The 72,089-nt window shown below is 39.3% G+C and overlaps 1 protein-coding gene across 2 annotated transcripts; it reads left to right on the plus strand.

The window, feature by feature from the left end:
• The first annotated feature begins 5,150 nt into the window (after window positions 1–5,150).
• On the plus strand, window positions 5,151–57,147 carry LOC106538574 (phospholipid scramblase family member 5). 2 transcript variants are annotated; one of them, XM_014053091.2, is made up of 10 exons: window positions 5,151–5,284; window positions 42,368–42,453; window positions 42,566–42,643; window positions 45,665–45,807; window positions 51,027–51,069; window positions 51,579–51,799; window positions 53,109–53,270; window positions 55,775–55,936; window positions 56,645–56,727; window positions 56,816–57,147. In XM_014053091.2, exons 3-9 carry the CDS (start codon window positions 42,631–42,633, stop codon window positions 56,681–56,683), a joined length of 783 nt encoding a protein of 260 aa, XP_013908566.2. In that variant the 5' UTR covers window positions 5,151–5,284; window positions 42,368–42,453; window positions 42,566–42,630; the 3' UTR covers window positions 56,684–56,727; window positions 56,816–57,147. The 2 variants fall into 2 exon arrangements, with proteins under 2 accessions (XP_013908566.2, XP_013908565.2); XM_014053090.2 differs by lacking the exons at window positions 5,151–5,284; window positions 42,368–42,453 and having other exon boundaries at window positions 42,467–42,643.
• Window positions 57,148–72,089: the final 14,942 nt, after the last annotated feature.

Raw genomic sequence — 72,089 nt, forward strand, 5'->3', positions numbered from 1 at the left:
GGAACTTGCTGGATTTTGCCTCTAGACAGCTCATTTTTTCCCTTCCTATCTTCATTTCTACATTTTTAAGATGAACCTTTGTAGACTTCTTGATGATTAATCCTTCCTTTGATTTCTAGGAAATTTCATTTTCAATCTTCTTTAGCTTCCGCTTCTTTATAAGATGCCTATTAAAAATGCTCTAGATATCTGCTAGAATTTATATTACTATTATTATTATTCGCAACAACAGAATTATATCACAGCGGCCAGTTGTTTCGCCGGATTTGGCATTTATTACTAGTCGGGCCCTACCCAGGGGCCTAGGACGTCATAATGTATTTTCGTAATATGCGTGTAGTTCCAAGCAGTGTGGCTTTTTGCATTTGACTGATGGTGATTTTGTCAATTTTTAACTGTTTTAAATGTAATTCCAGTGCTTTTGGAATAGCACCCAGTGTGCCAATTACCACTGGAATTACCACTGCTGGTTTGTGCCATAATCGTTGAATTTCAATTTTTAAGTCCTGGTATTTCGCGATTTTTTCATATTCCTTCTCGTCGACCCTGCTATCACTTGGTATTGGGATGTCTATGATTGTAACCTTATTTTTCTCAACCAGTGTGATGTCTGGTGTATTATGCGCCAGTATTTTGTCCATTTGTATGCAAAAATCCCACAAGATCTTGACAATCTGATTTTTGGTGACTTTTTCAGGCTTATGTTCCCACCAGTTTGTTGTTGTTTGATTATTATTATTTTTGCACAAATTCCAGTGGATTATTTGTGCTACTGAATTGTGCCGCAATTTATAATCAGTCTACGTGATTTTTTTACAGCAGCTGAGTATTATTATTATTATTATTATTATTATTATTATTATTATTATTATGTTAATCTTTGGTGAGATTCACAGCCTTTGGGGCTGGTTGGTAGCTCTACAGCTCAAGTCTTAACCAATGATCTAGGAACTGTTAAGGTAACGTCGGAGGATATAAGCTGTAGGGTGGTTTTTTTGTAGAATCAAAATGTTCAAGTCTGATAAATTTAAAATTTCCAAATAGCGAGGTAGCCCTTTAGGTCTTGCTCCAAGGGCTCCAATTACAAATGGGGACAACACATGATTTCTTTTTCCACAGTCGCTCAACTTCAATTTGCAAGTCCCGGTAGTTTGTGATTTTTTCTTGCTGTTTATCTTCAATTCGTGCATCTCCAGGTATTGCAATGTCAATGAACCATATTTTTTTCTTTTCAACGATTGTTATGTCAGGTGTGTTGTGGGCCAAGTGCCTGTCAGTCTGGTTTCTGAAGTCCCACAAGATCTTGACTTTCTCATTCTCTAAAACCTTCTCAACCTGATGGTCCCAGTGGTTTTTACTGTACTCAAATCCAAAATTTTGGCACAATTTCCAGTGAATGATCTTAGCAACGCGATCATGGCGTTGTAGGTAGTCAGTTTGTGAAATTTTGCTGCACCCACTGATCAAGTGATCGACTTTCTCATTACTGAGGTGACATTTGCTGTTGGTGGTAACATGTTGAATTTTTGCCTTCATGTAGTTTGTGGCTAAGGCTTGTTCTTGAGCTGTTTCTTTTTTCAGTGCTCCTGATCTTAACCAGTTCCAAGTTTGTCGATTAGGTCAACATCACTTTTAGGGTGCAAAGCACGATTCATTGTCATACGCTTCCTTGTTTTTCTGTCCAAATTGTCCAATTCCATCTGGGTCCAGTCAATTATTCCTGCAGAGTATTGAAACACAGGTATAGCCCAGATATTTATGGTTTTTATGATGTTTCCTCCACTCAATTTGGACTTTAATATCTTGCGAATTTGTTGAATGTTGTTATTGTTGTTGTTGTTGTTGTTGTCTTCAATTATTAAAATCTATCTTTCCAAAATCCATGGTTGGTCTTTATCTAAAATCTATATCTGTTTGTGCGTCCGTGTGTGCATGCGTATGTGCATATATACATGTATACACACACACACACACACACACACACACACACACACACACACACGTGTTTCATAACATTAGTTTTCCCACAGATGCCTGGATCGCTTATCAAAACTACCATAATTTTTAAACCCTCAGTTATTTGCTTTAAAACATCTTCCTCCACCTACTCCTTTTGATAGGTATAGCAATCTTAGAAAGATAGTCCTTCTATTTGTGTGCTCTTTTATATTTTAACACTCATGTTACAATGTCCAGTTAGCTTTGTACATATACCTTAATGCCTGCCTAATACTACATAACTTCCTCTCTTGTGTTGCTTGTTCCTCTCAAATCCACTGGTCTCTTCCAGGGAAACTTCCCTGCTTATTATTCAATAAATTCAAACTGGCAAATTCAGGGCACGTCAAACACTCTGGATTGTTATCTTGCTAATGGCAATAAGAGTTTCCTGATTGTTATGCAGCAAACAGAATGAATATTGTTCAGATCTGTTTGTTGGTTTTTATTATTGAAGTAGGTATACAGCTACCTGCTAAGCGGTCAGTGCCTCCCTATTTGGGAAGAAGCAATTTTTAAAAAAAGGAAAACTAATTTTAGTAATTTTGTTTTTTTTATATAGGGAGGCTTGCAGAACACATTCTGTGTATACTGCTTCACGTTATTGGATCATCGCTGTTTAAATCCACTAACCTTCTGCATAATCATGAATTGGCATGCTGTGCAAACACTCAGAAATCATTTTCAAACCCAATTTGAGTGGCAGGGAGGATACATTGGAAAGAACCTGCCTGTTATAAAATGACTAATGAAATTTAGGCTTTTTATATGTCAGAGCTGTAAACAACTGTTTCTACCTAGTATTCCCCCACCCACCCACCCACCCAGCATTAGAGTAAAAGGAAACATACAATGTAGCGCAGGACAAGGAATGAATAGAGACTGTAAGGGCTTTTGACAATTGACTTTTCCACCATCATTTTCAAAAGATTCTGCCAGCTATTTACTTGTCAGCAAGTCAATTTGCTGTAATTTTCAAATGCTCCAAAAATTGTTTTTCATGTTACGATATTGATATAACAAATTATTAATGTGGGGCTTTCAGTGAAGTGGGGAAGCCTTTTTTCCTCCTTCTAATGCTGACTCCTCCCTCCCTCCCGCCCCCTACCCTTAATGAGACACAGCCTTACTTCCATTTCTGGCATCTGGGTAGCAATTTATCTTCTCAAAAACAAAGTCTCCCCCTCTCCCATCATCCTATGCTAAAAATTACATTAAGAATGTATTAAAGAAACCTCGGATAAAGTGGACTTGACTATTCTCTATCAAGCAGTATATTAACATACTGATTAGTTGTTAGTCTTGCCAGTCTTGTAAAAAATTATGACAGGCCACACAGCAGGAAGCAAATGATCCTTAATACTTTATCCTTTGGGACACAATAAAATGCCTTTCACTTGCATACAAATAAAATATACATAAAGCTTGTCATACAAGATGGCAGAAGGATAAAACTGCTTCAAACTGACTTTGCAATGTAATTATTGCAGACTTTTTTTTGTCTTAGATATGATCTTGCTATAATTGCTGTAGCTATATATTTTCTGTTCAAATATATCAGTTTGCCTCTCTGTCTCTCTATCTGTCTCTCTGTCTGTCTCTGCCTCTGTCTCTATCTCTGTCTGTCTGTCCACCCCCCTCTCTCTCTCACACACACATAGAGACACACACACCAAAAAATTGCATCTGTTTTCCAAATAACATTTTTCTATATGTGGTTGAGGCTTTTTTTTTTTTTTGGAGAAAATCACCTTTTTATTGACTTCTACAGATTCAGGGAAGGCCAAATCATCCATTGCAGTGAGTGTCGATAGATTTTAAAACACCCCAAAAAGCTCTAAATGTCTTTTTCTACCAATTATTTGTAGAACATTTAATTATTGGTCTGACCAGATATGTTATACCCCATGCAGTCACTCTAATGTGATGCACATGTACATATATACGTGGCACGACATAACCGCGATGTCAAAAGCGTGCCCACAAGAGCGCGCCGACAACAGCGCGCCGACAGAAGCGCGATTTAACTTAAGGTAAGGTTTAGGGTTAGGTTTAGGGTTAGGTTTAGGGTTATTTTTAGGGTTATGTTACAGCGCGCTTCTGTCAGCGCGCTGTTGTCGGTGCGCTGTTGTTGCGCGGTTTTGATGGTGCGGTTTTGTCACCGCGCTTTAGTCACACGCACTTTAGTCTACCGCGGTTTTGTGGTGGAACCCATATATAATGTAAGTACATATACAGTTTATACTGATATTCTTATTAGGGATACAGCAAAAGCTTACAAAATAATGTGCAAAGTTTTGCATACTCCAGAAATCCTCTTGAGACAAGATCAAAAAGTATGAAATCCAAGAATTAGGCCAGGAGGCATGCCCTTTAATGTCAATTCTAAATTGAAGACCATGGACTAGGATTATGTAAAGCCAACTTCAACAAACATTCATTTTAAGCAGCTTTATACAGCAAAAATGATGAAATGTTAGTACTTTGTTTTAATGCTTCATTAAATTCCATTTACTAGAAGAAACTTCTCGGCATGCATTGCACCCATGCAGAATCCTCTTCCAGCTGGTGGAGCTGCCAAGCAAGTGTTTTAGGTAATGCAAGAGGCTTAAAGAAACAAATTACTGTATATTGTATCCATGCCTCAGTAAGGTAAATCTCTGTGCCTAGACATGACCATGCTATATAGCTTTATTGGCCAACTGAACCGTATTATAAGTAGCAAATTTGCCATGGTTAGATTACACCTAGCATTTGGAAACAAAGAAACTTTGCTCTCTTATTTAAATACTTGTATACACATTCATTCAAGTTCAGAAAACACACACAAAAAAATCCATTTATCTCTAATCATCTGTTGCCTTACTGAAGCATGCAATCTTATTACCTGAAAAATAACAGAACAACAAAGAACAATTACAGTTATATGTATGTATGTACTATAATTATGTGTGTGTGTGTGTAACTGCTTATTGCAACAATGTATTATAATCATTTTTTGCTATTATATGTTTTCACTCATTTTAAGCACTTGTATGCATGCAGTTTTGTGTCTTGTTTCTGTTTTTTTTTATCCCACTCATTTTTGTATAAATAACTCAAGACAATGAACATATATTCCTCCCTTCTCCTATTTTCCCACAATAGCAACATTGTGAGACTGGGTTGGACTCTGGAGTCGCTTGTGTCTCTTTGGGCCCTCTGCTTTGGCTCCCTGTTGGATGATCCCTCCTCTGGCTGGTCCGCCCCTTGCCCTCCCGGTCATTCCTTGCCTTGCCTGAAAAAGGTAAGAAAAATGGCGGGGAATGGAGAAGTGGTCGGGGCTGATTCTCCAGCGCCTCACTCTTGCTGGAGCTTCTTCCAACCCTTCTTGGTACTGGGTATGCATCGGTCACTTGGGAGGGGGAGAGAGATGTCAAAAGGGTTTTGTGGTCTGCATGTTTTTTAACAACCAGTTCTCTGCCCTAATGACCGGCTGAGTAGGTGTGGCTAGGGGGGACATGTGACTGGGTGGGAGGGAGTGGTGTCAAGTTGGCCACGCCCAATCAGGTTTTGTGGCTCCCAGTGTTTTCTTTTCTGTGGGAAACGGGTCCAAATGTCTCTTTGAGTGTTTAAGGTTGCAGACCCATGTACTAGACCAAATTGGCTCTCTCTTTTTCTTCTTTTTCTGTCATTATTTTAAATGCAATAAAGAAATTTAACCTGAAATAAAGCAAAATAAAAAAAAACATTTCATGCAAAATTCTCATTATTTTTACATTTTTCTTCTTTTCATGGGATTTTTTTCTCCCATAAATGGAGTTTAATTCAGCAGCCCTAAATTCAAGACATATTTATTGTTTTGCTACAATATAGGCCCATCGTTTGTAAAGTATAGAGGAAATATGTTGATCACAAAAACCTATGGCTGACCAATGAGAAAAGGAGTCCCTGTGGATTTTACCCCACTAGTTGTTGCTAACTATGGGGGCAGCACTCATCTCTGTTTCAAGGCCTTTAAATAGACGTTGTCCAAAGACAGCTGCATGGTCATGTGGCTAGTTGGATGTCACAAAGTGCTGTTTGCTCCCCACTGAAGTGGTATCAATTTATCTACTCAGATTGGCTGCTTTTAAACTGCTAGGTAGACAGGAGCTGGGTGAAGATGGGGCTGAGTGGATGACACTCAGGTGTCGTACCTGGGCTGTCAGCTTTCCAGCCAATAAAGCCAGCATTTTAACCATGCTTCCCCATGCCATATAGATGTAAAAAGTCTCAAACAAAATAAGACTTGTGCAGATTGATTTTGTATAATTAGAAGTAAGATTATTGTGTGTTCAGAAATGGAGGAACAATTAAATTTCCACAATGGATTGTTAAATGTTAAAATTTGCTGACAAAATGAACCAAAGGCAAAAACAAAACACTGAAACACTGAAAAATTTATATGGACTTTTTGCTAAAGGAAGAAAAAAATCATATCATTTATGAGTTTGAGTATTTAAAAAGACGTAAACTCAGGGACGAATTTGTATAACATCTAAGTGGGAGGGAAGATTATAAGATTATAATTATTTGTTGAAGAGGTTGGAATTAATTATATTTCATAACTTTAGATTCCTTCTTTTCTTTTCTTGCACATTTTCTTTTTTCTCTTTTTCTTTAGATTTGTCCTTTATTTCCTATAAAATCCTTTACAAATATAAATAAAAAGTAAAGCTACAGTATTTTTCAGAGTATAAGATGAACGTTTTCTCCCCTAAAAGAGCGTGGAAATGTTGGTGCATCTTATACACCAAATACAGTCATTTTTTGCCTCCCAAGGCCCTGCCCCTACATCCAATTTTTGTGAAAAACGGGCTGTTTTTGCAAAAACAGGGGTGTTTTTGTCTTCTCCCATCTCCTAGAAGCACTCTGCCAGTTTCAGCAGTGCTGAGAGAAGGGAAAAATGCTCCCTTTTTGGTGAAAAATGGTGGCGTTTTTGCCTTACCCCAGCCCTCCTGCTCGGGGGGGCGGGGGCGCAGGGAGGACAAAAACTTTTTTCTTACTTACCTCTTTGAAATATTGGTGCATCTTATACACCAGAGAGTCTTATAGTCTGAAAAATATGGTATATGTGACAGTTATGTATTGCTATATATTATTCTTGAAAAAATTCTAGAGAAGATCTGTATGCATAAAAGAAAAGTTAGGAAGAAAGACATAGAAATATGATTACAAAGATAAAAAGAACAGAATAGTTCAAACTGTTGCAAAGTAAATTCCACTGTAATGTAAGAATACCAGTTATCTAGCATATGTACATTTATTCAAAAATAGGCTAATATATTGTCCTTAGGATTATGAATAAGGTATTTGCATTTGCTTAAAAAACATATCTTGTTTCAAACTCTGCCTACCTCACCTATTAGGGATTAGTTGCCCTTGGGAAAAGCTGGTGAATGCAATTGTTTATATTCTTGGATTATTGATAGCTTGTGTGATATTATAAAATTTTGCTAAACTGATTACTGTGGGCTGGAGCTTAAACTACCTTTACTGTAAGTTCTAACAGTGGCTTTAGTAGCTTTCTCTTTGCTGCTACTAAGCTAGAGACGTCCCACAAGATTTTTGAGTTCAGGTAAATGTAGATTAACCTGCCATTTTAAGGTCCAGTGGCATTGGTTGGATTGATTCACTTATTGATTATGTGCCATCGAGTTGCTTTCATCTCCTAGTGATGACATAAATAGATTTTTTCCCCCAACGATCAGTGCAAACAGTGTACTCATCAGCACTGTAACTCAATCCATCCAACCTGCTGCTCATTGTTCTCTTCTTCTCTTTCCTTCCACCTTTCTGAGACTACACCTTTTTTCAAAGATCGAGATATTTGCATCATGTGTCCAAAACTGGATAGTGTGAACATGGTCATTTGTGCCTCAAATGAAGACCCTGGGTTGATTTGTTCAATATTCATCAGTTTATTTTCTTAGTTGTCCATGATATTCTCAGGAGTCTTTTTCACAACAAAGCTCAAAGGCATCAATACTCTTCCTATCATGCTCCTTCAAAGTCTGGACGGTGGATTTTTTTTCTTTAAAATGGATTACCACCTAGGTATCACCTGCTATGGCTGAAAAAAGAGTCTATATGAAAATTGCATTCTCTCTTTGGGTGTCTCCCAGATTTTGAAAATGTAAATACATACTCATTGGCTATGCTGAGGATGAAATCTGGAAGCTGTGTTTCCAGCTGGAAGATACTTAATTTACACAGTTCTGCGATAGAGAGACAAATATTCAAGTTTGATATAAGATAGCCCTGGCTTTATGAATCTTCTGCACATTAACATAGCAGCTTCTTTCTTCCTGTAATTTTCCCATTCCCATTCTCATCCCCATGCCCAGAGCAATATGTATCAGAATTACATTTTTATAATGCTTCTGGAATATGGTATATGGTAAAGCCCCTGCAGTTCTACAAATCTCTGCAATTATTGGGGTCTGTAAGATAACACTTTCTATTTTCCTATTCATGGGGATCATATCAAAAAGCAACATTCTTTCCCTGTCTTTCAAATTGCCCGAGCTGAGTCTTGGAGAAGTTCTGAAAACATGGCTTGAAAAGAAATACATCTTGAACTGCAATAACCCGCTTGGAAAATACTACATGTGTTTCAATCATTTGTTGGAATACTATATCCTGTTTTATGAGAAAGAAATAGACTTCTCATGAGAATGTTTAAAATGTCACTTAGGTTCAGTGTTGAGTTGGGTGCAGGTGGCCCTACAAAGCATTCATTCGAAGGATATGTGTTTATTCAGTTGTTGCGGAAAATGGAACTGATTGGCTGGACAACTAGTAAAATAAGCAATTGTGCTTTGATCTCCTTGATTCTTATTCTTTCTGAAGATGGAAAAGTGGTTTTCATTGTTTATTCCTTTTATTCTGCTTATTTTAATTTCTTAACATTCTCATGCAAGTGTTTGCCATCCTCTTTTTCTTTATAGCCATGAAGACATCATGCTGGTACGAAATATCTCACACCGCCCACCGTTTAGCTCTGCTATTTTACAGCTGCTTTGGATCAATGGAAATAAGGATTTGCTGACCCTGATTCTTCCTAGATTGCATTTCTTCTTAGGGACAAGAAATTTCTTGAAATAACATCATGAGAGGCATGAGTATTTATTTCCAAAATCATTTTAGTTGCTGGAAGGAACAGTCATTATGTTTACACTGGCAAATAATACCGCATCAGTCTCTGTGGGTTTCTTTGGTTTTCAGAAAAGAATTCCAATCCTTACTTATCTGTACAACCGGGTTTTCTGTAAGGCATTGTGGGATGACTGCTTGATGAGATAAATTGCCTTAAATCAGCTGAGAGCCAAAACCTATTTTTTATTTGATTTATTTCTTAAATTCATATGCCACCAATCTTGCCAGAAGGCAACTATTCGCAGCTTACAACCAAGTAAAAGCAACAAGATAAAACAAGAAAATAATATAATAATAAATATTAACATTAAATTTTATTTAAAATTAACAAAAGAGTGGGTGTGGATCTCCTTTGGAAGGCACTATGTTTCAGAAATTAGGAGCCACAGTATACAAGGTTCTTCTCATGGACACTACCAGCCAGAATTCCTTGACTAATGATGTCCCTTCTGCGGTGTTAGTGGGACAGACCCATCCCCGTGGGGTAAGAGAGTTCCTAAGGTAACTTGACCCATGACATAACGGAGGGATTTAAAAGTGATAACTCAAACCTTGTGTGGATCTGGAAGCAATCTGAAATTAGACTATGAATTTGTCTAATGAACTGTCCTATACATGAACTGTCCTATATATCATAAACTTGTCTGCTGCTGGCAAAAGCTATGGAAATCTTGGTACCAAAATAAGCATAAGGCAATTATGGGAATATCTTGGAAGTCAGGGGATGTTTAGAATTTGGGGAGTGGTGGCAGAAGACTGCAATGGGTTGGACAATAAGATGCAAACATGATGTCCTAGTGGAGATACTCAATTTTTGAGAAGAGTCCTTTGACCAAGAAGAAAATATGTTTCTTTGTGTGTTACTGCTAATGGTGGGTTCGGACCGGTTCGGACAGATTCAACTGAACCGGTAATGGTATGGCAGCCTGGGTGGTTAGATCCGGCAGTGACCCAGGCCTCCATGCCCCCAAACTGAGCTCTTCTGCCGTCGCTGTTTTCAGTCAACTGTGCATGCGCAGCATGCACATGAGCAAAGTGAGCAAAACGCCCTCTCAGCAAACTAGTAGTAAACCGGTTAGGAACCTACCACTTGTTACTGCTTGTTTTGGGCTTGCAACTTTTCATGTATATCCTTCCTCAAGCCATCAATTTTTGGCAAATAACACCAATACATATACTATAAATAGAAAACTGATATTTAATGCTTTTATTACATTTATGAAAGTTGCAAAAGAGAATTTTACAAGTAACATATTTCCTTAGGATTCTCTTTCACTAGTACAACATCCTGATTTCAGTATTTTGTCTTAGACAAATTTATATAAATATGAGTGAAAAGGATTACATTTTTAAAAATAGAAGGTCAGTATTTAGAAATATATCATATATAGTGGTTATATGCTTGGGTGGTTACATTTTTAGAATATGCATACTCAGAAAATTCCTGATTCCTGTTTTTCAACTTCAGGACCATAAGAATGTGTGGACTTCAGCTTCCATAATTCCCAGATGGCATGAAGTTGAGAAACATTGATCTAAAGAAATTAGGGAGAATTAAGTCTGATTCATGGATATATAGCTTGAGGTCCTTGGTTTTCGCTAAGCTTTCTTGTTTTCTTGCAGACATTTGATTACTCCAGTAGGTAACAGCATCAATGCTAGCTACAAAATATTCCGTGGCACGACAAAACCGCGCTACGCAAAATAGCGGAGATTAAATTGCGTCGCTAAAGTCGCGACGTCATCACCGCGTGTCATCACCACGGGGACAACAGCGCGGCGCCAGAAGGGCGTTCTACATACATTGTTCTTTGCCTCCAAAGGTAGCCCTCCTCCTCCAGCTGACGGCGGCAGCGGGCACGGGGCAAAGCGGGCTGCCCAGCAGCAGCAGCCTGCGGGAAGGGTCCAGCACAGCCACGGGGGGCAGCAGGAAGCCCACGGGGGGCCCGAGCAGGGCCGCCGACGCTGGCGGCGGAGGAGGACGCAGCAGCGGCGGTGGCTGAGGCTCTCCTGGGGCCAGCGAAGCGGGCTTGCCCAGCAGAGGCAGGCCGCCCTCTTCTTCCTCAACAACATCTCCTTGGATGGGCAGCCGCCGCCACTGGGCAAGCCCACTTCGCCAGCTCCGGGAGAGCCTCAGCCGCCGCCGTGGCCCGCCCTGCCTCTTCCTCCAGGGGAGGCGCCGGCGGCGGAGGCCGCCTGTCCAAGGAGATGTTGTTGAGGAAGAAGAGGGCAGCCTGCCTCCGCCGGGCAAGCCCGCTTCGCCGGCCCAGGAGAGCCTCAGCCGCCACCGCTGCCGTGTCCTCCTCTGCTTCCTGCTGCCCCCCCCCCGCGGCTGAGCTGGACCCTTCCCGCGGGCTGCTGCTGCTGGGCAGCCCGCTTTGCCCCGTGCCCGCTGCCGCTGTCAGCTGGAGGAGGAGGGCTACCTTTGGAGGCAAAGAACGAAGCATGTAGAACGCCCTTCTGTCACCGCGCTGTTGTTGCAGCGGTAGGGTCGTTTTTTTCTTAGCGCTTCGGACGCCGCGGATTTGCCTCCGCACTTATGTCGGCGCGGATAAGGGCATCGCGGTTTTGTGGTGGAACCAAATATTCTCTACTATACAGGTGTGGCTTCTATACATAGCCTGGTAAGAGGTTTTTAGATACCCTTTAGTTAACCATGGTTCTATATATTAACCTAAGAAACAAGCAGAGAAATTCTGCTTTTCATTTATACAGATAAGTAAAACTGCTTCACAGATTTTATTACATAGCCATGTCTTTTTCTAGTCCTTTGCTCTTGTTCCACACTTTCTCATGGTCGAAAGACCAGGTTAAGCTATGGATATGATTCTCATGTTAACAACATTAATACCATGCATGCTAATATTTTCCATACGCTACAAGCAGCAGCAGCAGTGAAAGCCAGACAGGCCATTGGTTTGAAAAATCCCATTTCACATTCAAGCTTTTTCTTGTCCAGTCAGTAAAATTAACTGATCTGAAACTCCTTATTTTACTTTTATTTGTCTATTTTTCATTCTACCTGCCTCAACATTTTTTCTCTATGATAATTCTTATGGTGTGGGAGGGATTTCTTGCAAGAGAAATATGTTTATTTGTTTGCAGAAGAGACCCATCTTTTGTTATCTCTTTGGGAAAAAAATATCTGAAATGCATGTAAATGAGGCATGCAGTTTATAATGAATTGGTCTGAAGAACATGATGATCTATTTGCTCAGGAGCATTTCATTAACTCCGTGTATTATAACTCTCCTATTAAATCTTAGTTTTCAGATTTAGAGTGAAGATAACATTGGTTTTACCACTCTTACAATGTTACCCAGCTCTCCCACAAAATTGTAAAATGAATCCTTCTTCATTTCAGTTTATGGCTTAACAGAAGGGCTAAAGTTAGAACGGAGGATTTCAGCTGGTTTATGCAGTACACAAACCACACTGAATGTTTAACAAACAGGTATATCTCTCTCCCACATACATACTTAAAAAATGTATTTCAGCTAGCATAAGGGGCTGTATTCTGTATATACTGTAGAATGAACAACTATAGGAAAGATATAGGTTGAATAAAAGAGGTTGCCAATCCAAGGACATCCTTGGACTCAGATGAAAGAATGGCAAAGACCTGGAATAATATTTGACCCTGTAGACGTTGTTACTATGACAGTAAAGGTTGAATGAGTGAGACCAGCCCACAGTAGGCTCAGACTAATTCTAGGGTTAAGGCTTTGTTCTGCTTTGTACTCAGTGCTTATTAACAAAGAAGTAGATGGAAATTGAAGAGATAAAGAGTATATATTGCTCAGCACCGTGAAGCATTATATAGGAGATGTCATTTCTGAAGCTATAATCACTATTTGTTTGCCTACCCTGTTGTTCATTTTGTATACCCTTATGTGTTAAAGAAGGAAAAGGAGGCACTCTGACACATACACTGCGCACAGAGTTATATTTGTAGGAGATACTTAATTGAGAAAGGGAACACAATGTGTAAAAAAACAGGGGACATTTATTTTTAAAGTCAAACTTCTCAGAGGTGTCTGCATTTTGTTGATATTAATTTCGTTATGCATGAGAGTCTTGATTATTTGAGATGCTAAGCTGCCATTCTGCCTTTCATTGTGAAAAGATTTATACTGTTTATTTATTTCTTAAAGTGTTACACTTCCCACCTCACCTAAGTGACCCTTGTTATGATGAGCAATCTATTGCAACTTTGTAGTTTGCACATAACTTTGCTTTAAAGATAAACGTTCCCATCGCACATATGTGCTAGTCATTCCCGGCTCTAAGGGGCAGTGCTGATCTCTGTTTCAAAACTGAAGAGCCAGCGCTGTCCGAAGGCATCTCCGTAGTCATGTGGCTGACATGAATAAACGCCGAAGGCACATGGAATGCTATTACCTTCCCACCAAAGATGGGCCCTATTTTTCTACTTGCATTTTTACTTCCTTTCGAACTGCTAGGTTAGCAGAAGCTGGGACAAGTAACAGGAGCTCAATCCATTATGCGAGATTCAAACTGCTGAACTGCCGACCTTTCTGATAAACAAGCTCAGCATCTTAGCCACTGAGCCACCACGTCCCTAAAACTTTACTTTAGAACTATACAAATCTACATATAGCAATTCTGTTCTACTTGAATCATCGCATGGATTTTTATTTCAGTTTATGATGCAGCTTCTATGGAAGGAGACTGTACATAACTTCAGTCGTTTGCATATATATCAAAGAAATCTATATTTGCATTATTCATGCTTAATTTTTGAATTGCTTTTAGTGATGAGCTCAGGCATGGACTATAAAAGCACCATGTCTTCAGATCTTTTTTTTTTAAACTAAAAATCCTAGGAAGAGATGGCAATTAATGGCAGGCTTTCTGTCATTAGGTTGTTGGTACTTAACAATACAAATCACTCTAACTAAAAAGTAGCAAACTTCAAATTAACTATAAATGATAGCCTTACTGTATTATTGTTTGTTTTATTGTTTCCTATTTTCATCTTCACATCCATTAGGTGGATTCAGATTTAGTCAGTTATGGCTAAGTCTCGTTGATTCAGTTGATATATTTTAAGTAAGATTCAGGTAGCTTCAAAACTTTTGATGTGTAGCATATTGTAAGATGGATTCTGTATATATTGTCATTCAGTCACTAAGTCATGTTCAATTTTTTGCTATGAACCCCATGGATCACAGCACACCAGCCCACCCACCCCTGTCCTCCCCTGTCTCTCTGAGTCTGCCCAAATTCATGCCCACTGGGTTGATAACATTAACTAGCCATCTCATCCTCTGCCATCCCTCTTTCCTTTTGCCTTCAATCTTTCCCAATATCAGGCTCTTTACCAGTGAATCCTATCTTTTCATTTGGTGGCCAAGGTTTCAGCTTTGTAATGTGTCCTTCTAAAGGATAATTGCGGTTGATTTCCTTCAGGATTGACTGATTTTATCTCTTTGCAGTCCAAGGGACTTTCAAAAGTGTTCTCCAACACCACAATTCCCCAGTGTTCAATCTTCCTTATGGTCCAACTTTCACAACCATACATTATTATTGGAAAAACCATTGTTATGGACTTTGTTGGCAAGGTGATACTCAGGACGAATGTGGTGTGTGTGTGTGTGTGTGTGTGTGTGTGTGTGCGTGTGTGTGTTGCAATTGTGCTGTTAAATAAATAAAGGGAGACTAGTATAGATCTATTTCAACCTATTTAGCTCTCATCAGCTAGCCATACCCTTACTGGGAATCGAACCTGAGCTATATTACATATCAGGCAGTTATATTAGCCACTAAGCCACAGGCTCCTCTCCTTTATCAGTGAGCCAGGGAAATAGGTATGTATTGTGTCACAACCTGTGGCTTAGTGGCTAATATAACTGCCTAATATGTAATACAGCCCAAGTTCGATTCCCAGTAAGGATATGGCTAGCTGATGAGAGCTAAATAGCTTGAACTAGATCTATACTAGTCTCCCTTTATTTATTTATCAGCACAATTGCAACACAAATGTAACAAAGGCAACATTAAAAAAATGGCTTTCTGCCTGGATGGCTCCCAGAGTGAGCTGATAGACAGAAAAGGGAAGCAGTATGCTCCCTCCCATATTTGGGCACACCAGGAGTTGTGACACAATATATATATATATATATATATATATATATATATATATATATATATATATATATATATATATATATATATATATATATATATATATATATATATATATATATATATATATATATATATATATATATATATATATATATATATATATATATATATATATATATATATATATATATATATATATATATATATATATATATATATATATATATATATATATATATTTGTTATATTTATGCTGATAAATAAATAAAGGGAGACTAGTATAGATCTATTTCAAGCTATTTAGCTCTCATCAGCTAGCCATACCCAAGTTTGGGAATCGAACCTGTGCTCCATTGCCTCCCAGGCAGGGAGTTAACCATTTGAGCTACAGAGAACGACTCCTTTATCAGCCAGCCAGGGTGGGAGGTATATACTTAAAGTCACAACCCCTGGTATGCCCAAGTATGGGAGGAAGGTCACACTTCCACTCTCTGTCATTAGGCTCGTCACAAGAGACCATCCAGACAGAAACCCAATATTTTTTACTGTTGCCTTTTTTGTTACTTGTTACTATATCCATATAAATACATACATATTAATCAATAAAGATGTTTTTGGCCTGTGAAATTTAGCTAACGGGCTGAAAGCACTGCTAAGGTGGTAAATGTTTGAAAGAATTAAATGGCACAATTCATATATTTGAATGAATATATAACCATCTCTAGCAATAGGAGGACAAGTGATTTGGAGTTTCTTACTTTTTGTCATTTATCTTATCTCACGTAGTTGATCGCAGATATAGTTTATCACTCAAAAAATAAAAGAGAAAGAAAAACAGATATGCTGCTCTGAGTTTCATCAAGAGAAAGGAAAATTCAAACAAACTCCTGTCCAGATCATTTAGGTTCCTTCTGTACTGTTTGTCTTAATTTTTTATAACTTAGAAAATATATTAGGCACATGATAAAGACAACAAGGATTATCAGATTGATCGTTCTGAAGAAACTTTCACCAACAAGAAAAGGTGCACATGAGTTTTAGATCTTAATATGGGCTTCCCAGAGTAATCTATTATCCAGGGTAAAGCATACAGTGGTATTCAGCAGGTTCTGACCAGTTCTGGAGAACCAGTGGAAATTTTGAGTAGTTTGGAGAAGCGGTAAATACCACCTCTGACTGGTCCCTCCCCCATCTATTCTCTGCCTCCCGAGTCCCAGCTGATCAGAAGAAAATGGGGATTTTTCCAGTAACTTTCCCCTGAAGTGGGGAGGGAACAGAGATTTTACAATAGCCTTCCCCTGCCACACCCACCAAGCCATGCCCACCAAGCCATGCCACACCCACCAAGCCACGCCCACAGAATCAGTAATAAAAATTTGGAATCCCACCACTGATACAACGTGTGTCATCAGAGGTGTATCCATCCTCCAAAACCTTGAGAGATAACTCTCAGAAATCCTACAAATTAATCTGCAAAAAGGAAAATTATTATTATATGCACGGAGAATGTTAGATTAAGTGTATAAAATTAATGAAATTTAAATTCAAGGAGGATTTGAATTACATCAGAATTTCACTACAGTCCTTTAACATGCCATTCAGAGGACAAATGCAGGCCTCATATGTCTGTAAATATACTATCCTACATATATTCCAACTGATTTGTAAAACTAATTTTATGACTGCAAGCCACTCAGAGTTACTCTGGATAAAATGGGTGGCCAATACATTTTACAAATACCGTAAATGTAATATAAAATGCTGAAATACAATCATATAATTCATTTTACAAATACCGTAAATGGAAAATAAAGTGCTGAAATACAATTATATAATTCAGCTTTTTACAAATTGTAAAATTATATTTCTGTCTTTGACATATGTACATCTCAAGCAGGAGAAAGGCTAAAAATGTTTTAAATGGCACATATACTATCTCTTTAAAACAGAATCTACAATGGGGTTTTGCTTAAAATCTCTGCCATTACTTAGAATGCCCAGGGACCACCTCCTGCTGTTTCTTATACAAATGAATGAGAAATCCAAAGATAAATTGCCACCCAGAGTGCCTGATAGTGGACATAGCAAGGAACTGTCATTGCAGTTCTATAATTATGCATGTATTCTTCCAATATTATACAATTAGATGGCCTCATCTCTCTTTCTTTCTGTTGATAACATTTTGTAGGTGTCAAGAGCACTGAACTATCTACTTGTTCATTCACTCAGGCATTCATGGAACACTAATGCTTGCAGGGGGACTGTTTTGGCATTGGATTTTTTATTATTATTTTAGTTTCTCCAATGACATAACATTTTAAAGATGTGATACACACACTGAGAGAAAAACACATATGAATGATCAGGATTAATTTTCATTCTAGGGCAATTGAAGTGACTTGCTTTCTGGTTCCACTGTCTCTAATTATTTTATTTATTTATAAGCAGATGTTATGCCTGAAATGTATATTTTTTAAAGCCTTCTGATATTTATTAGGACCAGTGGCTTATATTCACTGAAAATTCCACCCCATCTCATCCGAGAAACATATTAACAATATGAGAAAATAAGTATTATAAATAAGTACGTATGTCAACAATGCTTTGCTCAATGATGCGACATCTGTTTGTCTTTTTAAAATAGTTTTTTTATTTAAACAAACACTTTAGACTTTAAAAACTTTGATTATAACGTTATGTGTTCCTTGACAACAGTTTTGTCTGAGTTATAAAACCTATCATGACAACCTAATTGAGTACTGTTTACAATTTCTGGGTGGTATTATACAATTGAGTAAACACAATTGTGTAAACAGTACTCAATTAGGTTGTCATGATATGAGTGCATTTCTCATTAATATTAGTTAAATGCCTCCTTTTTTAATGCATTATGCTTTGGCTGGTCAGAAATTATCAAGTGCCTACAGTTTTTGGCACATTCTTTAATTTTTCTATATATCATTAAAAAATCATTCATTGCTCTAATATGATAGCTGAGTTTATAGTTTTATAGTGCCTACTTCACACATTCTGGTGAGAGAACATGGATTTGCCTCAGACATCAGATGAAATTGTAGTACATGAGAGCCACCACATGGTGGCAACATTTTATTGTGCAGGGTTATTTCCCCCCCTGAAGGTTGGAGTTTTCACTCTTGTCTTCAGAAGGAAAAGTCAGTTGTTTTAAGGTTGCAGCTTAAAGGTATCAGCTCCTGCCCTACTTTTCCTTCCAAAACTACTCATTTGGTTCCATTAAAAAAACACAATGTCACAGACTGAAGAAAACTGAACCTATCTCTCTTCCAGTGTCAGAAGATCAAAATCATAATATGAAATGTCACAACTATCCAGTTCTGCAGAAATTGCCAGTAGATTTCCAATCCAACTTAGAGTGCTGATGTTAATCTTTATTACCACACATAACATGGCTACAAGTTTCTTTTGAAGACCTTCTTCTCTCGATGGCATCACCTGTTCTATATATGCATCAGGTTGGGAAGGTTAAGGTTCTCCACAGTTGTGAGGTGACAGAAGGGACATCCCAAAGGCAGTGTGGTTTCCACTTTATAAAACAACCTCCCCCTGCTATTTCAAAATATGTTGATATAATGTTAAAATCCCTTAAAGACTGGTTCTTTCACAGACCCTATTATTAATGTATCTTGATACAACACCAAACTTTTCTGCTTATATTATATATTTATCAGTGGTGGGTTACGGATCCCGTCGCAACCGATACACTGCGCACGGGGCTGGGTGTCCTAGTTGGGCACATGCACACAGCACTGTCCTGTGACACCCAGCTGATCGGCGGAGGTCGCGCAGGAGCTGCATGCTGTGTGCGCATGCGCATGTGGGCAATTGGCCGATCGCATTATAAACAGTTATGGAATGCGGGCGGGTGGGCCAAATGAGCCACCATACCAGTATGGTGGCTGCTGCTCCCGGCTACTACCAGTACGGCCGTACCAGTCTGTACCGCCCGGAACCAACAACTGATATGTATATAATATATATGAATAACAAAATAACAGAGTTGGAAATGACCTTGGAGGTCTTCTAGTCCAAGCTCCTGCTCAAGCAGGAGACCCTATGGTTGCCCAACCTCTTCTTAAAAATCTCCAGTGTTGCAGCACCCACAACTTCTGGAGGCAAGTCATTCCACTGATTAATGGTTCTGACTGCCAAGAAATGTACTGCAAAATCCCTCCCCATTCTCAAAATTTCTGCTCTCCAGAACCTGTCTGAATACCACCTCTGTTGCAATAGCTATCCCATATATTTCTGTGCTCAGGAGACTGACTGAATTGGTTCCTCAGATTTCTAAGCCTTGACTATCTCTATACTCCGCATCTGATCCTATGAATTTCCAAGATTGTCTCCTTGGTGCTCAATGTCCAAGAAAACTTTGATTATGCTTCCCTCCACTGTATGTGCCCATTAGGATAGAGCAAGCGCCAAATCAGAATAGAAGGAATACATCTAACACATTTGCATACCATGTAAAATGTAAAAGTAAACAAAAAGTAGTTTTCATAACTATAATGTGCAAAATTTGAAATGAGTTGTGTGGTCAATGGGAACCCTGAAGGTTATTTACTTACCCATAATCTAAAAAGCTTCTTCAAAATCATGCCATTAGCTTACTGAGGGTACCGCACAGCAGAGCTAATAATGCAAATAAGGTTCATGTAGTTAAACATTGCTATTGATATTTTTTTTTTAGTTTCCCAGGAGGTCTCCTTATCTAGCAGCTATAATCATCTCCATTGTGAAGTGTTATACATTCTATGTATCACTTAGAAAGAAATAAAATTGCACAAAATATCAGCCATGTCCTTCTATTTTTGTGTGTGTGTGTGTAAATGCCAAATTTAGAAACTACTTTCAAATGGTGGAACCTACTGTATATAACTGTCATGGCAAACCTATGGCATGAGTGCCATAGGTGGCACGCTGGCTCCTCTCTGCTGGCATGCAAGCTGTCAGCCAGCTCAGCTTTACTGTGCATGCGTGCATGCCAGTGGTGGGTTTCAATTTTTTTTAGAACCTATTCTGTGGGTGTTGTCTATTTTGTGGGTGTAGCTTGGCAGTCATGTGACCGGACAGGTATGGCCAACTTGACATCACTCATGCACACTCAGTCACATGACCACCACCCCCAAGCCATGTGGCAAATTTTTTTGGAACTCCTATGAGTTCCAAAAAAATGGGGGGGAAGAGAGGGGAAAACCTCCCAAAAATAGAAACTGGAGGATTAAGGGCCAAAATTAGGGAGATCGGAGAAGGCAGGACAGAGAGGAATCCAGTAGAAAGCTATCACACATTGGGGGAAGAACTTTGGGAGATCGATGGAGGTAAGACAGAGGGGAATCCAGTAGAAAGCTATCACACGCTGGGGAAAGAACTTTGGGAGATTGGAGGTGGCAAGACAGAGGGGAATCCAGGAGAAAACTCTTGAGCTTGCCTCTGCTGTCTGGTAGATTGTGCGCTGGTCCTCTCCACCAGGCGGGGGTGAGCGTGGAACGTGACAGGGCTGGGGCAGGCATTCTGGAAGTTACTTCTGGTTTGGTTTTGGTTTGGTTTTATTGACATTTGTAGGCCGCCCTTTTCCCTGAGGGGACTCAGGGCGGCTCACAGAAACCAAGGGAGGGGTAATACAACATTAAGACGACAACATATAATAAAATCAACACCATACATTCAATATTCGGGCGGGGTAACGGTCCTTATCCCCAGGCCTGACGGGCGAGCCAGTTCTTCAAGGCTGTGCGGAAGGCTTGGACGGTGGAGAGGGTACGAATCTCCACGGGGAGCTCGTTCCAAAGGGTCGGGGCGACTGCTGAAAAGGCCCTCCTCCTTGTAGTTGCCAGCCGACACTGGCTGGCCGATGGAATGCGGAGGAGGCCCAGTCTATGCGATCTTATAGGTCGTAGGGAGGTAATCGGCAGAAGGCGGTCTCTCAAGTATCCAGATCCACTGCCATGTAGGGCTTTATGGGTGAGTAAAAGCACCTTGAAGCGCATCCGGAGATCGACAGGTAGCCAGCGCAGCTCGCGGAGGATAGGTGTTATGCGGGTGAATCGGGGTGCACCCGCGATCACTCGCGCGGCCGCGTTCTGCACTAACTGAAGTCGCCGGATGCTCCTCAAGGGCAGCCCCATGTAGAGCACATTGCAGTATTCCAGCCTAGAGAGCACAAGGGCCCGAGTGACTGTTGTGAGTGCCTCCCGGTTCAGGTAGGGTCGCAACTGGCGCACCAGGCGTACCTGGGCGAATGCCCCCCTGGTCACAGCCGCTAAATGGTGGTCGAATGACAGCTGTGGATCCAGGAGGACTCCCAGATTGCGAACCCTCTCTGAGGGGTATAAAATTTGACCCCCCAGCCTGAGTGTTGGAATGTTGGCCAAATCTTTGGGAGGGAAACACAACAGCCACTCGGTCTTTTCTGGGTTGAGCACAAGCTTGTTAATCCTCATCCAGTCCATAACGGCCTCAAGACCCCGGCCCATCACGTCAACCGCTTCATTGATTTGGCACGGGGCGGACAGATACAATTGAGTATCGTCCGCATATTGATGGTATCTAATCCCGTGCCTGCGGATGATCTCTCCCAGCGGTTTCATGTAGATGTTGAATAGCAGGGGGGATAAGACCGAACCCTGCGGCACCCCATAATTTAGGGGCCTTAGGGACGATCTCTGCCCTCCCACTAACACCGACTGCGACCTGTCCGAGAGGTAGGAGGAGAACCACCGTAGCACGGTCCCTCCCACTCCCACCTCCCGCAGTCGTCGCAGAAGGATACCATGGTCGATGGTATCGAAAGCCGCTGAGAGGTCAAGGAGGACCAGGATGGAGGGATGTCCTTCATCTCTGGCTCTCCAAAGATCATCCATCAATGCGACCAAAGCGGTTTCTGTGCTGTAACCGGGTCTGAAGCCAGACTGGAAGGGGTCTAGATAGTTTGCTTCCTCCAAGGACCGTTGGAGCTGAAAGGCCACCACCTTCTCAACAACCTTCCCCAGAAAGGGGAGGTTGGAGACCGGGCGATAGCTGTTAAGAACAGCTGGATCCAAGGATGGTTTCTTCAGGAGGGGTCTCACCACCGCCTCTTTCAATGAGGCGGGGAAGTTCCCCTCCCGAAGGGAGGCGGTTACAACCGCCTGGATCCAGCCTCGTGTCACCTCACTGCAGTTAGCAACCAGCCATGAGGGACACGGATCCAGAACACAGGTGGAGGAACTTACAGCTCTCATGGCCTTGTCCACATCCCCGGGGATAACGTCCTGAAACTCAACCCAGAGCTGTTCTACTTGGTCCCCCTGTGCCTCGGCTGGAACTGCGGGTGTGGAGTCCAAGTCCGACCGAAACCGAGCAATTTTGTCCGCTAAGAATTGGGCATATTCTTCCGCTCTGCCCTGCAGGGGTTCCCCCGTCTCCCTTTTGTTTAATAGGGAGCGGGTTATCCTGAACAGGGCGGCTGGACGGGACTCAGCGGATGCAACCAGGGAGGCTATGTGTGATCTTTTAGCTGTCCTAAGTGCCCTAGTATATTCCCTGGTGCAGGTGGTTACCATTGCTCGGTTCGATTCGGACTTATCGGACCTCCAACGGTGCTCTAGGCATCTCCTCCGGCGCTTCATTTCCCGGAGCTCCTCGGTGAACCAAGGAGGCCTCCGGGATCCGCCGCCTCGGAGGGGCCGCAGTGGCGCAATCCGGTCGAGGGCCTCTGACGCTGCCGAGTGCCACGCAGCAGCCAGAGTCTCCACCGGACTGTGGGCGAAAGTGTCAGGAATAACCCCAAGCTCTGTCTGGAACCTTGATGGCTCCATAAGACGCCTGGGGCGGAACCACCTGGTCGGTTCCTCCTCCCTACAGTGGGGGTTTGGCCTCCGGAAGTCGAGCCTCAGCAGGCAATGGTCTGACCACGACAGGGGTATGATGTCACTCCCCCTCAGACCAAGATCACAAATCCACTGCTCCGAGAGAAATACAAGGTCAAGCATGTGTCCCGCTGTATGGGTTGGGCCTCGAATTACTTGGGTCAAGCCCATGGCTGTCATGGAAGCCATGAACTCCCTCGTCCCATCAGAGTTTTCACCGAGCGACGGCAGATTAAAGTCCCCCAGGACCATCAGCCTAGGGAACTCAATCGCCAGCTCGGCTACCGACTCGAGGAGCGAGGGGAGGGCTGCTGCAACGCTGTTGGGAGGCAGGTACGTTAGCAGCAGACCCACTTGACCCTTGAGGTCCAACTTTAACAGCAAAGACTCACACCCGACAATCTCCGGAGCAGGGACCCTACGAGGAACTAACGACTCCCGGATAACGGCGGCCACACCCCCACCCCTTCCCTGAGCTCTCGGCTGATGCAGCACCTGAAATCCTGCTGGGCACAGCTCTACAAGGGGGACTCCTCCCTCTGGGCCCAGCCAGGTCTCAGTAATACATGCCAGGTCTGCCCTCTCGTCTTCAATTAAGTCCCGGACGAGAGGAGCTTTATGTACAACAGACCTGGCATTTAGCGACAACAGCCTGAGGCCAGGGTCCTGACTACTTGCGCCATCTGGTCTTGGAGTGGGACTCATAGGGCCGGAAGGAGGGATCTCTGTAATATAGCGAACCCTCCTTCCCCGGTAATGGCTTGCCCTAAAGTCCCCGCCGTATCTGCCTCTCCCTGTTACGACCGCAATACCCCGACCCTCTCCCGTGTCTCTGGTCCCCTCACCCACCCCCATAGCCCCCGCAACTCCCGGCAGGTCCTCCGAAGCACGCATACTCATGCACTCTCCCAAGCAGTCCCCACGTAAAGAGTTAAAAACACAAAATTACAACAATATAATCATAAAAGTGGGACATTCACTCATCTCAAACATACCTCATGCATAACCCATACAAAGGAAGAAGAGAAAGATGAAAGAAGAGTAAGAAATTATAGGTTGCGCAAGTTAATTAATTTAAAGTGCGAATAGTCCTGGGAAGGTCCAAAAGAGTCCAAGGTGGTTAAGGAATAGAGATAGGGAGGGTCTCCTATATGTTGTAAACACCCCCACTCGTCCAGTAGTGGTGCTATCTGTGGTAGCAGGTCCAAGGCGGCATCAGACCACATTGGCCTTGGCAGATGGAAATGTTGATAATGGGACAGATGAAAATATAGTCCAAAAGGTCCAAAGGACACATTCCAAGAAGAGTCTAATCTTAGCCAGCATAGGGCCCTGCGATGACAGCAGCCCGATGGAGGGGCGAATGTCCCAACAGGGGAGGCCAAGCCGAAGGGAAAAGAATGGGGTTGCAGCAGCGGCAGATAAAGACCGCCTCCCATTCTTTCCCAGTGATGTCTCAGGCTAACCGCCTTCTCCCTGGGGCAATAGATAATCCAATACAGTCCACAGCAACCAAAAGTACAGACGAGGCAGAGTAACTAGAAGAGGGGGGGGGACTCTTTCAGCCGGCAGGGGGAGGAGGGTCTAGGCTCTCTCAAGTCCACCGGATCACAACAAATCCCAAACAATACTCCAGACCGAGGTTGCCCAGTGTCTCCAGCCGAAATGGGTCGCAGCGCCTTCCACGCGGCCCCCGGGCAGTGTTTTTAAATGTCTCTCCAACTCAGCTGGGCCGCGGCGTCTTCCGAGCACCCCCGAACGGTGTTTGGCGTCGGCGCTCTTTGCAAGGCTAAAGGCAGCCTCGGAGAACAGAATCTCTCCTGTCCGCTGCCAGCAAGCCTCCGGCGATCGATTCCTGCCCTATATAATCCTGTATAACCCTTTATGCCCGGACGGCGTTTTCGATGTCTTATCAGCTGGGCCGCGGCGTCCTGATCAGCTGGGCCGCGGCGTCTTCCGGGCGCCTCCGAGCGGCGCCGGCGTTTTTTCACAGAGGCAGCCCTGGACAGCGAAGTCTCTCCACTCTGCTGCCAACACCGAATTCTCCAAGAAATCGCCCGTGCCCTGATCTCTCTCCGGCACAATTTCAGAGGGCGAAGTCTCCTTCTTTCTGCTGTTCTTCCCATGTGAACGCCGGAGCGAAGAACCCGGCAGCCATATTCCTTCGCACATGCGCATATATATCTGGGTCCATTCTGGGTCCATTTCACCATCTGGTTCTCCCGATCCGGTGCGAACCAGCAGAAACCCACCACTGGTGCATGCCTCCCGCCAGCCAGCTAATTTTGGGGTCTCCGCTGCACAGGGAGAGTGCAGGGGGTGGGTGACAGTGCATTTTTGGCTTCAGGAGGATTCAGGGAGGCCTGTTAGGCCCAAAATAGGGCATGGAGGGGTCGTGCGCATGCACGGGGGGACAGGGGAGTGTGGGGGGGTCGTACATGCGTGCGCAGGGGGAGGAGGTCATTGCATTATGGGTGTGCAGACACGCACATTCGATTTTGGCATACAAGCACAAAAAGGTTAGCCATCACTGGTATATATGATCCATCAGAAGCCCAAGGCTATTGTTACTTCTATATTAGCGTGATATTTGAATAGTGATCTCCGATCACATTTCTAAGAGAAAACACCATAGGTCTCTGTCTGTCATTTTCAAAACAGCTCAGGGATACTGACAAGCAAAAAAAAAGTGTAGTGCATCCAGCAAAAGTATGTATATCCATATTATTTTAAATATACCTTGTCTATCTGTCTGTCTGCATGCATGCGTGCATACATGCATGCGTGTGTGTATGTATGTGTGTGTGTGTGTGTGTGTGTGTGTGTGTAGGTATATTTAGTTATCCTCTGTATAGCAAAGGAGCTGTTCTCTTGACAATCTATTTTTGATTTTACTTTGTTCCACATTGTCACTGAAGAAGAAGCACGAAGGAGGCTGATTATGGCTATTTCATCCATCAGTCAAGCATTGGATTACACAGGACCACAAGTCCTCCGCTGACTTCTCAAGCTTTATCCCTAAAAGTTGCCACTAGGTTGTAATGTTTCCTGCGTCGGAAGGACACATTATTATTTATAATCATAATGACCGTATAACAGGAAGCTTGGAGGTCTTTTGGCCCAAACCCTTTCCTGCTCAAGCAGGAAATCTTATACCATTTCAGGTAAATCACAATGAAGTCATTTATTTTAACTGTAGTAACATTTTCAATCAAATCAAATTTTAGTTTAGTGTAGTCAATGATTTGACTAATGAGAAATTCATTGATTTAAATTTGTAGTCATCTGTTAGAAGCTGCAATACAAATGTACATATTTGTTTGGTGCCATGAACCATGTAATGTCACTTAATACACACACACACACAGAGAGAGAGAGAGAAACAGAAACATTTCTTTAGATGCCCATGTTTAAATTGCAGTCTAAATATTACAACTAGTAACTGATTAAGTTCATAACTATTTCATAAAGTTACCTGAAGTAGGATTCTGAAGAGGTGAAGCAAAAGATAACTTTCATGACTCAGACCATCAGATGGGCAGTATCAAATTCTCTTGAACCACGGATATTAAGAAACACAATGCTCCAGAATAAGGGTGAAAATATTCATGCAGTGATACCTGCATTTTTTTTTTACCTTAAATCATTGTTGTTGTTAGTTGCAAAGTTGTGTCGGACCCATTACAACCCCACGGACAACATTCCTCCAGGCCTTCCTCCCCTCTACCATCCTCTGGAGTCCATTTAAGCTTATGCCTACTGCTCCATGCAGCCACCTCATTCTCTGTCATTCCCTTCTTCTTTTGCCCCCAAACTTTCCCAAGCATTAGGCTCTTCTCCAGTGAGTCCTTCCTTCTCACTACGTAGCCAAAGTATTTGAGTTTCCTCTTCAGGATCTGGCTTTCTAAAGAGCAATCATGGTGATCTCCTGTAGGACTGATCGGTTTGATTGCCTTGCAGTCCAAGGGACTTGCAGGAGTCTTCTCCAGCACCAGAATTCAAAGGCCTCAATTCTTTGGCAGTCAGCATTTCTTATTTCTTACTTTCACAGCCATACATTGCAACTGGGAAAACCATAGCCTTAAATCAAATTAGGTTACAAAGATGCAATTTAATACTATTACAGAGATACTACAGCTCCACATACATGTCTGTTTTTTTGTATCCCCTCCCTTTTTTATTGTGAGCCGCCCTGAGTCTCTCGGGAATAGGGCGGCATACAAACTCAATAAAAAACTAAACTGTTTGTCTGTCTATCATCTATTTCTTGATCTCTGGATTGCTGAAAATTTGGGAACAACATGTGCATCATCTTCCCCACAAATCATCTACTTTCCTTTCCTTGCTTCTCTACTTACTGCTTCCAATAGAATTAAAAGAAATGAATTGGTTCCTCCCCTGCCCTCCCATGAACTTTGAAAAATGAGAAAAGATAGGTTTTGTGTCATTTTGATAGGTGAACATGTTGGTTTTATTGATCTTATTTTATTTGAGCCTGTCTTTATGTGCTTCTTTAAATGGATTTTGTTCTTACTATTGCAGTTACTTTGCAATCCACTGATCATAAATAAATAAATAAATAAATATGATAAAATGTGTTGCTGTGAGTTACAGAGAGCTCTCAAAGAAGCAGATTATGTAAACCCATTTCTGTCTGGATTTATTTCCAGTCATGGAAATGACATTAGTTGACAACACTTTGGAAGACAGACTCAAGATTCAGAAGGATATTAACAGACCTAAGCAGTGGGCTCTACCCAAGATGTTGTTCAATGGTTAGAAAAGCAATAGAAAAAAACAACAACTCAAATGCATGGGTATAGAATGGCCAGTACCTGGCTCAACAGTAATAATTATGAGAGGGATCTTGGTATTCTAATGGAGCAGTCTGTTCTCAGAGTGCCACCCGACTACACAGGGAAGCCACTAGTCTCCAATGGATGGGAGTAACCAGCATCTACGCTGCAATCATGACCGAGGTCCAGCCCCGATTAGACTGGGTGCATGATGTGGTTTTTTTTAATCTGTTCTTCCTCCGTTTTTTAACTCTTTACTTTTTAAATTTTATTTTCTGTAAGCCGCCCGGAGTCCTTCGGGATTGGGCGGCCTATAAATTCATTAAATCAAATCAAATCAAATCAGTTTCAACCACAATAATACACGGGTAAACCATTGATACAAACTGAAGGAAAACTGCTTCAAACTCGATTGCAGAAAATGCAATTTCAGCAACAGAATGGTCAGTGCCTGGAATGCTCTACCTGACTCCATTGTTACAGCCTCAAACCCTCACAGCTTCAACCTCAAACTGTCTTACCGTGGACCTCACCCTATTCCTAAGAAGTCCGTAAAGGGGGTGTGCATAAGCGCACCAGCATGCCTACTGTCCCTGTCTTACTGTCCCCATTTATCTGTATTTACTTCCTTTGTTCATGTTTCTGTTCATAGCTATAACTTCAGAGGTGGGTTCTGGCCAGCTTTACTGCCGGTTTACTCAGGCGCACATGCACAGTTCAATTAAAATTATTCTGTGCATGTGCAAAAACAAGATGGTGGCGGTGACAAACGGATATCAGGGAACCGGTTCGAGGGCGTGTCAAGCCTGGGTTGCTGCCAGTTCCACCAACCCAGGCCGCCATACCACTACTGATTCGGCCAAACTGGTAGGAATCCACCTCTGCTATACTTGTTATCTTGTACATGTTTGACAAACAAACAAACAAACAAATAAAATAAAATAAAATCTAATAGCCACTGAGCCTCATGACCTCCATGAATTGTATTAATTTTTTGAAGCATGCAGGAGAGATGAAGGAGGCAAGGGTATACAAGCAAAGTTTTTCTAGCAGTCTTTATAGAATACTCTGTCCTGAAGATTAGATTAATATTTTTATTATTGGTCTCTATAAAAGGCAGGACTTGAATGGCTTTTTTTGGAGAATGAATGGGCACCACCACACCTACAGCTTGACCAGTGTTTATGTTTCTATTGGGTTTTATGTTTTTATCCTGTGTGTAGATTTTGGTGCTAAGAGCAGATTAACTAGTAGGAACCACTTATGTTGTGTCTTAATGGATAGAAAGAGAATAGTGAATTTTAATTGGTCCAAAGTGTAGGAAAGCCCATTCCACCCCAATAGTTAGGACAAAAAAATTAGTTCCAGAGGCAGAAACAAAGGGTTGAGGAATTGGGTCAAATCACAGCAATAAATTATCTGTGCCAAAACAGGAGAGTGAGGCCTTGGTCAAATGTTCCTCTGTGGACAGATCCTATTAATATATGGAATGTACATGCCATGCTCCAACCTTATTGGGGAAAAATTATATTTTGAGTCTTGGAAACTCATTTCAGTGTTTTTGGTCCTGTTGCAGCACCTAAAGCTTTCAGGCAACCATGTTCCTTCATGTTGTCATTTAGGATAAGAGAACTTCAAGAGGAAGCATGATTCAAATAGGGGAAAAGGTATATTGGTGACATCTGCCATAGCTTGCAACAATAAACTGTTCAAAAAGTACATGAAAAATGCCACATTGGGTAACATCTATTCTCAGTAAGCTAAACCTTAAAAGATAAATACGACAACTTTTATCCTTTCTTCTCCCTTCTTTCTTCTATTAAATGCATTTAATACAATAAGCACACAAAATTTGCTCAGGACAAATTTTTGTTCTATCAATAAAGTTACCTGTCTCTTTCATAAATGCATTTCTTTACTTGGTGGTTGAGTTCAATTGACCTATAATGTAGGCGAAACTCTCCTCCCCTCCTCCACAATAAATGGGAGCCGGGTATGTTCCAGTATTTCTGCTTGTTTATTCAAAAATTCCTGATCAGATCTGAAAATCTTGCTGAGAGCAGAAACTTTTCCCTGTGGGTTACACATGGGAAAAAAATAAATAACAGGACACATTCGGAGATAAATTAAGGAGATAGGTTTGTCTCTTGTGCATTTCACAGTATTTAATGGGCAATCCTGTTCCTTGTACTTAGGAAAAAAATGTTCAGGGATTTGCCTGGTAATTTATCAGTTGCTTACTGACCACTGAATTTACCAGGTATCTTCAGACAGAGTGAACCTGCTGTGCTGGGAATGCATCAGCACCATTTGAACCTGCTATTCATTCTGGTGGAATGTTAATGGAAAACAGCCAGTTGAGCTGATCAGTGCAAAAGGTTCCTTAACAGACTATATAGCCTTCTTTTTGTTATCTGCATTAATGGCAGAGAAAACATTATGAGGAATGAACTGATGTGATGTCTAGCAGAAATAACTACTGCAGGGGAACAGAATAATATCATCAACATGCCATCAGGAAGATATTTGAAAGGAATTAAGCACCCAAAAATAAAACTTTTATGAATTAAAAAAGATTACTCTGCAGCTACATTCAATAGTGTCTCTAAACATTGCTATTAAATGCAGAAAATAAATTGGATGGAGACTTTTAATTCCTTTTATTATTTTTTTAGGAGATGAAATGCTTTATTACAATTAAACTCATCTGAAACTTATTATTCTTTCAGTATGCTAATTAATAGAGTAAGATCATGGAATTGTTAATTAAAATACAACACCTCAGGGAAACTGAAATTAATTTTGATGTCCTAATCGAGCTACCATTATGTCATTAAATCTTCCCAATACTTTGTTTGTTTGTTTTAAAAAAGAGATGTAGTCGGTTTTTTTTTAATGTAGTTTGCATTTGCAATAGAACTGTAGAATGACACAATTTTAATGTGGATAAATGTGATGAGTCAGTAGAATTACAATTGTGGATGCAAGAAGAACAGAAATCTTGATAACCTAACAGTAAATCATTATCTACTCTTAACAGACCATTACTCTTAGCAGACACTAAGTTTGGAGTCCATACTCCAAATGGGACAATGCTATGCTAAGTCCTGAAAATTAGTGGTCTTGGGACTTCCTGCAGAGAATTCTCTGGAGTCCTGATATTGCTAGAACCCAGGTCTTTCCCATGACTTCTTTGCTGTCTGTTTCCATATTTGGGTATTTTAAGCACGTCAGTCTCCTGAGTCTCTTGTATCCAGCTATTATTGGTCTTTCTGCATAACAGTATTAATAGGGATTTCTAGTTATTTTTTTCTTGAGAACGAATACAGTTTTAAGTTCAAGGATGTGTTTATAACATTTGTCATCATTTCTTCCTCAGTCCATTAACTTGATCTTGTCCTTAAGATGTAATTTACTCTTTGGTCCTAACTTAGATTTCTTCCATGGGTTTTTTGTTTTTGTTTTTATTATTATTATTATTATTATTATTATTATTATTATTATTATTATTATTATTTATTATTTATCTCAACCTAACAGAACCTTTTGTGGTAATTGCATAAAATTAGACTCAAGAGCCAGTTTGGTGTAATGGTTAAGGAGCTGACCTAGAAGCCTGGAAATCATGAGTTCTAGTCCCACAGGCATGAAAACCAGCTTGGTGACCCTGGGCCAATCATCCTAAACCTAACTCACCTCCCAGGATTGTTGTTGTGAGCAAAACAGAAGGAACATGTATTATGATTACGCTGCTTTGGGTCACCAATAGAGGCAGGTTAAAAATTAATTAATTAATTAACAATTAGAAATATGGATTTTCAACATGGAAAGCATGGATTTTGCCATTGAACTACTTTATTTTTTTTAACCAAATTCCTATTGTGGCCCAAGGTTAAACAATCCTCCAGACAAAGAATGTCTCTGATGCTCCTTCACATCACTCAACTTATTGCTTTCAAAAATAATGTCTGATTCTTCTAAAAATTGCAGTACTTATTCATGGTTGATCTACACTTGATCCCAATCAAGAGACTGAAAAGAACTCTAGCACTTAAGGAATTTGATAACTCTATGCATTAAAAACATGTTTTGTTAATTTTTATTAGAACAAAAATGCATCTGATTGGAAGCTTTAATATATAATTGCAGTTTAATTGGAGAAGAAATAGATTTATAAACTACATGACAATCTGCACAATCATAAGGAAGGCATGTGTGAAGATATTTACTGGTAGATTTTTGTATTTCCTCTGCCATAAACTATTCAGCATGCATGTTCATTGGCATTGACTCACTGCTGCTTCCTTAAATTTGGCCTCTAGGGCCCAGATCCTGCTTGTCTATCTCTAAAGCCAGTGCTGAATGATTGTCCCTTTAGTGCAGGAACCTGGTTTGTTCTCTATGGTTTTTTAAAATCTAATTTCCTTACCATTTGCCATATTGCTTGGAGATTATAGGAATATAATGTCCAAAACATCTAGAAAGCTTTAGTAGCCTGTCCTTGCCATAGGATGATAGTATATTTGGATTACAAAGGGACACAAGAAGTTGTTAGCAGTTCTTTTTTTGTCTACAACATTGAGAAATGGCTGTGCATTGCATTTAAAGTTGGGGTAATCTTAAAAGAGTAACTATTCTGAGGATTAAACTGCAAACCTGATTCAATAAATATTTGATAGAGTAAAAGCCAATGGTCAGCTGATTCTCTTAGAAATTCCAGAACTCAGAAAAAGCCATTTTCAGACCATAATCCTTTTTATGACATTACAGAAGATGAAGACACAGCAAAAAGTTTTCCTTCGCTAAAATTCATTACGATTAGTATGTAGGATTTAAACATTTGCTCTTGTTTTGCCCTGCCATTTGAAATCTATGGTTAAATTATCACTGTGACCTAGTTCTTCATTTAAGTTAATTGCCAACATAAATAGTGAATTAGCTATAGCTACTAAGAAAATTTGCAATAAACTGTTAATTGTTATTTTAAAGATTTTCTTCTTTATGTTTTGCAAGAAGTCCTGATTTCAGCTCCAAACAAAGATTTTTATTCCTTCCATGATAAACTATCAAGAACATGCTGTAAAAAGCAGTGAGTGAGTTATGTGAATTAAATGCAGCTAGCAAAAATCAAAATAATGGGGCATCATTTACAATTATTAGACTATCTGCAATACCTCTGCAAACAGACTAACATAAGTGAAGTTACTATACACACCAGGTAGAGGAAGAGAATCAGAGAAGGCAAAATACAGGCAAATCATAAAACACTGTTTTTGCTAATATTTTTATCCTTTTAGATAAATATGACAAGTTATTTGCCAGAAAAAGGGAAAAAATAGTATTGTGGTAGGAACCTTTTTAAGAAAGCAATAGCTTCAAATCCAGGATAGCTAACAGACTGTTCACAACTTGAACTAGATAGAAACAATCGGTGGCTCCATTTGTTGCAAAAGGAATAGTTTTATTAGAGATCAAGTATATTGCAATATTGCAATATTGCATAGCCAGAACTGAGAATCAAAATCACTAAGTTCTGCTTTGCCCCCCACCCACCCATTTATTGTCTCACATTGTAACCAATCAAGTTAATGCAAGATGTTTTCAAAACAGTCTTTCCAAGTGCAGGTTGGTAAGCAGTTCCCTCTTTCTTCCAGCTGGGTGACCTTGAGGCACCATATCAAGATAGTACAGCCTCTACTTTCTATTTCCCAAGGATAGTACAGCCTCTACTTTCTTCATTCCTCCCTCCCACAATCCATGGCAGTCTGTCCCCACCTAGTAGCAAAGCACATAGGTGACAGCTTCATGCATTTTCTTTACATTTAGCTCTTTTAAAAACAGTATGGTTCAAAATGGCAAAACTCATAAGCACTCTTGCTTAGAGATGAGTGAACCAGGGGTGGATTCCTGCCAATTCTAACCTCTTATATAGAAGAGGTTCTACAAATCTACAGTGCCATTTAGAACTGGTTCCAGCTCCCTCCTCCCGCCTGTCCGCACATCATCAAGATGAAGAGCGAGAGGAGGAATTCTGGGAGTTGAAGTCCACAAGTCTTAAAGCTGCCAAGTTTGAACACCCCTGGGGTTTTTTTCCTAAAGGGTTAGGGGTGCAAGAGTCTTGTAACTTGACAGCTTGTGTGCTTCAAATGCTGGAGTTTCTGAGCCAACATTTTGGTTGCTAAGCAAGAGCATAGTTAAGTGAGTTTCATCACATTTACAAGTTGGCCATGCCCACTCAGTCACATGGCTGGCAAGCCACTCCCACCCAGTCACATGGCTGGCAAGCCACTCCCACAAAGCAGGCCACACCTACAGAAGAGGTTCTAAAACATTTTGAAACTCACCACTGGAGTGAACCCTTGAGATCTTAGTATATGACTGAGAGAAGTGCCTGTAAAAGTGTTTGCAGATAGCAGAAGGACTAGCCACTGGAATCTCTTTGAATACTTATGATTCAAGAAGTATGCTGCTTGCTAGGCAATATGAAGAAAGTGGGAATTAGAATCATTCCTAGTCATACCACAGCAACACTAAAGGCTCTGTAGAGCAGACACTCCTACTTTGCAATTCATTTTACGTTGTATGGTGGGATTTCATCAATCTGCCTCCCAAATGTAAGGTTGCATCCTATTCGTATTATATCCCCCTTAGTTTTAGTTGTTCTTTAATTCTTATTTTGGCAGTAAGAAAAAAGATCCTGGTTTGATAACATACCTTTTAAATCAAGTTTGTACACAATAACAAATGTAATCTGCATCATGTCCCAAAGGCACTTTTTCAAGAGGCAACTGCACTTTCTTGTTTTTCTTGGAAGGTGTTTTGTTTCTCACCCAAGAAGCTTCCTTAATTCTGACTGAATGGTGAGGAACTGAAGAATTTATATTCCTTGCAGATAGCTGATCATTTGCATTCTTTTAGAAAGTAATTTAGGCCACTTGGAGGTTTGTCTGTGTCACCTGAGTAGCCAAATGGGTGTGGAGCTTTCCCTGGAACTGCTGAAAGGACCTTGCCATGGAGCTTCACTCTCTGCAGGAAGTGACTAGGTAGAACACTTGACAATTCTATTTTTGAAAGTCAATAATCAAAGCAAATTATCTGAACTCACAAAGAATGGTGAAATAAATATATAAAACCTAGTTTTGCAATTGTAAAGGTCATTATTTAATTTTTTAAAAGCACAAAAAAGAAAAAATCAAATAACCCAACTGTTTAAGTCAAGAGTATCAGCTAGTTTCCTATGGGACTCATATTTTATAGTCCTTGGATGTCTCTAAACTTCAGTACTGAAATTTAACTTCATGCGTAGAACAAGTTCCTTCCAGAAGTTCTGAATGCCCTAACACTGGAAGTCTTTAAGAGGATTTTGGATAGCCATTTGTCTGAAACAGTATGGGGTTTCCTGCCTAGGCAGGGGGTTGCACTAGAAGACCTCCAAGGTCCCTTCCAACTCTGCTATTGTATTGTATTGTATTGTATTGTATTGTATTGTATTGTATTGTATTGTATTGTAGAACAGAGAACAAAATAAGCAGAGGTGTTTATCATGCAATAGGCTTATGCAATCTATATTAGTTTAATAACATTGCCTCTAGAATAATAAAAATGTTACCCAAATTTCAGATTTTCATCCCCCCAGTGATGTTGTAATATCATTACCCGATTCTGTGACTACAGGTGTTATTTTTTTTTTAATCCTCTCAGAAAAAATTGCACATGCCTGCTTTAAAAGTATTTTATGAGACATATTTTCTCACTTCCAAATAAATAAAGCCAAATGGAAGATATTTCCCAGAATAGTTTAAGTGGAATTGAATTTGATATTTGGTACTAGTTTAAAGTTCATATTTCTGAAGTTTTGCTTTTTGAAAATTATATACTTCTATGCTCTGCTGCTATTATTAGCCAAGAATTTCTGGCTGCAATCCTGTAATTTATCAACTGAAGGATTGTGTGAAAGTGATTGTGAAGAATTGTGTGAAAGTGCTGATCCTCCAGTAGAAAGACATTCTGGTGAAAGGATAGCAATTATCCCCAAGGAAAAGTCTTCAGAAACCTCAGTACTTCAGGTCACTGGTCATTAGTGCCAGCTTCTAAAATCAAATCATAGATGGCTTTGATAGGAAAAACTTGTGGAAGTTAATTACTTAGTTTCATAGGAAACTATGCAGTAAAAAAAGATAATTTGCATTCAGAAATAAAACGTATGTGATTCTTTTGTGGAAGTTCATCTGTTGGATATATTATTGTCAGGGTTCCAAATAGAATCCTAAATTAGATAAGAACCCAAGGCTACAGATTCTTCAAAGTCCCAATTTATTAGAGAAGCCATGGTGGCACATTTGGGGGAACCCGAATCTGAAAGCTTCCAGGTTTTCCCCCACCCAGTTGAAAGTTCAAGACTCTGACTCAATACTCACAAGTCCATCACATGGTTCAAACAGTTACTGCCACGAAGGAAGGTTTCTCCCATCCACATCTGTCCAGGTGCCGGGGTAAGATGATGAGAAAGAATGTTATTTTGACTGCATATCTCCCATGCTCCACACAATTCCGCCTCCCAGTTTCCCACAGTAGAATGTGTGGCAGGCTTGACAGCTACATTATTTACAAAACAGCTATGCCTATATGATCTTCTCTGGCAATCATAATAATACAGAGAATACATAAAAATTCAAATTTGGGTGAGAAACCAGGTAGTTCTCAACTTACAACCATTCATTCAGTACACATTTGAAATTCTAAGTATATCATGAAGTGGGATGGTAAGCACTTTAGGAACAATACAATGATTATTAAAAGTCACTATGGATTTCTCAGTAACAAGTCCTGACAAGCTACTCTTATTTCAATTTTTGATAACTTTCTGTATAGATTGCGGTAATTCAGCATATATAATGTATCTTGACTACATTTAATATTTCATGAAAGATCCCATACTAGCAGGCACCTAACTTGAGCGATAGAGATATAGATGGTGGTAGATGTTCATTAGTGACAATGACAAAAGCATAATTTCACACTGGGCAGCAAAAGGCAATGAGAAACCAAAGCTGTATTTTACCAAGAAAATAACATGATTAGATTATATAAATATTATCTATGTTATAGTGCTAGATGTTGGGCTTTCAGGAAGAGCTGAGAATCTTCTGGAGTGCTAACTAATGTTTATGAACACTTTAGGACATCTAGTTGCTGATATAGCCACATCGGGAAACAAGTTCCTAAACTGCAAAGGCAGAATTACAACTAGAATCAAACATCTGGTGAGAACTGGATAAATTGCCTAGAAGAACAATCAAGATTTAGTCCACACTCAGACACAAAAGTCCCCAATCTTTTAGAAACCATCAGAAATAGTTAACATTTTAAGAGTGCATCATAAGAAGGCCAAAAGCTAAAGGTCCACAGTGGTTAGGATGTTCCCTCATACCTGTTTTAATCCCCCAGAATAGATAATATTAATACAATACATCTTTACTTTTTTGTAAGAGAGAGGTAGATAAATTTACAAAGTAAGAATGAGGATATGGTCACTCACAAGGTTTATTTTCAAATCCTTTGTGTTGTGTGTGTGCATATATCTCCCAATTAGTTTTGCTTTTTGGAACGAGCTCCCTGTAGAGATTCGTACCCTCACCACCGTCCAAGCCTTCCGCACAGCCCTGAAGAACTGGCTCGCCCGTCAGGCCTGGGGATAAGGATAGTTACCCCTCCCGAATGATGAATGTATGTTGTTTACCATTTTAGTATATGTCTCTATTTTGTTGTCTGTATCCCCCCCTTCCTAGTTTTATGTGAGCCGCCCTGAGTCCCCTCAGGGAAAAGGGTGGCCTACAAATTCTAATAAAACTATAAAACTATAAAACTATAAACTATTACAAACAAGTTTACTTCTCAGCAACACTTTCAGAAATGATTTGCCACTGCCTTTTGAAAGAAACTGGCTAGGCCAAAATCACCATAGGTTTTGTCCCTAAGGCTGAACTAGAACTCAATGTCTCCCAGTTTTTTTACCCTAGTACCTTTAACCCCTACATCAAAATGCCTCTCAAGACTATTAGGTCTATATATAATCCAGTAGTGTTCTTGGAAATTCAGATAGTCACACTTTCTTTTGCTGTGTAACTGCTTCCTTCTATTATATTTACAATTAAAGTAGCATTTGCATGTATTGAAAACAGACTGGGGTAGTTGGCCTAGGAAGTACCAAAAGAACTGTGCCTAAAGCAGCTAAAATGTTATATATGGATGAACCTACAAACATACTTGAAAAACACATTATGCTCTCCCTAATTGTCCAGTTAACCAAGTATTGACAACTCTTTCTTCTCATCACAATCTTTTAACTGTAGATATCAAGTGTTAATCTAGTACTTCATGTAAGACATGTACCAAGCTATGATCCCTTCCTTTTGCAGTTTAGGCTATGATTGACTGGACTCCTATGTAAGCCTCTATTGAAACTATTTGACCCCAGGCATGAATGGATCTTAATGTAGAAAATGGGCAGTTAATTTGATCTGGAATCGTTTGGAAGCAGTAGTTATCTTATAGAATAGACTGTCGACATAATAGATCTTGAACCAAAGTTTATTGAAGAAAACAGGAATATGGCTGAAATGAGAGACAGTGTATTATAGCTTTCTATATCCTCCTTGACAATGGAGCTTTTTGTGAGTGCCAAATGTTTTTGGAAGTCTAGCTGAACCAGGGAAGCCATTGTTGTGGAGATAATCTTCTTCTATCCTCTACCTTATAAGCAGTAAACGTGTTCTGAAAACATAAAAGGGTAGTATTATTATTGTAACTATTTTAGAGAAAAATATGTTATTGAAAATGTCTGGCATGACTTCAGAAGCATAATTGTCTTTCTTTTTGTTGTGATCCACTTTCCCTATTACACAACTTTTCCCCCCCTCTTCTCCATTTTGATCATAATGTTTGGTCTTTCCTTCAGAAGAAGGGCCTTTTTATGTGGCAAAGAGATTTGTTACTTCAATTTTTTACACTTGGTTTTGTAGACTAGCAGCTTCTTTTACTGCACACAGAGACCCTCCAAAACCGTGCAGGCCAAAGCAATTTACTTTTCTATTACTGATCATTTGTCAAAAAGCAAGCCTACCATTGGAATAAGGTAAGAATAAAGAGAGAAATCATTTTGGAAGGGGGAAAAAATAAACATATTGACACTCCCCACAATTCCTATACTGGTCTTTATTTTTACATTATCTTTGCTGAAAAAGGGGAAAAAAGAACCTACAGCATGCTTGAAACAATCAAATGAGCATCAGCTGCCCATGATAACAACCATTCTGACACCTCAAATTGTAAATCACTCCATTAGGAAAACATGTTTCAGCTGCAAATCCCATAATAAGAACCTTCTCTGTCTGTGCTGAATGATTCTGATAGATTGAGAGGCTTAGGAACAAAGCTTACCGAGGAACCAATATTCCCTGACTTATATTAAGTGTAATACAAAAAGGTCAGTTTTTGAACTGGATCCTTAAATGCAGCTTGCACAAATTCATATATAACCTCTCATTTGATAGGCCATTTTTCCCCAGTTATAGCGAATAGTTTACATATGTTTCATTACATTCGGCAAAAGCAAATGAATCCTCTGCTCTTCACTGTTGTAAACTAAATCTGGAAAAAAATTCTTTGGAAAGACAGTGTACAAACTGTTAAAAATATATAATTGTTTCAAATTGATCCTATATTTCCCAGCTGATTTTTAAAAGAATTAATTGAACATTAAAAAATATGGGAAGGATCTGATTCGTTGGTTTAATCCAAGCAAGTCTTTTTAGCCTGTTTTTTTTAAAAAGACATCCTCTTTTGAAATAAAAATGATATTGAACTTGTCTCTTTCCTCTTGTTTGCACTTTAAATTCTCAGACCAAATCTTATACTAATTCTAGCCTCATCCTTCTTTTCTATATAATTTCCTCACCAAATATCCTTTCTCAAGAGAGATTAATCTAAGGTTAGGTTGTAATAGTCCAACTTGAACAAACCTTTGAGTTTTCCAAAATGGGGAGTTGTTCATGTTTCTTTCTTCTGTTCCTTTTTTTATTTATTATTAAATTTAGTTTCCTTTTCCAAAGCATTTAATGCAGGAAGAAATTTAAACCATCTGTCAAACTGTTTTAAACTTATGCCTTACAATAGAGAATTAGATGGAGGTTTCAGCTGCTCCACTCTATCCCTTCTGGGGCTTCAGATGTTAGGATTCCTGATGTCAAAAACAGCCTGATCTGGAACATAATTCTAGTTCCTGGCAGCTTATACGCATGATGGTGAGAGATCTTTCTTGTTTTTTTCTTTAGTACTTGGTGTTTATTGGGATGCGTCTTCAGAATTCCTTTTTTATTAACCAAAGAAGGAGCGAAGAAGAGGAACAATAAAAAAGAGAGGAAGAAATAAAGCAAAATGACAAACAGCCAGCTAGCCTGTCAGATAAGGCAGATGAAGTCCATCTCTTTAGGAAGGACAGGGACTGCTTATCACATAAACAAAGATTGTCTAATGCCTTCTGTTTATTTGGGGGATAAAAATATTGCTTCTCCTCTTAAAATATGTCCACGTTGTTGGACCAAAGCTAAGAAAAGAAAAGACTGATGTAATTACCTAGAGTCTCAGATGAAAGGTTGGGGTTTTCAAGGAGAAAAAAAAAGTATTAGACATTTTTACAGAAAATAAACTGATAAATATGTATTAAAAAAAAACAGGACTTTTTAAATTGTTTCTACATGCTATGTTAAAAGCCTCATTGTTTTTCTCCTCTCTTATTTCTATATGCAAGGTCAGAAACTGTATATACTTCAGCCTTTTATGCATAGCTCAGATTGTGCCACATGATATTCTTTTGGGGTTAGAAATATAACTATAAAATCATGTTCCGTCTATTTACACCAAATAATTAAATTTTATTGATGTGTGTGTGTGTGTGTGTGTGTGTGTGTGTGTGTGTGTGTGTGTGTGTGTGTATCAGGGACATGGTGGCTCAGTGGTTAAGATACTGAGCTTGTCAATCAGAAAGGTCGGCAGTTCGGCAGTTAGAATCCCTAGCACTGCATAATGGGGTAAGCTCCCGTTACTTGTCCCAGCTTCTGCCAACCTAGCAGTTTGAAAGCATGCAAAAATGTAAGTAGAAAAATAGGAACCACCTTTTGTGGGAAGATAACAGTGCTCTGTATGCCTTTGGGATTTAGTCAAGCTGACCACTCGGCCACAGAGACATTTTCGGACATCGCTGGCTCTTCAGCTTTGAAACGGAGAAGAGCACCACTCCCTAGAATCGGGAACAACTAGCACATATGTGCGAGGGGAACCTTTATATTTACCTTATGTGTGTAAACACACACACAAACACACATGAAACCCTTCTTAAGGAGTTTAAATATTGATCAGGGCTTCATGCTTTCTTTTAATGGGACCTACTAATATATTAGCTTTCTGTAAAAATGTCTAATTTGTCATTAATCGTTAAAATGTGTAGTCAACACATCTTATGTTGCATAGAAATGTTTCCAACTGTCTTAATATACTAATGTATGGCATAAGTAAAGTATCCATCAATCTTGAGTGGAATCTTGTACTAACAAATTCTATAAATTAAAATTAGTGTATGTCCTGAATTTTTCAGTATATAAAAGGATGAATCTCAAGCCACAGGCTATTTTTCTGAATAAATGGGGCAAAAGGCTTAAACTGTAGTTTTGCCATCAGCCACATGAAAATACAATTTAGACATCATTATCCTGAGCAACAACTAAAAAGACATCATAAAATGAGCTTGAACATGTATAGATAACTATCAATGTTAGTTAACAATGACTTTCAACCTGCTGGGATTTACATGACAGCCTTTTCTTCTATTGCCCTTTTTGTGGTCACTTGTGAATCATGGCTGTGTGAGTCAGACATGGACACAATCACCATGGCAACTTGATTATGAGTTAGAAATATAAGCTGGCAACTCAAGGTTATTTTTTTCCTAATGCTTTTCAGATGACCATTAGTTTTATAATTTAGTGTCTAGATTCTGAAGAAATATCTCTGTATCTGAATTCTATTTCCATTGCAAGACAAGCAGTTTTCTGTGTATGATTTTCTTCTGCCAAGGAACAATCTCCTTTGATAAAAGCTGACTGACAGGCGGATAAACCTCCATCATACACGCACATTTTTCTTCTGTTCCCATAGAAAACATTGTGACATCATCTTTCTTTAATTCATGCATCTTAATATTGAAGTAGATAGCGGATAATGTAAAAGCAAAATACAGCATACGATATGCAAGTGAGATTTAATCCCATAGCCATTAATACAACAGCTAGTTTGTTAAATATGATTGTTTATGCATCCTCTTTCTTTTCATTATTCACACAGATGCAGAATTCTTTTTCTCAAGTCCAGGCATTATCTCCCCCTGTTGCTCATACCAGCAAAATGCAGGAATCAGTAATATAAGAAAGGTGATGTGTTTCCATGCTATTCTTTTGCAACCTGACTTGAAGTAGACAGACATTATCTGAACTTTCTGCATGCTGTGCTTTTCCCCTTTCCCCTTCTGTCTTTTGCAACCAGGAAACACATTTTTTTTCTCTTTTCTTTAACCCTGATTACTTTGAAGAAGTGATCCAGGCAGCTTCATGGCTTCTCAAGGTAAGTGCTGATATATAAAAGTATAAAAAGAAATAATACTCATATAGCAATCAGTAATATGATTAAATGGGAAGGTGAAAGTCCATTTTAATTTCTGCTCTGAATGGAGGTAGACTAGAATGGGATGTCGAGTAAAATATATAAATTTGAATCTGCATATGTCTTCATAGGTATTTGATATTGATTATACTACACTGCCTGCTCTAGTCTGCAGGTATGTATCGGTGCTATTTATTCAACAAGAGGAAAACTCAGAAATGTCAGGCTTCCATTAAAAAAGGTTTGCATCCTTCAAGCACACTTCACCTGAGAAATCTCACGTCAGCAGCTCCTGATCATTCTGAAAAATGCTTGAGAAAATTCCTGCTAACAAGATTCTAAAGGACAATTGAGTGCAATCAAACTGAAGGGTAGTTCATGCCATGTCTTCCCTTTAGTCTGAGACAGCTAACTTCTCATTAAAGGTGAAAATTGCAGCTTGGCTGAAAAGCCTTTCAAATCTCTCTCTCCCCACCACCACCCTCCACCTTCTTCTTCTTTTTTTTTAAAAAAAAAAGAGTGTTACACTTAAAAATGAAGTCAAATTTCTCTCTTACACCTTGCAGCTTGTCTCTTTAAATAGCATGTGTGAAAATTTGGTAGAGGAGTTCTCTAGAAGTATTCACAAGTTCACTCCACTCTCTTCCCATCATGGAACAATCATAGATGAAATGCTTCATTAATGCAGTCTTCAAGCCTGCATGATTTTTGTTGCTTGCGCCATGAAATCAAAATACTTTCATCTTGGCACTTTCTAGTTCCCTCAAAAAGGTAGTATTTGTGAAATGGAAAGAATTTGGTCAACCTCCTGGGGGAAAAAATATATCCAAGTAGCTATTATAAAACACTCTGAGGAATGAATATTCTTATTTATGTGCTAAAAGAAGAATTTCACTATGTAATATTTCAATTGTGTTAGCAAAATCAGGCTCCTAGCAGCTATCCCACACCAAATTATATATCAATTTTTAAAATGTTGATTAAATCGCTTTATTTGCAGTTTAAAATATTTTAAGTGACTAGAAAGCAAAAGAAATAAGATCTGCAGATTGAGAAAACAACACAAACTATGATTCAAAAGATCCTCATTTTTCCACTAATATTTCCAGTATTCCCAATTCTTGGTTTTGTGGAGTTAATTTAAGTCCAACTGAGAGGAAAGACTCCACTATGCTTGAACTTTTCACTAATAAAATCTCCCAGTAGTTCATGTAACACAGGTTTTGGCAACAGCACAACCCAGTGAGGTAACATGATGCAGGAGAACCAATGAAATATTTACAATCCAGTTATGCATATTTAAAGAGAAAGAGAAATTCAAAGGGATTCTTTTCCCTTCCTGTGGTCTTAAGCCTTGAAGGAAAGCTGTGGTTGCAATAATAATTAAGATCCCAATACAATTACAGAGTGAAGGACCAATGCATGCATTCAAATAAAGAACTGTAAATTCATCTCAATCTATAACTGCAAGAAAGATGAATTTAACTTTTCAGTCCAGAATGAAAAAAGATCATCATCTAGGGTCTCTTCAGATGAGCTCTTGACCTCTTTTTTATTTTTAATTCAGGAAAAGTTTGAATGGCAACCAGAATATGAACTGTAAAAATTAGGTAAAATGTGACTCCTCGGTGTATAATGATGTAGATAAGAAATTGGTAGCAAGAAACAAAAAGTTAAAGACTTTGTTACTTTAGACACAGATAATGCGTATGTAGGATTCTGACTAGTAGATGGTGATAGATTTACATATGCCTGCTCCATATGTGGTCCTTTAAAGAGTGGACCACAGGTTCCTTCATGTTTCATTATTGATCATGCTGATGTAAAAAAATCAGAGCCAGTAATTATCATGGTATGATGACAGTGATGTAAATAGCTGATAACTGATTGATTTCATGGCTATGATGTGTTCTGTAAACAAGCCATAGAAATAGAGTGAGAATGAAAAACAACATATATGAATTCCTTTGGAGCATAGAGGGATTGTGCACGCTGGTAAGAATGTTAACTTCAGGATATCTTATATTGTCTTCTGTTGCTCCTACAGGTAGGGAAAGGGGACAGAAAAAAACCCTTTGTGATTCATTGTGTTACATGATTTACCAATTCTACTTCCACAGAATTTATATAAAATATGTTTATGCCATCCTTTATAAGTCTTTGAGGGAGATGGATGGTTATTGTATTTCTTGGAACATACATTTGTATCAGTGGTGGGTTCCGGATCCCATCGCAATCGGTACCCTGCAAGGGGGGGTGAGCGTCCACCACGTACATATGTGCTGCGCACCCACCGCCTGCAATCCTCCAGATGCTCAGCAGAGTGTTGCACAGGCGCCATATGCTCCGTGCACGTGCGCAAATGGCCTGGTTGGGTCAAATACAGATAAGGAGAGAGGGTGGGTGGGCCCTCGGGAAGAACCATACCGGAACGGTACATGGTGCTCCCAGCAGGCACCGGTATGCCAAGGTGGCACAGTGGTTAGAGTGCAGTACTGCAGCCACTTCAGCTGACTGTTAGCTGCAGTTCGGCGGTTCAAATCTCACCGGCTCAAGGTTGACTCAGCCTTCGATCCTTCCGAGGTGGGTAAAATGAGGACCCAGACTGTGGGGGCAATATGCTGACTCTGTAAACCGCTTAGAGAGAGCTGAAAGCCCTATGAAGCGGTATATAAGTCTAACTGCTATTGTTAACAGCTGTAACCCACCACTGATTTGTATGTAGGTTTATCTTAACAATAACAAATACTTTTATCAACATCATGTGGGTAAACTCCAAGGAAACAAATGTTGAGAATTCTCATTTTTCTGCACATTTTTTGTGACTCCAACTCTTAGTCCCTTGGTTCAAGACCTCCATAGAACAACTACGTGTATATGATCAGGCTACGTGGTTTTACATTTAATGGTATATATAATTGTTAAAACGGGAATCCATTCTCATTCCTAACGTAAGCATTCTGTTTCATGCAAACGCTGCAGGCCCAGTTAATAAAACCATGCAAGATCGTCTTCCAGGTTCTCTGCACATGCTTGAAAAAGCAAAGCCTTCAGAAACAACCATAACCTGGAAACAAACCCGACTTCCATCTGGTTTTCCACCTGGTCTGGAATACTTAAGACAGGTCCTGTTCCCATTCCAAATAATAACTATAAAGTTATAATGTATCCATTATGAGCTCCTGTTTTACAATGTATTTCATGTTAACAAAAGTAATTGTTATGCCTTTTGTATTTTTCTACCTATAGTACAGTGTTAAAATGAATATCCAGATTTGCTACTTATACTTATTCCACTAGTATATTTTTTTTAAAAAAATGGATGTGTTGTCTACAACAGGTGTCCCAACCCCTGGTTCACAGACCAATACCAGTCCAGGGCGGTAGTGGAATTAAAAAAAAAATACTACCAGTTCTGTGGGCATGTCTGTGTGGGCATGGCAGATACTGCAAAATCTCCATTCCCTCCCCACCCCACTAAGCTGCTCTCCAGCTCTGTTCTCCTGTTCAGGGCAATAAAAGAAGATCGGCTGGGAGGGCCATGGGCAGGGCCTGCCTATTTACCGGTTCTCCGAACTACTCAAAATTTTCTCTACCGGTTCTCCGGAACCTATCAGAAATGGCTGAATACCATCTCTGGTCCAGGGCCTATTGGGATGAGGTTCGTACAAGTGAGGGTATGGCACATAAATCTCCATTTGCACATGTGTGGGATTAGGTTGTGCACCTGAAACTACCCTTTCTTCTGCCACCGCCATCACCACCACCGGTCTGTGGAGCCACAAAGACTGCTCGACAACAATAGTCAGAAAAACACATTGTTATTAAAATATACACTTTAAGAAGAAGGGAGGATTTATTCCTACTTATTCAAATGGTTGTGTTTTTATAGTCCTGTATCTGTCTCCTATTACAGAAAACTTTTCTTGTTCTTCATCTTGAAAACTCCTAGCTCTAACCTTTATGAATGCACCACCAAGGTTTTTTTTTAACGTTTCTCTGTCCCATTTGACTCAGAGTAATGAAAATAGGTGGAGTACCAGAATCTTGTAAATAACTGTAGTGGCTTACAAGTGAGACCAAACAAAATCTGCTGGTACACTTCCCAAAAAGATTTGTGTAGTTCAGCAGTGGTGTCCATCTCTCAATTATTTAATGATTGAAGGATTAAAACTATTTTAATCCTTAATCTATAAGAATTGAAAACCTGTAAAAGTTTTACAGTGTACTTATCACAGGCTCTTACAGAATACTGACCCTTCCATTTACAATCTAGGATAAAATATAAGCAGTTTATGATTTAGCCTTTTCTTCCCCAAGTCTATGCTGATATTCACATAAGGGCAAATGTCTATGTTTTTATTTTTTGCAACATAAATGAATGGATTTAAAAGCTGCATCGTTATCATGACAACAAGCCTGCTTTCCAATACTTCCATAAATCCTGGCAGGATAAATGGAGATGTGAGGAGAATTGAGAGAAACCAGAAGTGAAGTGGTTAAACTGCAAAGAGAACTTGTTTTACATGTCAGTAGAAATAATAGATGAAGATGATGATCCAAGAGATGGGAAAACATATTGGCTGGGGAATTCTGGGAGTTGAAGTCTACAACACTTAAAGTTGCCAAGTTGGAGAGCCACTGATTTAAACAATATGTAAGCATTCCACTAGTGTACTAAAATGAATGTCTGGGAGTACTGCCTGTTTCTTTCAGGAATTTTGCAGATGGTTTATAAAATATGATCTGCAAATAAGCCCCTATATTCCATGGTGCTTTTCTCTTTATCGCTTTTAACTTTCCCCAGTAATGAGGAAAAAGACTGGAACAGGAATATTATTTTTTGGAATTTTTTTCATGGCAGCATATGGCTAAAATTGGATGAGAAACTGCTAGGGAACCCCAAAGCTGTAATCTAGGCTGGAAAGTCAATACAATTTCATGGAAGAAAGCAATAGCAAACAATTTTCCCATTTCTGCCAAGAAAATTGCATGGATATTGTTGTAGCTATTGGAGAAAGGTCCTGTTACTGTTTTTTTGTATCTTTCAAATTGCAGAGATGTTTTATGTCCTCCAGAGTATTTCCTCTTCCCTCATGTCTTCTTCAAGCAAGGAAACAGCATCCCTGGAACATAACAACATTTCTTCTTTAATAAATATCGGGGATATGTCCATAATGCTGAAGTCCCAGAAGAGTAAATTATTAAAATTTGCCCAACAAAAGAGGCTAACATAATGTGAAATCCTTTCCTTTTGCTTATAAGGAAATAAAATGTGGCAATAATAATGAAGGACAGTTATCTTGCTACTTTATTTGTGCATATATGTATAGGTGTGTGCATGTGTGCATCTTCACATCAGAGTTGACTCCCCTGCTGTTTTCTTGCAAGGTTTTTCAGAAATGTTTTGTCACTGCCTTCTTCCTAGGCCAGAGGATGAGTGACTGGCCCAAGATCACCCAGTGAGATTTCATGCCAAAACCAGAATTAGAATTCACAGTCTCCCAGTTTTTAGCCTGGTGCCTTAATCACTATACCAATCGCACTATGATTCATTTGCTTTTAGCTTAACAATTTGAATAAAGTCTGCCAAATGTGAGTTTGTAAACCTTGCTTTATGAAATCTGTGAATCCAGTCAATTGTGCATTTCTGAAGAAGCCATAGTATAATTTAAAAAGTCAATAGATCAAGAGGGGAAAAAAGCGTCTAGCCATTGAAATTATAATTCATGTGGTAGTCGCCTAGTCTGGAACAAATTCAGGAACAAATTTGAATGTTGCCAAACAAATCAAGCAGTTTTTCTAGCTAATGTATTAAAGTGATTAAAGAAAACTAAAACAAAACCCAAAGGGCATAAAGAACAGGTCAAGAAAAAAATGCATCAAAATGTCAAAGAAACTGTGATGTAACAGTTGTCAAAAGAGACAGTCTAATATTAGTTTACAACTGGCTCTTACTGATTGGGCTGATGTTCTTATAAATAGTGAAGTAAATCTTGCACAATTGATGTTTGGCCATGTCAGTTGTTGATTCTGAAGCTCTTTTTTCTAATGAAGCAACATAACTATTTCCATGTTCTGTTCTTTGCAAAGTTTATGATGGAAGGGCAAAGGTTTAAGGAACTATATGATTGTTATCCCATCTAACATTCTGCTCCAGGCTCAGATTTATAGAATGAAAGAGTCTAGTTTTGAAGTTTTCTACAAAGCACAACTTTTGATTTGCAGCTGGACCTAACTTGTGAAATCAAATTCAAATTATGAAACCTTAGAATGTCTGTCACACCATCACTGCAGTTTGATCTAAGACTCTGTGCCTAGCACTATCAAATTTGATCAAACACTTCCAAATACTCCATGAAAAGTGTTGGTAGAAATCCTGTTCAGTCATAACAGCATAGCAGACTCCAAAACCTTCTATCATTAAATAATGAGGGTTGGACTTGGATTTTTTTCCATATCTTGAGAGAATAAATTTGTTCAATGTCAAAAGTGTTTGTGTCAGTGACAGTGTTGTGAAAGATGTGTCTCTTCTTTCTGATTAAGTTTCTGGGTCTGAATAATAAGTTCCTCCCTCCTCCCATTAAATGTCACAGCCCTGTAAAAAAATGTGTTGCTTCTGAATGATCACTTGTTTTAGAGATCCACGAGTCATTTCAAGAACTGAAATTATTGTGTAATGCAAAATTTTACTTGCTTTCCAATTTAAATGGAAGAAAATCAATGTGTAATTCATCACTGCAGCATATTCTTGGTTTTTCTCCAAGAAGGTTTTCTTGGTGTAATATTGTTTCCTCTGGGAATTATAAGCATAATAAAGAGACTAGCTCTGCTCTTATTTATTTTTATAATCAGGCTGATCTTTATTAGAGTCCTCATCAGTATAGCTAGAGACTCAAGTGTCATGCTCACTACCACCAGCTAGTAATAATGTGGAGATAAAAGGAGGTTTTTTTACTGTTTGACTCTACTTAATTTTAGGTGTTCCATTTTCACTTTCCTCGCATCATATATGAGCAGAATTCTTATAGAAATGATGCTGTATGTATGTCTGTCTGTCTGTCTGTCTGTCTGTCTCTATCTATCTATCTATCTATCTATCTATCTATCTATCTATCTATCTATCTATCTATCTATCTATCTATCTATTTAGAGTTACAACCCCCGGTATGCCCAAATATGGGAGGAAGTTCACTACTTCCATTCTCTGTCCATCGGCTCGTCACAAGAGACCATCCAGACAGAAACCCAATATTTTTACTGTTGCCTTTGTTACATTTTGTGTTGTATTTGTGCTGATTTGAGTCCCCCTTTATTTATTTATCAGCACAAATACAACACAGTATCTATCTATCTATCTATCTATCTATCTATCTATCTATCTATCTATCTATCTATCTATATGAAAATATATACATACATACATATATACATACATACATACATACATACATACATACATACATACATACATAGTGTCACAACCCCTGGTATGCCCAAATATGGGAGGAAGCATACTGCTTCCCTTTTCTGTCTATCAGCTCACTCTGGGAGCCATCCAGGCAGAAAGCCATTTTTATGTTGCCTTGTTACATTTGTGTTGCATTTATGCTGATAAATAAGTAAAAAGAGACTAGTATAGATCTATTTCAAGCTATTTAGCTCTCATCAGCTAGCCATACACTTACTGAGAATCGAACCTGGGTTGTATTACATATTAGGTAGTTATATTAGCCACTAAGCCATAGGCTCTCTTTCTTTACCAGCTAAGTCAGGGAAACCCCTGATATGCCCAAATATAGGAGGGAGCATACTGCTTCCCTTTTCTGTCTAGCCAGAGTGAATTCATATACAGAACAGGGAAGCAGTATGCTCCCTCCTATATTTGGGCATACCAGGTGTGTGTGTGTGTGTGTGTGTGTGTGTGTGTGTGTGTGTGTGTGTGTACATATGCATATGCATATGCATACGCATACACACACACACACACACACACACACACACACACACACACACACACACACACATATATATATATATATATATATATATATATATATATATATATAGTTTTTTATTTTTTATGTTTTTTATTTGTGCTGATAAATAAATAAAGGGAGACTAGTATAGATCTATTTCAAGCTATTTAGCTCTCATCAGCTAGCCATACCCTTACTGGGATTTGAACCTGGGCTATATTACATACTAGGCAGACATCTTGCCTATTTCTATTAAACATTGAAAAACTGTTTGATTTATCAATGAATGTAGTTGACAAATATGAACTTCTTTAACTCTTCTCAGATTTTCAGTGTTCTCAAGTTATTTCTTCACTTTTGAACAGTTGGATCAGATCATTATTCACCAGCAAGTGGAACTTCTTCAAGGTATTTGAAATATGGATTCTTACATTAAATAGAAGATGGTCAAATTTATCTATTTCTGATTCATGTAACTTTCTGCATTTGCTACGTTTTAAGCAAGTGGTTGGTTTTGTCACATAGTTTGCTTACAAAACTAACTATATGCTTTTCTCTCACTAAAACCAAGTGATCTTGAAAAACATTAATACACCAATGCATTCCTTGAATGAATCAGCTCATGTAAACCTCAAAGAGTTGTATCCTCTGTGATATTTAGCCGAAGAAAATATTAGGCTACAGAGTTCCATATGATGCTAATATAATTCTTGGGCTGCAGTCTATTGTATAAGGAACATCAACTACTGCACACAACTGGAATATGATTTGTGCTAATGGAATGAATCCAAAGCTAATAATATAACCTCATTTTCTGTAGGCTATTAGGTAGTTGAGACATCTAATCTAAAAAAGAGTTGGCTCAGCTCTAAATGTAAATACAGCATTGTTCAAAATGTCTATCCCTTTGACTATAGTTATACTCGGAACTGAAACCTGCAGTAAATATGAGATAAAAAATCACATGGGGCAAAGAGTTTATTATGCTGTGGAAGAAAATGGTTTCTTTGATCGGAACTTCTGTGCACCATTACGGTCTTTCATCATAAGAATCACAGACAATACTGGTCAAGAGGTGATCACTGTGAACAGACCTTTAAGATGTAGTAGCTGTTGGTTTCCATGCTATCTTCAACAGGTTTGTAATGTTTAAGAATAGTTTAATTAAAGAGTAACTGGATTAATTTGACTATGGAGATTCTTAGTCATCCAGGTCATGGTTGTCACAAAGATGCTTTTTTTCCAAGTGGCAACTGGACTTTCTGGTTTTTCTTTGAAGACATTTTATCTCACCGGCTCAGGGTTGACTCAGCCTTCCATCCTTCCGAGGTGGGTAAAATGAGGACCCGGATTGTTGTTGGGGGCAATATGCTGACTCTGTAAACCGCTTAGAGAGGGCTGAAAGCCCTATGAAGCGGTATATAAGTCTAACTGCTATTGCTATTGCTATTGGTTCTCATCCAAGAGGTTTCTTCAGCTGAAAAAACCATCTTTGGATTAATTTGAATTTATAACATACTTTTATGAGGAAATTGTTTTGAATTTGGAAGTAAATTCTATTAGAAGCTCAATTCAAAGCAATTAAGTCCAACACAGTAAGATTTTTAAAGGGTGGGGTTAAAAAAACCCTCCAATCTCTAGAGATATTCTTTCCCAGATTTATTTCTTCCATAATTTCTGTGCCCAGCAGTCCACATGTGAGCCTCATCCCCCTAAGGAGTGATGTGATGATAATTACAATCAGCAACAACAGCAGCATTTATATAACATCAACTTTATAGCATAAAACCATACTCCCTCACCCAGCATCCCTGTCTTGAAAGAACTTATGATATAATGAGAGAAACTGAAAACATAACTATGTATGTATATGTGTGGGTGAATATATTGTCTAAAGAGTTCATAATATACTAAAAAAAATTCCAGATAGTTCATATTAATGGAATAAACAGGCATTAATTAGAAATAATAGATTATGTCTTAAAGTGAAAGAACTTTTATGACAAAAGACTTCACTTGGTCCTGGAATTTCTTCTTCCAGAAACTGAGAAGAGATAGAAGAAAGGTGGGTGGAACTAAGAAAAATAATGTAATTAAACTAAATTACATTAATTAGCAAACAACATGTATATTTATTGATTTTCATCTTCAATTATACATTATTGTATTTTAATTGTGTTAATTTGTTCAGTTTTAACTATGGTTTTATGTTTTCATTGTAAAACCTCAATAGATTTGCTAATTGTTAAGATAATAAGTTCAATAAGAAGCGAAACATCATGATTCAGCCCCAAATTTTAGAAGCCCTTTAGGGCTGAATGCAAATCTTGGTGGGAATTCCCATGTTGTGCCTGTAACATTTAAAGAACAAAACAAAACAAATGAGAAATGAATGTATCGGGTATGTTATCCTTGTGCTGTTAACTGTATTTTTGATTGCCTACTAGTTAGAAGTTCAATCACCTCCTGGAACCACAATTGGCTATGTTGTGCAGAAATGGGACCCCCTGCTACCAATATTTACAATCAGGAATGGCAACAATGAAGATGTGTTGAAGATCACAGGTCCTTACATCACATGCGGCTGCTTTGGAGATGTTGATTTTGAGGTTCATTTGGCAACATTATTTGAGTTTTCAGTGATAAGATTCTGCATCAGAAATGTCAGGCAGGAGTTTGAGAAAGAAAGTAGAATGAATCAGAGTTTTCTTATCTAGAATGCTCATGTTGGCTGCCTTTGGTTAAACTGACAGAAAATTGAGGAAGTTGTAGCACCTACATCCTCTGGACGATGCTGGTTTCAGGAAAACCCCTTAGTTGCAGTCCATAAATGCAATTTCAATTAATAATTCTATGCTGATCACTCTTATATTCCTTGTCTTCTGCTTGGAGCATTAATAGCTCTTAGAAGGTAGACATATGTGTGAAAGTCTGTAAATATCCATTCTCTACAGTACGTGATTCATACCGATATATTATCAACGATGTCAGTTTGCATAATTCTATTATTTGCAGAGCAGATGAGATACATGACATTCTACTTTTGAAAATGTGAATTAGACCCTCCCCTTGTCTGTCCCCTCTGGACGATGCTGGTTTCAGGAAAACCCCTTAATTGCAGTCCATAAATGCAATTTCAATTAATAATTCTATGCTGATCACTCTTATATTCCTTGTCTTCTGCTTGGAGCATTAATAGCTCTTAGAAGGTAGACATATGTGTGAAAGTCTGTAAATATCCATTCTCTACAGTACGTGATTCATACCGATATATTATCAACAATGTCAGTTTGCATAATTCTATTATTTGCAGAGCAGATGAGATACATGACATTCTACTTTTGAAAATGTGAATTAGACCCTCCCCTTGTCTGTCTGTCTGTCTGTCTGTCTGTCTGTCTCTCTGTCTCTCTCTCTCTCTCTCTCTCTCTCTCTCTCTCTCTCTCACACACACACACACACACACACACACACACACACACAATTAGAATGTGGGGATCCTACACTAACACTGCCTAGATACAGAACAGAAGAGTTAAGTGAAAGTACCTCTTTGGTGAATGTAAAAATCAATGATTGTAACTAGCTTTTACAAGATAGCCATTAGTTCAAAAGTTTTAGATAGTTCCAAATTCAGAAAAAAAGGCTTTTATTAATACAATTGCTATATGGCCTGTCCATGTTGCTAATGGGACAGTTGGAGAGAATCTTTTAATGTTATTTACAAAAGTGCCATAGTTGAAAAAGGCTAATTTCGGAAAATGGCATTCTTAGGCACACCAGGTACCCATCACTTGAAATATTCTTGCCCTTACTTGCCCATCACTTAGGGGTGGTAGTTGAGTTCAGACTTAATGGTTTTAAGCAGCAAGAACTACAGGGACTAAGAGGATGAGGAAAAGTGGATCCTTCTATGCAGTTATTTATTGATCACCGAAATCAACAAAAATGACTCTGGATAACTAGGAAAGTCAATTACAAATACAAAAAGCACATAATGCTTTAAATGCCAGCTAAAGCCAGAAAATGTCAACTAGACTGAAGTGTACTGCAATACAACATTCGAGACTCCATTCGCTTGGACCTAAAGGCTTGGGGAAAGAATCAAGTCATAAGGTCTGCAAGGTCAGAGGCAAAGCCATGTACCGTATGTATAGGCTGGACTGTGGTTTCTTTGGTTTTCCTGGGACTTGAGATATTTGTTTTGTTTTTCATTTTAAATTAAGTTACTTCTGTTTGAATCATACACATTATTTCTAGTTTGTTTCCAAAATGCAAGGAAATAGACTTTACTAGTGCAGCCCAAAAGGCTACAGAGAACACAGCAGTAAACTTAAAATTAACGCGTAAATCTAAACCTAACCCCCCCAAACCTAACCCTAAACCTAACCCTAAACCTAACCCTTAACCTAACGCTAAACCTAACGCTAAACCTAACGCTAACCCTAAACCTAACCCTAATGCTTAACGTAACCCTAAACCTAACCCTAACCCTTAACCTAACCCTAACCCTAAACCTAAACCTAACCCTTACCTTTATGTGAATTGGCTTGCTTTAATTTTATTTTAATTTTAATTTAATTTATTTTTAATTTTATTTGTCGCGCTGCTGATGACGTCACATACGCGCTTTAATCGGGCGCGCTTTAGTGGACCGCGGTTTTGTCGTGCCACGAACACCGACAATATGATTGGAAGTTATATCCAGCCCTGGGAACACAGATTGCCTATCACAACATTTATTTATTTATTTTAAACAGTTGCCCTCCCATCTGATGTATCATAATCCCGGATGGCTCACAAACAACAACACTATTAACATCAAATCACAAAACCATAGGAAAAACTCTTAGTTCCACGAGGGCAACACACAGACAAACCACCTGCTCTGCATTTCATTTTATTGGCCTTCAGCTTTGCTTATGCTAACAATTAGCATGCTAAGAATATCCTTGTCCAAGAAAATCCTCAGTAAACATCAGTTTGTTACTTAGTTAACCAACAATGTGTCAGGAGGACTCATCACAGTTAGAAAAATTATTTAAATATTTCAGGAATTCACAGCTGAACTTTTCCAAATAATTTCTAAGCTGTTTTTATTTCTTTCCTGCAGGTAAAATCTTTAAATGATATGTCAACTATAGGCAAGATCTCTAAGTATTGGTCTGGATTTGTCAATAACATATTTACTAATACCGCCAACTTTGGCATTCAGATTCCTGTGGACCTTGATGTAAAAATCAAAGCTGTGATGATCGGTGCCTGCTTTCTCCTAGTAAGTATGTTTCCCATTGTTTCTTCTCTTTTGAGTACTTTATAATGTTTTGATACATCCCAAAAATAAGCTACAAATCACTTGACAGCTCTTAAAGATACATCCAGATAATCACCTGTGCTACTAGCCAAGACTTGTGAACTCTGTGCTAAATACAATAACTTATACTGGGACGTATATAACTTTGTTCCTATTTTGGATTATTGTTCTGTGTATTATCAAAGTCAACGGGGGGGGGGGAATATCATGGACTTTGGTAGGCAAGCATATTAATTATGGGAGCTGTAGCCCTAATATATCAAATATGTTGTTTTGATAGAAATGCATTACATGACATTTTAAAAACCCTGCTGGAAATACTTTACCAGCAAAGAAGGAAGTCTAGATAAGTCATGTTCCACCTCTGCTTAACCCTAGAGCTGTCATATAACTTTTTAAAGAAAACTGCATACCAACTAGTTGTTATTCCGCTACTTTATTCATACAAGACTAGCAATAACATTCTCCTGATACTTAAGGCTTTCCAATTTCTTCTAGCACAAAATTGTCTTTGCCCAGAGGCACCACACAGAAGAGCAGCTGTCTAATAAAAATAATAATAAGCATAATAAAAGTCTTTGGTGTAATGGAACCTTACAAGTCAGCTTTTTGATATTAATTGTTGCCATTTTGTATCTTGCTCATCATTCACAGTTTATTTATTTGTAGGACTTAATGTTCTTTGAGAATTCCTTGGATGGATTGTAACAAGCAAGATGATAGGAATAATAAAATATGCAAACGACATTTCAGTAAGTAAGAATGAAACATAAATTGGTTGCTTTGGCTTTGAAGACTTATACATAAGACACTTCCTAATTCTTTTTCATTTTCTTCCAGCCGTCCCTTGAGCACTGGATATTACTTTTGAACTGTACAATCTGATTTTTTTTTATAAGAGGAGGGGGCAGTAATCATGATTATTAAACTATAACTTACGTAAATAATTGTTTTCTTCTTTTAATTGTGGGGTGGTTGTTAACTATTTTACTGTGAGTGTGTTCAACATTGCTTTGGAGTGGGCTACAATTCTCTTTGGGTTCCTTTGATGTTATTGCATTAGAAAGCATGAAAGATTAGAACGCAGACAAGCAGCCCCACTGATGAAAAGCTTTGATTCACAACCCCCTTTGAAGTTTTGCAACCAGTTGGCCCCAGCTATTAGCAAAAGAGAGAGTGAGAGTTTTATTTCCTTATACCCCAAGAAGCTTTCAGGTTTAGAGTTCAATTAACAGTAACTAACAGAGACATCATCCACTGGGAAAGTTTAAGACCGCGATCTCTTGGGACAATGGTGGATGATGGTATAAATTGCTCAAATTTAAGGGATGCATAAACAATACAGTACCTTTTTAAAGAGCCACACTGACAAGCTTGGATCCCCATCCACCCCACCCCCCGCAATAAGGAACATAACGCATGTAATGCAAAATCCATAAATGCACAGGATGGCAAAGATGTTTGGTTGACAGCTGCGACTATGAAATTTAGTTCTTATTTGATCAAATATATATTCTGCCCATCATACTTGCATGCTTCTGGGTGGTCTATAGATATAAAATATGCTTCCTTTGACATTGTTATTCTATCTGCCCATAAGAATAGCCATGCAAGACAAACTCAGGCTTATCTTTTTCCAATGTATTTAGTATTTAGTATTTAGTATTTAGTATTTATTAGGATTTATAGGCCGCCCTTCTCCCTGAGGGGACTCAGGGCGGCTTACAATCATTAGGGAGGGGGTGCAATTCAAAAATAAACAATATGTGAACAAAGTAAAATAATAAAAACACAACTTGCATTCAACACTCAACACTCGGGTGGGGCAAATTAGAAGCTTATCCCCAGGCCTGTTGGGATAGCCAGGTCTTGAGGGCTGTGCGGAAGGCCTGGACGGTGGTGAGGGTGCGTATCTCGACGGGGAGGTCGTTCCACAGGGTCGGAGCTGATGTTTTGTTAATCACTGTAATGATCTGTACGAATACCCTTTGGAGACAAGAGGAGGAAAGGCCAAGGCCACCGCCAGTTAAGATACATTTCAGTCCACAGAAGGAATGGAGTGTGGAAAGCATCTCGGAGGGAACCCTCTCTAGTTCCCTGCAAAGTAAAAGCAGGGGGGTAGAAAGATGCTTTAACATTAACATGATTCTGTTTCTGTAACTTTACAATAAAGATAGTGTTACTACTCATGGGGTTGGTTTCTTGTCTCAATTATCCTGAAGGGCTTACACTCAGAAAGGTCAACCAGATGTCTCCCACATACGTGCAGGCCAAAGGTGAGGCTCCTGCTATTGTTCTTTCTTGTAATTGCAAGAAGAGTCATTTTGCACCTAACTGTAAAGTAACAGTGAGTCACTCTCCTGGACCATGGACCTTTGCCTCCAAGAATTCCCCATCGAGTTTGAAAGCCATCCACACCAGTGTCCATAAACATGTCTCATGGTAATAATTTCACCAGATAATGCTCTGTATGACTGCTGAGAATAAAGAGGGTGACCTTGATGGGGAGAAGGAAGCTCTATTACCACGGCAATAAGGGGATAAACATTGAAAAGTCTCAGACAAACACCACCTGAATTCATATAAATAAAAGAGGAAGCACATTCAGACTTTCAAGATTCTGTTACTACAGCCAATATTAATAAAAGTAGTTTTATCAATAAATAGCATTTGTTTCTTCACTTGATCTGTCTTATAAGGGTGGAAATAAGGAACTTAATAACAGAGTTGGGAGGAATCTTAGAGATATTCTAGCCCAACCTCTGCTCAAGTAGGAGACCCTGTACCATTCCAAACAAGTGTCCAGTATCTTAAAAATCTCCATTGTTTCTTGTCTTGACTTCAGGTGCTTTGGAAAATAGGTTGACTGTCCCTTCTTTGTGGCAGCCCCTCAAATATTGGAACACTGCTGTTATGTCACCCCAATCCTTCTTTTCGTTAGACTAGACAAACCCAATTCCATTCTTTATATGTTTTAGCCTGCAGCCCCTTAATCCTCTTTCTGCATCTTTTTATAATACAGTGACCCAAACTGAATGCAGTATTCTAAGTGGGGTCTTCCTAAAGTTGTATAAATCAATACTAATACTTCACCTGTTCTTTATTCTATCCTTCTGTTAATGCAACCTAGGATTGTGTTGGCTGTTTTGGTTGCTGCACACTGCTGGCTCATATGTAAGTGGAGCTCATTAGGACTCCAAATTTCCTCTCACAGTTACTGCTATTGGGAGGTTTCTCCTAATCTTGATTTTTCTTATCTAAGTGTAAATCCTTACTTTTCTCTATGTTGAATTCATTTTGTTAGATAGGGTCCAGGGTTGAAGTCTGTTGAGATTCATCTGTATTCTCAGCCCTCTTTTAAATCTCATTCCTACATGTTACTCATGGTAAGATAAGAACTTTCTCTATTAGCTGCCATTGGGCTATTGATGCTTTGCAATGTAATGAAACAATTGAAGGCTCTGACACATATTAGCAATGACTAGGCAACTTGTTTACTTGCCTATTTTGCTCCTTTCTAGTTCAATTATTTTAATTCTACCCTTTCCAATCCGTTCATAAAGAATATGTAAACATATGGGCAAGTGTGAATGAATTCTTGTTCATTGATTCCAGCCAAATTTAACTGGCATTGTTATTTCAAATATGGAGACATTATGTTACGCCAGCCTGTTGTGGCACAATTTTTTTTCTCCATTCAGTTCCTATATCTCAATCACAAACATAGCTAAATGTACAACAGTTCAGATTTGTGAAGCTCTTTAAGAGTGAAACATTCAAAATCAGACCTGGTATCTTGCAAAGCATGCAATGAAGCATTCCTCACGGAGTGTCATTCACCTTTAAGGTAAAGGTTCTCATTGTATGTATGTGCTAGTCGTTCCTGACTCTAGGGAGTGGTGCTTGGCTGTTTCAAAGCCGAAGAGCCAGCACTGTCTGAAGAAATCTCTGTGGTTATGTGGCCAACATGACTAAATGCCGAAGGTGCACGGAACACTGCTTCCCATCAAAGGTAGTTCCTATTTTTCTACTTGCATTTTTTCATGCTTTCGAACTGCTAGATTGGCATAAACTGGGACAAGTAATGGGAGATCACTCCATTACATTGCACTAGGGATTTGAACCGCCGAACTACTGACCTTTCTGATCTGCAAGCTCAGCATTTTAGCCACTGAGACACCAGGTTCCTTCATTCACCTTTATTGTGTCTGAAAGAAGACAGTGCTGCAACCCTCTTTTAAAGGCCATCCTTGGACTCAACATACTGTATATATTTCATTCAGTCTTTGACTTTCTCTTCCTAGAGGAGACTGTTGAGAGGGCGGTTGGTGTTCAGCTGCAGAGGGCAATGGATAAAGCGGATTATCTGGGCCTTTTTAATTATGGTTCAAGCCGGGGTATAGTACTAATACAACACTGGTTACATTTGCCGATGCCCTCGTAAGAGGTCAGGATTGGTATAATTGGCTCAGCCTTCCAGGATCTCTTGCCAGTTTTTGATAATATTAATCAGGATATCCTTCTGGATTGGCTCTGGGGATTAAGAATGGGAGGCACCCTTTTGTTGTGGCACTTCTCCATCCACTGGGATCACTTCCAAACAGTGTTACTGTGGGATGGCACCTGCAGTGTGGGGTTCCTCATAGCTATGCTCACTTGCCACTTCTCTTCAATGGCTACATGCAACTGGTGGATGAAGCCATTTGATGGCATGAAATATGGTATCATCAGTATGCTGATAACACCCCGCTATACATCTCTACCCCTGCCTAGATAGGTCATGCTGCTGTAGTTCTGATTCAGTGCCCAAAAAGGCTGTGTGGATCTGGATAAAGAAGAAGTAACTCTGTCTCAACTATGGCAAGATTGAATGGCTTTGAATTTTGAAGCCACAGTCTGGTGATGTCATCTTTGGCTCTAGGCTTTTTCCAGACAAAACTGCTACGTGATTTGGGTGCCTTCTACAGCTCCTATTTGAGGAATAAGTGGCTAGGGGGACTTTGTAAAGAGTCATCTTATGCATCAATTGTTGGGAGGTCTTGTTCACACATGCCTCGACCTTTTAGTCATTTCCCCATTGGACTACTGCTGTGCACTCTGCATGAGACACAGGGCTGTCCTTGAATATCATCCTAGTCTTGAATCTGGTGGCATGGGCTTTATAGAGCACCCATAGATTCACCCAGGTTATACTCTCCACTCAAGTTATACCCTTTCTTGTGCAGACTGCACTGCCACATTTATTTCACAATGTAATTCAAGGTGCTGATTATTACCTTTTAAGTCCTACTTGGAACAAGACCTGATCATCTTCAGGATCACCTCCCCCTGTGGGTCCTATGAAATTAGACACAACAAGCATGTTCCAGATCCCTTACCATAATTGTTACCTTATATGATGTCATCTCTTGCTATCTAGGAAGTATGACTTTTCCATAATACCCCCCCGCCCCATGGAATACCCTTCCTCTTGAGATCCAGTAGATCCCATACCATCTAACTCTTTCAGAAGGCCTAAAGAGATGGTTCTTCCCTTCCAGTACTTTGATAGAGTTAGCACAGAGCCTGGGAGTAGCAGTTTGGGCTGCACTGAAGGAGATTAGTTTTAGTGCCAGTTATTTTTAATTGCTTTTATGAAGTTTTGGTTTTGCACCCCTGCTGTGAGCTGCTCAGAGTTGTTTCTCTTAAGATGGGTGTTCTTATAAGCCTTATAAATGAATTAACTAATATCTTGAAAAACAATATCTTTCCTAGTTTGTTTCTTCAAGCTCACAACTTCTTTGAACAACTTTGTTTTTCATCCAAAGTATTTACAAATCTTGTGATTACATTTCTTGGCTTTTATATTCAGATGAGCCCAGAATTGTACATCTTTGTCTGAAAGCTAGACATCTAGCAAGAAGTTATTAATCTTGGAGATAAGATATCCAATTAAATCAGTCTTTTCCACATTCTCTCTGATGCCTTTAACTCTCGTTTCTTCTCTTCTGGTCCTAGACATCTGCTAAATCTAGTTTAATGTCTGTAATATCTTTTTGAACTTTTACAATATCAAGCTCATTTTTCATAGCATCGACATATGTTTTGCTAGAAGTCTGTGCAATCTCTGGTATTTGATAAAACACTCTGTAAGTTGTTTATTAATGTTTCCAAGCTCTTTCTACCTTGGCAGCTGACTTGCCTCATTATCCCTTCAGGTCTTATTTAAATTGCTTAATCGTATATGCCACTGAGCTAAAATCCGAATCTCATAATTTTCTAGCATCTTCCAAAAGGTTTTCTCTTTTTCCATTTCTTTTTCCTTATTACTAAAGGGTGATTCCACCCAGTTTCTCCATTTAGCATTTAATTCCCCTGCCTCTTTGTAAAGTTCCCTTTTGGACATTTTATTTATTTACCCTTATCCCTTAAAACAACTCCAAATAGATTTGAATGGTTAAACATCTCAGAAGGACTGGTTCATCAACATTTCAGCACACCCTCTTCACCAGTGGTTAGTTCTGCCCTGCAAAACCTCTAAATAGTTCTGTCTTTAGCATCTTTCAAATGAAATCATGTGGGTGTGGGTGAGAAAGAGACAGACAGAGAGACAGAGAGACAGAGGGAAATTGATCTTCATGAACAGACTGTTGCGAGAACCTGGCAGCTACTAAGAAGTTCTTCTTTTTGACTTTAGTGTCCTGAAAATAAGGCACCAGGAATGATTTGTCCAGAATATGAATAGATCAGGCTTATTCTAGTTCGAGCAAACAAACCTGTAGATATCCAGATGCCAAGACAGAAACATCTTTATAGAACAAAAACAGCACTTTGAAAGGTATCTGGAAACAAATGTATAATTTTTGGAGGAGAAAACTACAATGAGCCGAACCAAAAAATGTTATCTTATAAGTCTCTCTCTTCATAAAAAAAAATCTATTAATTATTATTTACAGATTTAAAAATGGGCATTTCTGGGATGGAGATTTTATTAGTACTGTAGTAATTTCACATAGTAAATCCCTATCTGTGCCTTACAGACAAGAAGATAAAAAAACAGCTTAAAGGCTCAAAGCATTATACTATCACAATAGTGTGCAAAGGTAAACCTGAACAGCAGGGGGCAGTATTGCTTCATTTTAACACACTTCTCTCTAAGTTTAAGTTCCTATTAGTAGCATTTGAAAGAAAAGTGGAAAAGAAGCAGAAAGAGTTTGAAAATATTAAAATATGGATTCGGGGAAAATTATATTGTGCAGTCCAGTAATAAAAAAGAGGCCTGTAATCATTGTGGTTCGGTTAATAGAAAGGTACACTACAAAAATAGTTGTTGAAAAGCATACACTGAAACTGATCTTGCTCTGAAATGGCCTTATATTGCTGCCTAAAGGGGGCAGAGCAGTCTTCTGAAATTGCTCTTCCTTTCCACAAATTACCTGTGATTTGAGGGAAGATAGGGAGACACAGAGATGTCACAATAATGCATAGATATATGAAAGGCCACTAGGTGGCAGCACATAGCCAATTTTGAGTAAATTTAATAACGTTGCCGGTTTTATACTTGGATAGAATAGAATAGAATTCTTTATTAGTCAAGTGTGATTGGACACACAAGGAATTTGTCTTTGTTGCATATGCTCTCGGTGTACATAAATACACAAAATACAGTCCTCAAGGTCCAACACAGTCATTAGTTCAATGTTTTGTACTTTCCTAAGGCAGCGGGAGCTATAAAGCTCTTCCAAAGAGGGGAGAAGGCAACCAATGATCCTCTGGACAATGATGTTAACCCTCTGGAGTGCTGTCCTATCTGCCACTGTGCAATTGGCAAACCATACACAGGTGCAGTAAGTTAAAATATTCTCTGTAGTGCAGTGGTAGAAGGTCACCAGCAATTTTTCATTCAGTTGTTGTTTCCTAAAGAGTCTCAGGTAGTATAATCTCTTGCTGGGCTCTTTTGACCAGTGCTGCAATGTGAGCACCCCAGGTCAGGTTTTTTTTCCCCAGTGCCCCAGAACTTTGAAAGGTCACTAAATGAAGTGCTGTAAATTGAGGACTACCTGTATGTGAAAGCAAGTTGTTTTGTTTTGTTCTCATATATGAACAAATACTGCAACTCAACCAAATAGCATATATATGCTTTGCACTAATTTCCATGATTGAATTCCTGTCTGTTGTAAGCTGTTTAGAAAGCTTGACAACTGACCAAATTACTAATGCTATAATGTTATAATGGTGATTGATATAATGATATATTTACAAAGCTGGGCACTCTATTCTGAGCAGGCAATTGGCCCATCTTGTTCGTCACTTTGGCTAAGTAATTTTTCATCTCTTAATCCTGCCCAAAGGAACCAAGAAAAACATGAATTCCTCTTATACTCTAGTTTCAATTTACAGAAAGAATCCTATCCAGTACCTTGGGCAAATCAAGCTCAAAAGAATCCCAGATGGTGCTACAAGGTCTCAGCTTATCCATTTCACTGGATTCTGCCAAAGTGGTATCTAATCAGAATACGCGCATGTGGCTTTATCTGCCTAAACAAACTGCAAATTTACCCAGTATGTTTAAATGGACTTTGCACTTCCTGCTCTTTCCCTAGAAGGATCCTAATTGTTCTGAATAGGACAGATGCAATAAATGCACAGAACTGTTCTTGCTTTGAGCTCTTATTACCTTTCTGTAGATTTAAATGTGAATTCCTACAGTGCTTGGTCACTAGTAATTTACAGATATTATCATTCTAAGTGTCTTTTTATTGGCTTCATTTTCTCTCAACTACTCAATAAATCAAGGAGCCACTTGGAATTGGTAATTGGGGAAAGACCTTGCGGGAGAAGTCTTATCCATTACTTTCAGTTTCAGAGATCATCTGGGTGTGAGATGAAACTGCCCACTCTTAGGATGACCTCCAATGCCTCCATCCTAGAGGCCATCTGGAATCCCTGTATATCTACCGTATATCTCTGTATATTCTCCAAAAATATGACTTGTCCTGAAAATAAGGCCATGCCGTATTTTTGGGGTGGACAAAAATATAAGCCCCTTGGACAACCCCACCTCTGGCCAGACAGAGTGCCACTCACTGACCTAGTGGTAGACCAAAGGCACCAAGCCACAGGAACCGGAGGGGCAAAGGCGCCAAGCAATGACAGCAGGATACCGCTTCAGGATACTGCTAGGTTGGTGAGTGGCGCTGTGCCCAGCTGGAGAAGGGGGTTGCTGGGCGGCTGCTTTCTTTTGAGCGGGCTCCCGAAGAGCTGGGCACAGCCTCAGGGCCGAACAGCCTCACCATGTTCTGGTCCAGCTCTCCCTGCAGGGCCAGGGCACCGCCGCTGCTGCCATCCAAGCATGGCTTCTTCTGAGGCTTCCAAACCCTGGAGATCAGCTGCCAAGTCTTCCAGCAGTGGCTGCTTTGGTAGTACGCTCTATGGTTGTGGGCTGCCTGCCAGGAGAGTCTTGAGTAAAAAAAAGAAATGCTACCAATATTTCCGATGATCAGCTGTAACACATGATTTATATTAGCTAGAAGCTTTCTAGCTAATATAAATCATGTGGCACAGCAAATCCCCCCATTGTACTTACTTTTCAGGTGCACTTGATACATCATCACACCAGATTTTTTATGCTCTGCACATGAACAGAAGGTCCTGCACATGCACAGAAGGTGCTGCGCATGCGCAGAAGATCCTGTGCATGTGCAGAGGTGGAGGTTCTGTGGATGCACAGAAGAGCACACATATGTGCTCATATTTGAGAACTGGTAGCGAAGGTAAATTGATTTGACCCCTACTAGGAATTAAGGCATATGCCTTCCTAAGTTATGGCTGTAATTACTTGTGTCAAGAACATGAACCTATAAGATTACATTCCCATGGAAGTTGAAGTAATTCAATAAACGAAGCCCAGGGAACTCCAATGCCAGCAGTAAGCTAACATGCAGTTGCTTATCAAAGGTGTGATCTGGGCAGGAGTGTGTTGGCAGTTGAGTCAAATTCCACTCAAAAGTGCTCACACCCAGATGAACAAATATTATACATTGGGCTTATCAGCAGTCGCTGGAAACCAAGATACCCAACAATTTGAACACTTAGGTCCAGATAGAGGCAACTGATTTATTACAAGTCATTTTCCTTCAGTGGCTTATATAATGTTTCTGTGCCATTCCTGATCCTGGCCCCCATTGTACAATCCCAAACTTCTCGTGTAATCAATTCCACCTATACTCCACCACTGTCTGGCCAGGGCACTCAGCCACATACTCATAGGACATAAAACTACTGTAAATACCCAATTATGCTCCAAACCATCCACCTGCTTCATTAGCCTTCCAACGTCAGTGCCGTCCCGTCTTTCACAGCAGTGGAGAAGCTCTTTCAGCATTTTTCAACTTTCACACAATTTATTAATACATAATAATATATCTGGATTGGAGTTCCCAAGCTGATTAGATCTTTCCAATTGAGCCCAAGGTCTATCATGTTATCAAGGTTTATAAGATAGATTTGTATTTCTCTCAATTCATGTTAGAATCTAGGCAGCTTAGAAAACTAAAATACAAATTAAAACTCAGAATAGCCCAATGTCAACTCAACCCAGATACGTCCCACTCAGCAACTGCCTACAATCAAGTAGAAGCTTTTGCACAGAAAGGACTTGGAAGAAGATGGTCCCTTCTGAAGAAAAAGAGCTCCTGGCCTCAGAGATTCTGCTATTCCATAGCAAAAGAGGCTTGCTTTCATGTTCTCACCCTTTTCATACCATGAAAAGAGGATATTCTGCAACATGTTGTCCCCGACCAAATGCATTGAATGGGTAGTTTGCATCTGAGCAGAAAACCCTAACAAGGGCTCAAGTCATAAATGCAGCTCTCGTAGAATCGGTATTATTCAACTAAATCCATTATTTCTAGTCAGCATGTCGGCCAATGTCTTTCATATCACCTGCTGCTTCAAAGGTACATATCCCCATGCTAGGCTACATAAAGCAAATAATCTAAGATGATAAAGACACGTCAGTGATAAAGACACGTCAGTGTGTAACAAGCCAAGGAAGAATACAACTGGTTCAAGACAAAGGTAGTCTTAGTGATGACTTTTACCTGCTGATCTAGTCTAGGGCAGGTCTGTCAAACTTGTGGCCCACTGGCCAGATGCATTGTGTGCTGGCCACGCCTGGTTTAGTGAAGGGTGGAAAAGTCACGATACACCACATGATATGACCCACTGTGATGACGCAAGTTTAATACCCTTGTCTAGAGGATTTCTAGAGTGCATCCTGTTGAGAAAACTCGGGGACAGTTGCATACCATCCAGTCCTTCACAATGTTCAGGCATCAGATCAAGACATCAATTTCTTCTACGGTTCAGTATGGAAATCTAAAGCTGGATATCATTAGGATACAAATGACAATGCATTCAGAACCAACATCTTAAAATTCTTAAATACCATGAGTAGTAAACAGGAAATCTATTTGATGTACATTCGATTTCAATTTAGAGTAGAAGCAATTAATAGAATGTGTATGTATTTTTTCCTGTAATATATTATGTGCCTGGAGAACAAAAGCCAAGGAATATGGAAACATACTGTAACTTCACAGCACCAACAGGTGGCAGCCTGAGATTATAGCACAGTTCCCAGAAAGACTGAATTAACTGGTACAGGATCTAATTCAGCCAGAAATTGTAAACATGATAGTCTTTTCCATAATATTAATATAAAACATTCTATTTTTTTACAAACAAAGATGAAACCAAATGTATAAAACATAGTTGAATATTAACAAGAATCTGTGCCATCCAAGATATGCTAAACAACCTGATGCCACACCTTCCCAACAACTATAGAAAAATTGGCTATCCTGAGAAGTATGTGCTTGTTCACATCCAAAATATGTGCAATCTAAGTGTATAGGCCTAATGTAACTTCAGTGCAATCTAAGTGTATAGGCCTAATGTAACTTCAGTACAAGTTATTGTAGAAAGGTCAGTAGGGTAAAATGCAACTTATTCCAATTTTCCCACATTCACAGGGGCAGGTTCTTTTATCTATTAAAAAGACAACCAATTTGGTGTAATGATTCTGTGTTTACAAGAAACTAGCAGACTGATTTCTAGTCCCACCTAGGTAGGTAGTTCCTGACTTACAATCAGTCACTTAGTTACTAAGTTGCAAAGGACCTCTCCAAAGCTAATTATACCTGGTTTTCTGACATCTGCTCTACCCCAGCAGTCATATGGTTTCATTTTGAGTGCTTGGCAACCAGTCTACATTTTTGGAAATTTGCATTGTCTCACAATCACGTGACTGCAATTTTTGGCATTCTTTTTTGTTGGAAACTGGTGCTTACTTAACAGTTTCTGCCAAAAAGCATCCATTGGTCAAAATGAGCTCATTTAATAACTGCCACGTTTGCTTAAAAGCCGTAGAATAACAACTCCTCCCAAAAAGAGTCATAAAATTGGGTTCAGTCACATGGGGGCTTGCTTTAACAATCCCCACAACTTGCAAACATAATTCAGGCTCAATTACAATTGTAAATAGAAGACTACCTATAATTTACTGGTTCTCAAGTTGAATTTTTAAGCCAAATTTTGTTATTGGGTTCCCTTTGTTTTGGTGTTCTACACCTTTGACTCTTCTAAAGAAAATCTGATTAGCCTGATTATTTCCTAGAGACATAAGGAACTCTACCAAAAGCCTTATGTCAGTAGTTTCTTAACCATTTGGATTTTCCATTTTGATAAATGTTATCTGCCAAAGCTACTGAGACTGCACCTGAAAAGATGGGAAAGCCAATAACTAATTATCTGAAACTCTCCTTTCTATTTTAAGTATCCCAGTCTCTAGTCTAAGTACTGCATCCACTAGTCTGCCCATTAAAAGAACAAAGAATAGCCCTGAAAAACTTAGCCTGCACTGTTTTGAATTCATTATGGGGAAGTCCACTTGTACTCCATAAAAATTAGACTAGGGATTTCACTCTAAAGTTTTAAAACTGCTGAGATCAATTATTCTCCTTTAGATAATTAAAAACCTTTAAGAGCCCTTGAGGATCTTACTTGGGTTTTTTCTCTCTGAAATACTCAGTATGGTCCTTCCAGCTCTCCAGGTGATTAAAACACCCCAGTTGAAGTTATGGATCTGTTTATTTCCCTTGATTATTCCTCTCTGTGGTTTTATCTTTTTGGCAAATACTATGATTTTGCTTTGTGAAAGTTAATGGCTGGCATGTTGTCCCTGCAGGATGGATTATAGTTTTTATGGCTCTCTAATGGCCAATTGGAATAGTGAAATAATTGCTGCATCATCAGCATATGGCAAGAAGGGATTTTTGTTGCTTGCCAGTTGGAGATGGTGGAAATCTGGCTTCTTTAAGGGTTTAGGCTACAAAGTGAATGTAGATTGGATTAAGGCATTAACACAGAACCTCAACTTTTTACTTTTCTATAATAATACAAACTAGCCATTTCTGTAATGACATATCAATCTAATCAGAGGTGGGCTTCAAAAATTTCAGCAATGGATTCTGTACCCAGTTGCTGGATGTGTGTGGCCATGGTGGGCAGAACCTAGACAGCCTCCTGCACCATGGGAGGGGCGTCTTTGCCTTCCCAGGACTTCAGAGGACTTACAGGAGGCCCTTTCCCCTTCCCGAGCCTCTGTGCGGGCCTTGCACTTACCTTGCATCCAAAATGGGGTGCATGGAGACTCCTGGGAGGGGCCATCCAGGGGTGGGATTTGGAAGTTTTCCGAACTTTTTTTTCTTCTTTTTTTTTTTTTTGTAAGCCGCACGGAGTCCTTCGGGATTGGACGGCATATAAATTTTGATAATAAATAATAAACCGGCCATAATGTTAGTTACAGGTTCTCCCAAACCCAGGTGAACCAGTAGCAGCCCACCCTTGAATTCATTTTTTCCCACCTCAAGTACAAAGTTCAGAATTGGTTTCCAAGAAGAAACAAGAGTACTTATATTCTTTTCTTTGATCAAAACAGTCAATTTAGCCATTGCCTTATTCTACTGCAACAGAGAGAGTAGGAAGAGGGGTTTTTTTCTTTTGTCTCTCACTCCCTCTTCCCTTCCCCCCTATTATTATTACTATACTATTTTATTTTTTATTTTATTCTATAAACTAATAAATGTTTTTGATCCTAAACAAAATGAATGTAGATTGGGTACCAATATCTCTCTCTGCTGAATTCCTTTCTGCATAATACCACTTTCAAAAACATTCCTTTGTGGTTTACACCACACTATTAAGGTGTGAGGGGTAAAGGTTCCCCTCACACATATGTGCTAGTCTTTTCCAACTCTAGGGGATGGTGCTCATCTCTGTTTCAAAGCCAAAGAGCCAGTGCTGTCCAAAGACGTCTCCATGGTCATATGGCTGGTTATGACTAAATGCTGAAGGCAGATGGAACACTGTTACCTTACCACCAAAGGTGGTTCCTATTTTTCTACTTACATTTTTACGTGCTTTCAAACTTCTAGGTTGGCAGAAGCTGGGACAAGTAACGGGAACTCACTCCATTACACGGTGCTAGGGATTTGAACTGCCGAACTGTCAACCTTTCTGATTGACAAGCTCAGCATCTTAGCCACTGAGCCACCACATCCTTTATCTCACTATTAGAGAAGTATTATTAGCACAGTGTTTCTGTGCACAAATTGACAGAAAAAAATGTATGTTATTATGTTGTTATTTATGTAAAAGGCTTATAGAGTCACCCATCATATGTGCTACAACCAAAGGTACCTCACACAACAGCACAAAAAAAAAACCCCTAGAAAAATATAACTAAAACTCCCAGCATCCCAAAGGCAAACACTGCTCCCCACATCAGCATTCAACTGTATTAAAGAAGTCCACCCTCATTCTACTCCAGTAACTTGGTGAAAAGCCAGCAATTCAAGGTCATCCAGAAGATTAGGAAGGTACTATCTTAGGTGAAGGCCCTCTACATAAGATGTTTTTAAGTTCCTAGGTTCATATATTTATCAAATAAAATTGCCTTTGCCTTTTAAAAAGCAGACTTAAAGTTCAAGAAGAAGCAATAAATCATTTAAATTAAAGAATATATTTTTCTATGAAATGGTATGCAACCAAATTGTGCTGAATATACCCAGATTTAAAGTTTCTTGTTCGTGCCCAAGCGATAATCTTTGCCCACCAGTCTAGACTGATTCCTTAGCAGGCCTGGTGGCTCAGTAGTTATAAAACAGTCTTGTAGACAAACTCTGCAAATTGTACAGTCTGGAGTTCGAACTTGATGGTTCTCAAGATTGATTCAGTGTTCTGTTCTTCTGAGGTAAAACAACAGATATTCAGAATAAATTATTTTATTCAGAATAAAATGAAGACCCAGATTGTTGGAGGCAATATGCTGCACATTGTAACCACCCTGAGAGTGCTGTAAAGCACCACGGGGCTTTATATAAGACTAAGTGCTATTGCTATTTAATGTAGAGAGCACCAGTTGAGATTCAATCCATTTGAAAGTATTGGTCTTGCAAAGTAGGCTAGACAGGAAATATGGCTGATGAGATAAGTCCATTTTATTGTAAGATTACACTAAAAGAAAGTACATTTATCTCTACTTCCTTTTACAGTTCAAGAAACTAGGGAGAGTCCCGTCTGAACTGCTTGCTCTACCCACATTCTACTCTGACCAAAAGTTGCCTTTTAGCTGACTATTCCCTGGGCTGCATATTTCTCCCCCCCCCCCCAAGGTCATTGTCACATACCATTACAGGGAGCTGCTGGTATGGTTGCTGCAAGATAAAGTTCATTACCCAACTCCACAGCAGATGGCTTGGGTTAGATTATATTGCCATGCCAAAAGAAGAAAACATATTACTCTATCCTCCTATTCTCTCTCCACACCACAATCCTGTGAGGATTGGGGAAAGTGATAGGAACTGGCCAGAGGGGGGTTCCTACCAGTTCGCACCAGTTTGGTAGAACCGGTTTGTCAAATCTACTAAACCGGTTAGAAGAGGTTCCACCAGTGTACCTGGAAAGCAGGCCACACCTACAGAAGAGGTTCCAAAAAAATTTGAAACCCACCACTGACACACACACACACACACACACACACACACACACACACAAACACACACAGACTCAC

The sequence above is a fragment of the Thamnophis sirtalis genome, unplaced genomic scaffold (genome assembly GCF_051295495.1).
Source record: "Thamnophis sirtalis isolate CommonGarterSnake01/CBP01778 unplaced genomic scaffold, rThaSir2_p1.2 scaffold_11, whole genome shotgun sequence".
Lineage (NCBI taxonomy): Eukaryota > Metazoa > Chordata > Lepidosauria > Squamata > Natricidae > Thamnophis > Thamnophis sirtalis.

Bases quoted from the DNA above. Each gene is read 5' to 3' on its own strand.
- LOC106538574 (XM_014053091.2), top strand. The intron at 45,808-51,026 runs GTCCTGTTCCCA...ACTTTTGAACAG, and splicing joins GTCTGGAATACTTAAGACAG to TTGGATCAGATCATTATTCA. The intron at 55,937-56,644 runs GTAAGTATGTTT...ATTTATTTGTAG, and splicing joins TCGGTGCCTGCTTTCTCCTA to GACTTAATGTTCTTTGAGAA.